This window comes from Salvelinus fontinalis, chromosome 24 (genome assembly GCF_029448725.1).
Source record: "Salvelinus fontinalis isolate EN_2023a chromosome 24, ASM2944872v1, whole genome shotgun sequence".
Lineage (NCBI taxonomy): Eukaryota > Metazoa > Chordata > Actinopteri > Salmoniformes > Salmonidae > Salvelinus > Salvelinus fontinalis.
In genome coordinates this window covers 40,512,512-40,584,600 of record NC_074688.1, presented here as the reverse complement: position 1 = coordinate 40,584,600, position 72,089 = coordinate 40,512,512, and the positions used below count along the sequence as shown (strand labels likewise).

The following is a 72,089-nucleotide window of genomic DNA, read 5'->3' as shown; positions in this document are numbered from 1 at the left end:
GCCCTAGGACCATACGTCAGGACTACCGGGCATGATGACTCCTTGCTGTCCCCAGTCCACCTGGCCTTGCTGCTATTCCAGTTTCAACTGTTCTGCCTGCGGTTATGGAACCCCTACCTGTCCCAGACCTGCTGTTTTCAACTCTTAATGATCGGCTATGAAAAGCCAACTGACATTTATTCCTGATTATTATTTGACCATGCTTGTCATTTATGAACATTTTGAACATCTTGGCCATGTTCTGTTAAAATCTCCATCCGGCACAGCCAGAAGAGGACTGGCCACCCCTCATAGCCTGGTTCCTCTCTAGGTTTCTTCCTAGGTTTTGGCCTTTCTAGGGAGTTTTTCCTAGCCACCGTGCTTCTACACCTGCATTGCTTGCTGTTTGGGGTTTTAGGCTGGGTTTCTGTACAGCACTTCGAGATATTAGCTGATGTACGAAGGTCTATATAAATTAAACTTGATTTGATTGCTATACTAAGGGATGGTATATTTCATGCTAACATCATGCTTTTATTTGTGTTTGGAGCTCATTTTTAGTTTATAAGTTAGAATTTTAGCAAGCTAAATGTCCCTTAACTTGAGCTAAGAGCTTGTGGGGGGAGCTAAGCCCTCATGGGGTATTTAAGCACTGAATGATGCCTGAGAGGCAGCTCTGTTTCCCAGGCTGTGTGCCACCCCAAGACCACAGCCAATCGCATGCAAGCAAACATAGATAACTTAGTCTTGTGATGCGAGCAAGCTAGTTAGATAGGTAATCTTGTTAGCTAGATAGCTAGCTGTCTATGCTGGTTGTTAGCTTACATACCTGATATGTGTATAACTGTAAGGGACACTTCATGTTTTATGGATAATATTTAAAGTGTAGGGGAGCTCCATTCCTGACAGGGTGATCAGATTCGATTTCAGAGCTTGATCAGATTCAATAGCAGCCTCAGAGGCTGATGAATGAGGATGCTGCCTTGTAGGCTCTTCATAGACAAAGCACTTTGCAGGCAGATTAGCAGTCAGTGCATTTTGTATGTGATCAAGAGTGGGTGTGCTCTATTCCTGGCAGTCTAATCAGATTCAATAGCAGCCTTAGCGGCTGATGAATCAGGATGCTGCCTTGTCTGCAAGGCTGTCTGCAAGGAGCTTTACCTACGAAATAGCCTACAAGGCAAAATCCAGATTTATCAGCCCGAGGCTACTATTGAATCTGATCAGCTTGCCAGGAATAGAGCTCACCCACTCTGGATAATATGCATCAGCCTATAAAGTGCTGACAGCTAGTCTGCCTGCAAGGAGCTTTACCTACGAAACAGCCTACAAGGCAGAATCCGAGGCCAAAATCTGTGAACTAGGCCTGTATGAGAGGAAACAGTCCATTAGTCATTGTTTGGAATTGATTAATGTATTTGTTGGGTAAACTGATATCAGTAGCTTTGTTCCCATTAACTTGTCCAGTGACATTTAGAAAGTTCAAATAGAAAATCCCCGTGGTCCGTGTCATGGTGAAGACTTGCCCTCTTGTAGAACTGAAATTGGATTATGAAACTTGCATCCAGCTGATCAGAAAAACAAGTCGAAACAATTCAGCCATTCTTGAAAGTCAGGACAAGGATCCTACAAATAAACATATTGGTTTGTTGAAAAATAGATTTAGCAGGCAGTAGGCACTTAGAATTAAGTGTGGAGTGGAGCTTCAGGGCACTTGATGTCAAAGCAACTATGTGTGCCTTCAAAATTATTCAGCAATCATAATTTATTTGAAAAAGCATATTTTTGAATCCTAATTTGTCGCAATAAAGTTAGACAAAATAAAAATTCACACCTGTCAAACGTGATAAAAATGTTGTAGCGCTCCACACGTTTACACGTGTTTTTTCCAACATTGCTTTTTGGCGATTATTAAACCCGTGTCAATAGAAACCACAATGATGTCATAATAAATTCTAGGCCAGGGGTAATCCATTCATGGTCGCCAACTACCTTAAGCGTCTAATATCTTCTGGCCGGGGGAGTTAAGAGCCCCGACTCGTTCTGAATGTTAAAACGTGTCGTGGTAATTTCCTGTATTACAAAATGAGGAGAGTTTACAAACCACACACAAGTCAGTGTTATATTTAAACTTCATCTTTTATTATATGAGCTTCACCATAGCCCTTTGACTCTCAGATCAATTCAGAGTCTATAAATGAATTCTGTGAGTGCGCTTACAAAATAATTCTAATATCTTTTATAGCCAAGATACACCCCTCTCAACTCACATGACAAACATCAGATCTTAGAAACTTCACAAAGGGCCTTTTACTTGAGAGAGGAGAATCCCATAGCCAGATAGCATTAGCTATAAATTATCGTTCAGTTTGGTCTCTAAAACGAGGTTCTAATCTCGTTCTTGGTACTTCATAGTACCAAAACATTACCTCATCCAATGGCATATATCAATTGTCAACTTTAGATACTCCCATCTCAAATACGCCCCACCCCTGGACAAGCTCACTGAGGGGAGTGAGCCTCTAGGTCATATACTAGGTCAAGAGAAGGGCAACAGAGGGGACATACAATGGTTCCAGACACTGCCATACTCCAGTGAGAAAAGGAGGGAGTGACTGGCATACAGACATTGGAGACAACTAACTGGTTCCCCATTAATCACGCCATCCATTCCCATGGTTTAGGAATAGTTAGACACATTCCTATAAGACAATGTTCCATTCTGTCCTCCTCCCCTTCTGATATTCTGCATAGCACCACATGGTTTAACAGATACATTGACATATGAAGACAAGCCTGACCTCTCCCCTCTCTGGGCCCAAGTGACTGAGCCCTAGCTGAGAAGGGATAACTGCAACTGTCAACAGTATAGTCCAAAGGGAGACCTTCTAATGACAAGTATCTCACATAAGCATATTATGTAAATAAAACATCTTATTTATCTTTGTTACCTAACTAAATCTGATTCAGCTACGACAAACGCCGTACAGTTTTGGAAACATAAGGAATGTATCTTTAATATCAGGGAGAAATTGTCTAAAAACAAAAAAGGTTAAATTACTGCACACCTTTATAGGGTTTCCACACGGCCATGTTTCCACGTTACAGCACCCGTTTACAGAAAACAGAGGTGTACCTATGCTAATTAGCTATTTGCGTCCCCGAACACCTGTGTGTAAACCGAAGACGGACACCACAAATGTGTGGTCGCTAAAAAAAAAAAATACTGTCAGCTTGCAACTGTGTGAAAACGGGTTAATAGTGCATGGTAAGTGTATAATTTGGTGAAATTATTTTGATGTGATTTGAAAGTACTGGGATTTATATTTCCAGAACCATACCACTAGAACCATACTGCAATTGACAATCAATTCACATTTAGATGGAGTATTTGCAGTGTTGTAAAAAGTACTCAATTGTCATTAACCAAATGGCACCATTTTTACTTACGGATAGCCAGGGGCACACTCCAACACAATTTACAAATGAAGCATGTGTGTTTAGTGAGTCCACCAGGTCAGAGGCAGTAGGGATGACCTCTTGGTAAGTGTGTGAATTAGAAAATGTTCCTGTCCTACTAAGCATTCAAAATGTAACAAGTACTTTTGGGTGTCAGGGGAAATGTATGGAGTAAAAAGTACATTATTTTCTTTAGGAGTGCAGTGAAGTAAAACTAAAAGTTGTCAAAAATATAAAATAGTAAAGTACAGATACCCGAAACAACTACTTTGGAAGTATTTTTACACAACTGAGTATTTTGCTGTTTTGGCTTCCAGAGCCAATTCACCTTGAAACACGTAAGGTCCTCTGACTATGGAGTAACATTAGGCTCCTCTAGTCCATTATTGGGCTAGGTCAGGGGTACTCAAGTACTATTTCAGAAGGTCCAATCACTCAAATCTCCTAGGTGGCAAAGGTCCAGATGGATATTGTAATTTATTGGCGTAGTAACCAACCCCCCTCCCCATAACCCACGCGACCCCAAACTGTTAACACACCCCTCTTTTGGTTAGTTTAGGCGTCTCATGGGAGTTAGATTTAGTATCAGGCAATACTGACCTCTACTGCATGACTTATATAGTTACAGAAAGATTCCAAGAAGGACTTTAACGTGTCAGTCTCTCGGTGGAACAAGGAAGAATCGTAACATAATCAATAATACATATCAACATGAATCCTTATTCACACACACACCAATGTGTAATAGTCAGACTAAAACATTTCGGCCTACTGAACACACTACACGATTTTACAATCTTACCAGTACCTAATAAAAGTATACTAGTTCCTCTCATGTGACAGTCAAGCAAAGTCAAGACTGAAAATATATATTTTTTTATTGGCAAACACATCAAATAAAATATTTATATTCAGCATTAAATTCCACAGCTCCTGTCACTCTAAAACAAAAAAGGTACATTAAAACCAAGAAAAGTTGGCAATCCATTTAGACTGATATTTATGACAAATAGATTTTACAACATTTTACAGTTTGTAGGGTTGTGTTACAGTATCATGGAAAGACCTACAGCCTGGATATTTATTAAAAGAAACCCATCAATTAAATTTAAAAAAATTAAATGAATAAAAATAATAGAAAAGGTCTTACGTGTGGCAGAGGGTGGCACATTACAATCTAATGTGGAAGTAACTTCCTTTTTACTTTCCTATCATGTCCCATGTGTACTGAACGGCTTCAAGATAATAATATCATCAAATTCATGAAAACACATTTAATATAAATGTAAAATAATGTGGTTGAATATACTTCTACCAGATGCATTTTAATTAGTTTTTGCCCATTGAAGACGATTAAAAAAAATTACAAAAGTTGAAAAACTACAAGGGTGAGGGAGTACAGTAGTCTTCTTGGTTACCATCACAGCGTATTCCCATGCTGCATGGGTACGAATGCTGGCACCTAGCCCTACTTTGTGTCTACCCTTCATTTCATATCTCTCTCGGTCATTGAAAATCCAATATTGCATGTCCACATTAATTTATAAAAAATTAAATAAAATGTCTTACTCAAAGCTTGAACATGCATATTGAACACATGTAGGTGAAGATGGAAGTGCAGCTTTGTCTCATGTTAATTACAGATCACTTGGTCAGCCCCCCCCCCTCCCCATCTCTCATGTTAATTCAATACTGATGACTTGGTCAGTGGCGTTTCTGTCATTTCTCTTGTCTCTTGATCGAGCTGCTAAACACAGAAATAAAACCATGAGGAGGAATGAATGGTAAGTACCCAGATAACAGATATGAAGTAGTAGTCTAGAGGTTAAGAGCATTGGGCCCTTAACATAAAGGTTGCTGGTTCAAATCCATCAGCCAACTAGATGAAAAATATGTTGATGTGCCCTTGAGCAAGGCACTTAACCCTAATGGCTCCTGTAAGTCGTTCCGGATAAGTGACTCAAATAGCAATAATTTGTTCAACATAGTAACTAATACACGTGGCGTAGTTAAGTTTTAGACAATAGTTAAAGCAGCCTGAGATGGAGTGGCTGTGGGGACAGGGGTTACCTCTGTGCGCTGTGGGGACAGGGGTTACCTCTGTGCGCTGTGGGGACAGGGGTTACCTCTGTGCGCTGTGGGGACAGGGGTTACCTCTGTGCGCTGTGGGGACAGGGGTTACCTCTGTGCGCTGTGGGGACAGGGGTTACCTCTGTGCGCTGTGGGGACAGGGGTTACCTCTGTGCGCTGTGGGGACAGGGGTTACCTCTGTGCGCTGTGGGGACAGGGGTTACCTCTGTGCGCTGTGTACTGTTTGGGGGTTCTTACCTCGAGCTCTGCAGCATTTCACCACCAGTGCAATGGTCACCAGCAGGAAGATAGAAACCACCAGTAAACTACACAGCAGAATGAGCAAAGAGATGGGCCACACTGGGTCTGGAGCTAGAGAGCGAGAGAGAGATGGATGGAGGAGAGCGAGAGAGATGGAGGAGAGCGAGAGAGCGATGGATGGATGGAGAGGAGGAAGATGGATGGAGAGGAGGAAGATGGATGGAGAGGAGGAAGATGGAGAGGAATTGAGATCTACTGGTCATACAAACTGACACACACACACACCCCCCTTAGAAATAACATACAAACACCAAAGGTGTATTTATTTCTCACCTCTCACAGACACCCAGCTCCCATGTGATTCTCCCTGGTCTAGTTGTTTACACCGGTACCATCCTTCATCTGACTGTGTTGCTGCAGGGATGGTCATCTCTCCTGTTAGCTCAGTCTTAGTGAGGTAGCCGTTGTCCATCCATTTATGAAACTCAGCACTGAGGTTTGATGGGGTCCCCTGATATCTGCAGCGTAGAGTCACAGAATCTCCCTCAGTCACAGGAAGGGCAGGGCTTTCCAGGGCCACACCCTCTGTACAGCACCAATCACATACAGTACAGTTACAGTCTATCATACTAAAGAAACAACTCATCAACATATAATTTGTGGATGCTGGGGTATAATTCATATTATTATAAGGATTAGACTTACTAAGGGTCACTGTGATGTTGACGGCATTACTGTACTCTCCTGACTCAGACTCACACCAGTACACTCCAGTGTCTGACCAGACATCTGTAGTTGTGAAGATGCATGTAGATCCTGTCACTGATCCCCAGTCAGTAGGACACTCTAATACTTTGGGTTCTTCCCATCGTAAGTACCTCTTCACTCTCCATCTATTAGAGTCCCCCTGCACCGCACAGCCCAGCGAGACAGACTCATTGTAAAAAAACTGAACTCTGTTGGGACTGACAGTCAGAGAGGCTGAAGGAGACCGACCTGAAACACACAGAAATACAGAGAGAGAGATTAGACTGAGGTCAGGGTGCAGACTGACACAGAGAGAGAGTGACTCACCTTCTACCCAGAGAAACTTGAGTTCACTGAAGTCTGTGTAATAGACTGGGTCTCCTCTCTCAGCTCTACACACATATCTCTCTCTGTGATTCAGACCAACCAGGCTGAGAGAGTAGGCGCCTCCAGCCCCACTATCACTGTCCGGTAGCAGCTCTGGAAAGAAGTCCTTGTCTGGATAAGAGGGGAACCCTTCCCTGTAGGGTACAGCCTTGTACCAGGAGAACCTCCAGCCTGTAGACGAATCTCCAACCTCACAGCTCAGCGTTACCGAGTCGCCAGCATTCGCCCACCATGAAGGAGACATGGTCAGGTGAGGAGAAGCCCTCCCTGAAGTGGAGGGGAGATCATTTGTACTACAGTGATCTGTTGTTACAGTTTAAAAATATATATTTTATACTTGAATAGTCATAAAAGATTCATATTACAGTCACTTATGATGCCATGTTCTAACACCACATCTAATATTACCTCACCACTTCTCTCTCAACAACGCAGACATATACACTCACATGACACGGTTAGTGTGACGTCTTCACTGATACTGGACTTCTGGGAGTTACTCCTCCGTACTCCCATACAGCTGTAGACACCATTATGAGACGGTTCAACAGGACTAAGACTGCATTCGTTCTGACTAGAGGAGTAAACGAGGCCGTAAAGACTTCTGTACCATCGGTACTCCCAGTCAGTGACTCCGTCCTCCTGTATGTCACATCGGAGAGTGACGGTCTCTCCTTGGTATATCCCCGTCGGTGTCCGTTTAGGCTGCAGAGTTAAAACAGCTCTGGGTGGCTCTGGACAAACAGAGAAAATAAGCATCAACGTAACACAAATAGTCTTACTTTACAACAACACACAAACAAGTTATAATTAATCAAACCATAAAAACTAACTGAACACATTGAGTAACTACATGATGTGAGCTCACAAATAAAATGCACTTAAATGTTATTTATAGTTAATTGTTTTATTGATCATGTTCTGGTCAGATTGTATTCTGATAAAAAAATAAAATTCAGTAGTATCGTAGATGTATTTTTAGTGACCAAATGTCTTTGTGTCGTCATGAGAGAGAGAAAAGAAAATTGAAAACGCTACTGGTGTGCGTCTTCATTTTGTCTACTGGGGTGGAGAGAAGAATGGGACTCACCTTGGCTCTGTCCATAGCAGGTGAGAGCACTCAGCACTAAAACACAGAGAGAGAGAGAGAGAAAACACATCACACTATCACATAACCACCAACATTTCAACCTAACCGCAGCAATTAAAGGGGCAATCTGGGAATTGAAAAACATCAAAAACATTTGAATTAACAGCTCAGGGATGGGAGCTGGAGAAATGTAACACCTCAAATTCATAGACAAAGCCGTGGATGCAGTGACTGAGATAGAAATAATCTGCTCTTTGATCTGACAGTTAATCTTAATAGTGGTACAGTCGTCTCAAACCAAACTGACGGACCTCGGCGTTACTCTGGAACCTGATCTCTCTTTTGACGAACATATCAAGAATACTTCAAGGGCAGCTTGTTTTACCATCCGTGTAACATTGCAAAAATCAGAAACTTTTTGTGCAAAAATTTGATTGATTGTTGACATTTACCTTGTTTACAAACAATGGAGTAAAACAATATTCTATTATGGGTCCTGATGGGGTATAACAGTTGAAGCTCATAGCCTTTTCTTCAAGAATCATTGGACAGCCTGTATGTCATTAATTTAAAATGTACCAATCCCAGAGGACCCCTATAAACAAGTACTTGTGCCAATATTGATCATTCAATCATTTAATCCTCCCTAGCATCTGTTTCTGTCTAAAAACAGAGTACAGTCATTGTAAGAGCCTGCCTGTCATGTAGCCTACATCTGAGTTAAGGATTGGTCTCTATATTACATTTAACTCACTTTCGTTAAAAACAAAAAACAGTTGTTGACACTGCAATGGATGTTACATTGATTTAGATTTACTGGACACACACAAGCAAGCACACAGTACTCACAAAGAATTCCCCAGAGTGAGCTGTGCTCCATGCTATCCTGCTCGACAGTGTAAGTGATGTGAAAGGTCATGGCACTCTAACAGGACTCCCAATTGCTTCCAGTTACACCAGACCACTCCCCTTCCCTCCACACCTGTTCCCACTCACTAATCACCTTTCCTTTCAGTTCCCTTTATAAACAGTATGATCCTTCCTACACACTAGTATAGTTTTGATTGGTGATGCCTTTGGGAGGCTCCATTCTGCCCCTGTAGCGCCATGTGCTGCCCCTGTAGCGCCATGTGCTGCCCCTGTAGCGCCATGTGCTGCCCCTGTAGCGCCATGTGCTGCCCCTGTAGCGCCATGTGCTGCGCCATGTGCTGCCCCTGTAGCGCCATGTGCTGTGCTACCCATGTCCTCAGTTGGCCCCTTTCATGTTTTGCTCTCCTTCATTTGTAGTTATTCACCTGGCACTCCTTTCATGTCTGCAATAGTTCTTTTTGTTTTTTTAATGTTCCTAATGTTTCCCTTTTGTCTCCCTTCCAGACCACCACATCCTTGCGTTGTTGGAAAATAGTTTACCAAACTACAAATTACTTCACACTGGAAAAAGTTAAACGGACTTAGTTACTTTGAAAAAGTAGTTCTTTACATCCAAACTACTTTGTGGGTGGGGGGAGTATAAATCTGAAACGTCATAAACCACAAATTGCGAGAACAGATTATTTTAGGGTCACATGTTAACAGAATGTCTAATTTAGCCTACTAAACATGTTTAATGTGAGAATTGGGCAGGTCCGATTGGGCCATTTTACCATTGTTTTTGAAAGGTGTCCTAGTAGTTGGCTATATGGCAAAAAAAGTCATCATCTACTGAAAACGGTACCTTGATAATGATTTTAGTTCAACTAAGAATCACTGAAATGTTAAGGTATTAGTTGCATTCCACTACTTCCCGACACTGTATCCTTGTTACCCTAAACCTTCCTATTTGCCTTAAAATGCATTAACTTCAACTCTAACCTCCATTACACCATTCCTAAACTTCCCCATGTGTCAACTGTCTTAAATGCGTGCAGATTGATAAAGTGTAGTTACCTTTGATTCTAAAAGGTAGAAAGAATCTGGTTTAAGGTAGAACAAACCTGTCTGTTTAGAAAGTCTATGGGTGCAGTTTATGATGCGGACATTTTATTATTTTTTTTAAACATGGCAGAGGTTTGAAGTGAGAATCTTGAAATAGAATTGGGTTAAAAGTTGTAATGTGGTGATCATTGTTTGTCAGATAAATGTCATTCTAAGATGTAACTTTTCTCCTGATTTGAGGCAAACTGTCCCTCTATTTTATGATTTAGCTTAGCAAAACTGTCCATCCTTTAAGTTCATATCGCTATTCAACCTAACATTTCTAGCTCTATTTTTATTCATTCTACATGTGTATGTGGGAGGTTGCTAAATGCTTGGCTAGCTTTAACTTGTTTAGCATGTTTCTGCTAGCTTGCTACATTTGAATTACTGGCTTCAAATCAGGAGACCAGTTGTATCTTAGTGTCACATTTGTCTGACTATTGTAACAATGATTAAACTTTTTTTTTTACAACTTGTAACTCAATGTTTATTTACAAGATTCTCAGTTTAAACTTTGCCTGTTGACCTGTTAGGAACTAATTTGGTGTTCTGCCCTACAACAAAAGCTTACACAACCTGCATTGACGTTTGCTATTGCAGGAAATGATTAATAGAACCAATGTCTTCAGCATCTTTATTTTACTGTGCTATAACAGTCATTACATTTCCTCTAAATGATGACCCTTGTTTTCCTGTGGATCTGAGTTGTGATAAACTGTTCAGAGGCCATTAGTTGCAATCAGCAGTAGAAACAGTGTCCTCCACACCTGATTTGGTAAAAAGCTGAGGGATGTGGCTGGCGAAAGGAACCACTTATTCATACGGAGGTATGGTGGATCCGTGATATAAAAATGATAGTTTGAACTGTTGGTGTACGTGTCTTACTTTGATTATATTTTGGGTTCTGACAGTTGTACTAAGAACATTTATAAGTCATTCTTCAAGAATCAATGGGTGCAAATGGATGTAGTGACTGATTGCCCCTTTAAAATATGATTGGCTCAAAGTGTAGTCTAGATGAAAAACTGGGAATAGCAAAAGGAAGTTTCCAGTCCTGATTTATTAGGATCCTCCACTAGCCAATGACGACAGCTAGTCTTACTGTGGTCCGACACATGAAAGAGATTACATAAGACTTTACAATTTACATTTTAAAAACATGTCTCTGTTACATGTCAGTACATACAAGTAGGTCACGGGGGAGAGGTGGTTTTTTTAAACCAGGTTTGCTGTTCACTTGCACTAACCCAGGACTAAAGTATAATTGCTCAATTAAGTTCTGGTTCCATATGTTTTGAGAAGATATGCTAGACCGGAACAACCTCGAGGAGCTCCACCCTCTCTTGGCAAGTCTATGGGTAGAATGTCCCCTCTTCAGATTTTTGGTTGTTGCCCGCACTACACACTGCTATATTGGTATGCTAATACAGGACTAGTAAAGGCCCAGTGCACTACTTTTGACCTTTTTTTTTATACACTGAAGAAAGATATGAACTTTACATTTTTACTGAGTTACCATTCATTTAAGGAAATCAGTCATTTGAAATAAATGCATTAGGCCCTAATCTATGGATTTCACATGACTGGGCCGGGGTGCAGCCATGGTTGGTCATAGGCTGGCATGGTTACACGTGGTCTGCGGTTGAGGCCAGTTGGAAGTACTGCCAAATTCTATAAAACAACGTTGGAGGCGGCTTATGGTAGAGTAATGAACATTCAATTTTCTGGCAACAGCTCTGGTGGACATTCCTCCAGTCAGCATGCCAATTGCACGCTCCCTCAAAACTTGAGACATTGTGTTGTGTGACAAAATTGCACATTTTAGTGGCCTTTCATTATATAGACAGGTGTGTGCCTTTCCAAAACCATGTTCAATCAATTGAATTTACCACAGGTGGACTCCAAGTTGTAGAAAGATCTCAATGATTTTAAATGGAAACAGGATGCACCTGAGCTCAATTTGAGTCTCATAGCAAAGAGTGAATACTTATGTATATAAAGGTCTTTGTGTTTTATTTGTAATACATTTGCAAAAATGTCTAAACCTGTTTTTGCTGTGTCATTGTGTAACAAAAAAATAAATACAATGAATTTAATCCATTTTAGAATAAGGCTGTAACGTTACAAAATGTAGAAAAAGTCAAGAGGTCTGCACTTTCAGAAGGCACTGAGATATATATATATGATTTTTCAGGGGATGCTGCAACACCCCTACTTCCTGTGGGTATGATTGCTGATATTATGTATTGGCCATTGAGAGACTGAAGTCATGGTTGGCCATATAGAGCCCCACAGTATGAGTTATAATGCCCATAAAACCTAGCAGGGAAATGGTTCCAATCATTTTTCCGCCATAGATTTTTCCCATGGTGGATTTTATAAAACTTAAAATAAGGGCTGTGTTTTATATAGGCTTACCCTGGCGTGACGTTTTGATAACTGTGTAAATCTCTCTGACCGCCAGGTTTTATGGGTATTATGACTCATACTGTGGTACTCTATTGGCTCTCCCCAGTAGGAGCAGTCCTCCATAGGAATAAATACAATTCTACAGTATTTCAATTAAACGTTTCAAGGACAATTGCATATATTTAAGTATTTTTGTTTTAAATGGGGACATTAACATTCATCTCAAAAGTATACTTCAATTTGTTTTATGTTTAGCTCACATAATATACATTTACAAGTATGCATTAAGGTATCTGTAATAGAATAAACATGGCAAAAATAATGTAGGCATTAATATAAATGCAATATTTTGGTGGGGGAGTGACAAGATGGAGGCACGGTGGCTTCAACATAGCATCCCATATGTCATCCTGTGTGCAGTGCATCATTGATTGCCACCTGTAGCCTACTTGCCTGCCACCCGGCGCACAAATCAAGAAAGTAACTTAAAGTCAAATTAATAATAGGCACTGGTAACACATCTTTAAGCTCCCGAGTGGCGCAGCGGTCTAAGGCACTGCATCTCAGTGCAAGATGTGTCACTACAGTCCCTGGTTCAAATCCAGGCTGTATCACATCTGGCTATGATTGGGAGTATGGATCATACTGATTTGGACCATATAGATTAATGAGACAAATCTCTTTTCACCCATTTTCATATTCAAAAAGATCCACCTTCCTTGCAAATTATTCCTGACTATTTGCACATTCAGATCAACATTTTTGTTCATTAATATCATCACACCCTTTGAGTTCCTTTGTCCATAACAGAAAATTATTTCACCACCCCATTCCTTTTTCCACACAACTTAATCTAAGGATGTAGAGTTTCCTGTAAACAGTAAATGTTATATTCCTTTTCTTTTAGCTATGTAAAGACTGATCTTATTTTTTTATAATCTGCTAAACCGTTACAATTATAACTGGCTATACTTATTTCACTCCTTACCATAACTAGATACTATTCTCAGTCTAAATTGACCATAATTAGTGCTTGTTAGGTTACTGCCATCAGAGGTATTATGACGGACAAAATTAGAGCTTTCAAATGTCTGATATTTAGAATTCAAGAACAGCAATATGTGTTTTATTCCCTTGCCTGTGAGCCAATGAGACAGATGTTAGAGAATTGAGACAAGATATGTGTGTAGTAAATCTGAGTAGGTTGATGTGTAGGATATTGGATATGATATAATGAGAATGTGTACAATGTCTGTATAAGAGTAAGACTATAATGTGTGCTGTCCAAATAAATAATATCTCTGCCAATTTGCATGGTTGAGTGTCTGTGTAACATGTAGTGCTTAAAGCCTTAATATTCATGATGATAATTGTAATCCATATCGTATCACTGTCAAAGTTTCATCATAATTACATAATTGAAAAACGCATCCCAGCATTTCTATAGCGATTGACGTTTCACATGAAAGAGGCTAGCTAGTTAGCGGGTACGCGCTAGTAGCATTTCAATCAGTTACGTCACTTGCTCTGAGACTTAAGTAGTGTTGCCCCTTGCTTTGCAAGGGCCGTGGCCTTTGTGGAGCGATGGGTAACGACCGTGCTTCGTGAGCAACCGTTGTCGATGTGTGCAGAGGGTCCCTGGTTCGCGCCCGTGTCGGGGCGAGGGGACGGTTTAAAGTTATACTGTTACATTGATGCTGTTGACCCGGATCACTGGTTGCTGCGGAAAAAGGAGGAGGTTGAAAGGGGGGTGAGTGTAACGGATGTGAAATGGCTAGCTAGTTAGCGCGTGCGCGCTAGTAGCATTTCAATCAGTTACGTCACTTGCTCTGAGACTTAAGTAGTGTTGCCCCTTGCTTTGCAAGGGCCGTGGCTTTTGTGGAGCGATGGGTAACGCTGCTTCGTGGGCGACTGTTGTCGATGTGTGCAGAGGGTCCCTGGTTCGCGCCCGTGTCGGGGCGAGGGGACGGTTTAAAGTTATACTGTTACATTCGCGTGCCATGAAGGTGACTAGCTACATGAAATGGTCCTCCAGTTCGCGTGCCATGAAGGTGACTAACTACATGAAATGGTCCTCCAGTTCGCGTGCCATGAAGGTGACTAGCTACATGAAATGGTCCTCCAGTTCGCGTGCCATGAAGGTGACTAGCTACATGAAATGGTCCTCCAGTTCGCGTGCCATGAAGGTGACTAGCTACATGAAATGGTCCTCCAGTTCGCGTGCCATGAAGGTGACTAGCTACATGAAATGGTCCTCCAGTTCGCGTGCCATGAAGGTGACTAGCTACATGAAATGGTCCTCCAGTTCGCGTGCCATGAAGGTGACTAGCTACATGAAATGGTCCTCCAGTTTGTGTTTCACGAAGGTGACTATCATAATGACAGTGAATACTACCTGATTCACCACAGGTCATCTATCATAATGACGGTGAATACTACCTGATTCACCACAGGTCATCTATCATAATGACGGTGAATACTACCTGATTCACCACAGGTCGTCTATCATAATGACAGTGAATACTACCTGATTCACCACAGGTCGTCTATCATAATGACAGTGAATACTACCTGATTCACCACAGGTCATCTATCATAATGACAGTGAATACTACCTGATTCACCACAGGTCATCTATCATAATGACGGTGAATACTACCTGATTCACCACAGGTCATCTATCATAATGACGGTGAATACTACCTGATTCACCACAGGTCATCTATCATAATGACAGTGAATACTACCTGATTCACCACAGGTCATCTATCATAATGATGGTGAATACTACCTGATTCACCACAGGTCATCTATCATAATGACAGTGAATACTACCTGATTCACCACAGGTCATCTATCATAATGACAGTGAATACTACCTGATTCACCACAGGTCATCTATCATAATGACGGTGAATACTACCTGATTCACCACAGGTCATCTATCATAATGACAGTGAATACTACCTGATTCACCACAGGTCATCTATCATAATGACGGTGAATACTACCTGATTCACCACAGGTCGTCTATCATAATGACGGTGAATACTACCTGATACACTGTAATTATATTGCCTCTCAATTCCATCAGACAAATCACCAATAACACTCTATTCCTCAATATTGCGCTACTTTTGCATGCCTTTGGCTACACATCCCTACAGCCATTGTGATCAGCGCTCCAAAGGCTGATATCACTCTGAGTATGATGCCCTGAGGTTGACTGAAGTCCAGGAACTCTATGGTTTTGGGGATGCAGGCATCTCGGGCCGCATTAGGCCAGTAGTCCTCACTGGACACACTTCCTGACATCTGACAGCGGAGAGGACGATGTCAGGTCAGTCTAACACACACACACACACACACACACACACACACACACACACACACACACACACACACACACACAGAGAGAGAGAGAAACAATCTACAAAGCCGGTAGAATTCCTTCAAGCTACATATGATTTTAAACCCAAAACAACTGTGGAATCAATTCAAACCAACTCTGCTGCAGACCACAAACCAGTTGAGTTGAATTAAGGACTGACAAGATGTACACAATGATACATTACCTGTGGCGTTGCTGATCTCTCGGTCAGCACAGGGGACGCAGTCGAAGCAGTTGACGGGCTCTCCCTGCCTGATCCCCAGCCTGGTATCAGGCTGGCAGCTCTCACTGCACACAGACCTTGGAGTCGGATGGGAGGGAGGGAGGGAGTCACTCAGACAGACAGTACGACAGACAAGGAGGGAGACTGTCAGAAAGACAGACAGACAGGGAGGGAGACTGTCAGACAGACAGACAGGGAGGGAGACTGTCAGACAGACAGACAGGGAGGGAGGGAGGGAGGGAGACTGTCAGACAGACAGGGAGGGAGGGAGGGAGGGAGACTGTCAGACAGACAGACAGGGAGGGAGGGAGACTGTCAGACAGACAGACAGACAGACAGACAGACAGACAGACAGACAGACAGACAGACAGACAGACAGACAGACAGACAGGGAGGGAGGGAGGGAGGGAGGGAGGGAGGGAGGGAGGGAGGGAGGGAGGGAGGGAGGGAGGGAGGGAGGGAGACTGTCAGACAGACAGACAGGGAGGGGGGGGGAGACTGTCAGACAGACAGGGAGGGAGGGAGACTGTCAGACAGACAGGGAGGGAGGGAGACTGTCAGACAGACATCACTGTCTGTATCCTCAGTATCTCACTGACCTCCAGCTTATCAATGTTCCACACTATGGATGCCTTGTTGATGGTCATCATGGCCTCTGTGGCTGCTGTGCTGTTGAACTGGCCAATCGTCACGTAGGAGATCTTACCGTCACCATTCACTTGCAAGTTAATGATGTCACAGTAGCCGTTCAGGAAGAGTAAAGGTTCTTTGGTGTGGGAGACGTCAAACTACACGTTCCACAGGTAGTACATCAACTAGAGGAGAAAGGAGAAGATGGACAATATTAAAACATACAGCAGTTACAAATGAGATGCAACCACACACACACACACACACACACACACACACACACACACACACACACACACACACACACACACACACACACACACACACACACACACACACACACACACACACACACACACACACCTGTGCTCAATGCTGGTGATATCAGCACTGCTGTTGTTGAAGGGCCTCTAGCCAGGCTCACAGATCTCCATGTTATGCAGGGCATGGGCCACAGCGTACACAGCCGTTTACACACTGCAATGCATAATATCATAATCATAATCATCATATCTACCTGTATGTGAGGTGTAGCTGGGTCACGTCAGAGTAGGTATCATCATATCTACCTGTATGTGAGGTGTAGCAGGGTCACGTCAGAGTAGGTATCATCATATCTACCTGTATGCGAGGTGTAGCTGGGTCACGTCAGAGTAGGTATCATCATATGTACCTGTATGTGAGGTGTAGCTGGGTCACGTCAGAGTAGGTATCATCATATCTACCTGTATGTGAGGTGTAGCAGGGTCACGTCAGAGTAGGTATCATCATATCTACCTGTATGTGAGGTGTAGCAGGGTCACGTCAGAGTAGGTATCATCATATCTACCTGTATGCGAGGTGTTTAACTATATTAACTTGTTTATGGTACAAGCAAACTATTTTAACTTGTTTATGGTACAAGCAAACTGTATTAACTTGTTTATGGTACAAGCAAACTATATTAAGTTGTTTATGGTACAAGCAAACTGATGGAGAGAAATAGAGGAAAAGAGAGAGAAGAGAAGCAGACAGAGAAAGACAGAAAGAGAGCGACAGAGACATTGAGAGGCGTGTTGTAATGGAAACCGGTCACCTTGGGCAGGGTCTCAGAGAAGGAGATGCAGACCTCAGCCTCATCCACCTGCTCCTTGAAGGCCTTGATGACATACTTCCCATAGTCGTCGTCGGCGGCGATGGTTCCCACCCAGGTCCAGCTGAAGTGCAGCACCAGGCGGGTCATTGAATGGTAGACGGCGTTAGGAATTGTCATCAAAGGGTGGGAAACTGAAACTTACTTTCCAACACAGAGCAGGACAACGAGGAACTCACCTACAGACAAGGACAGAGGGAAGAAAGAAAAGGAAAGGGGGAAGAGAGAGAGGAGAGAGAGCAGAAGAGAGCAGAGGAGAGGGGGAGGAGAGAGAGCGGAAGAGAGCAGAGGAGAGGGGGAGGAGAGAGCAGAGGAGAGGAGAGAAGAGGAGAGAGGGAAAAGGGAGAGGGAGGGAGAGGGAAAAGCCCACTAGATTAGGCCCCACTGCACCTAGGTAGGTAGATATAGGAGCTGTAGTGAAGAGGAGAGTATATGTGTTAATGAGGGTATGTAGATGGACAGACATTCCTGGGGGAAATAGTTGAGTCCCAGTATGCGGGCGCTGGCGATGGACAGGTCTAACCCCCCGTCCCCCCGTCCCCCCTCAGGTAGGTGAGGGTGCCCTCCACAGCCTTGGAGATGGTGACGCAGGAGTGATAGATGACATAGCCCAGGTCTGTATCAGGGAGAAGGTCTGTTTGCTTGTTGATCTCATCAATGGCGAAGAGCATCGTCTGAGTCACGAGGGACGTCCGGAAGTTAAACCTGGATGAGAAGGGATGATGATGATGTTGGTAAATAGTAGTAGTAGTAGTAGTAGTAGTAGTAGTAGTAAAATCCTGACATTACTTTTAAGTAATCTCGAGTAGTACCTGCAATGCATAACATTGCATTAAACTGCCACTTGAGGGCGACAAAATTCAATGTGTACCTTTCTCAGATGAGCCCAAATCATCATCGCTTAGTTCATTGGTTAATATAAGAGAGAGGACAGGTGCAAGGGGCGGAAGGGATGGATGATTGTTGAGTCACAGATTGGATGAGGGAGCAGGACCTTGACAGAAGGAGGCGACTCAGTAGAGAAGCATTTCCATAATGTTCTGTTTCTAAATTGTATTCAAATAATATTTGAAAACACAATAGGGCTAATTTAATATAACATTTTTTTAAATTCCACATTGACAACTTCATTCTCTCCATTTCTCTAGTTTCACTGCCTTAAACTCCTGAGTAATATAATGTAATTGCATCCCAAGAAATTAAATTGACTCACCACTCGCATCCCAGGGATACCGGCACCGGGGAGGTGTTGGTATCGGCTGAGGCGATGCGGTGGTGAACGGGAAACATCCCTCCCACAACCACCTTTTTCTTCTCCGCGTTCTTGTACCCGCTCAGGTTAGGCTTGGCCTTCAGTTTACAGTTGGACTCGCCGAGATGGACGCGTAAAAGTGGAGAAAAGCACATCATCTACACAGTAACCGTTTTTTCCCCAATTGAATCCAGTAACATCCATGATATGAATGTGTGGTATAAAGTGTTCACAATGATAGACTCTGAAGGAACAGCATTCACAACAGGTACCTTCCGCCAAATCTGATGTTAGCCATGTCGCACAAAACAGCCTCCCCACAAAGACGTGAGATAAACAGAACCGTTCAAATGTATAGATGATGGATAATTATTGACTATGATAAATTAAATAGATGGACATACTTTAATTTTAATTTGTATAATATAAATAATAACTAAGAATTGAGCAGAGTATAGGCCTAGGCTATATGCACCGTAGTGTTTTAATATATTTTGTGCGCATTGCATTACTTTAAAATGGTCTATAGGGTTTAGAATTTTAGGGCTTGAAATCAAAATTATAGTTTTAAATTAAGGAGACAATAACAGAATAGTAAATAACGTTGTGTGAAGTGCGATGCGCAATTAGCTGGCAAATTAAAAATACATATAGTAAATGAGTCAGAAGCAGTAAATTCCCTGGCATGTGAATGTCGGTCTGTATTCATGTTAATGATATAGCACAAAGCGCCACAAGGCTACGATTTAATTGGCAATAGCATGTGGCGACGCGGATGAGCGCTCACGGGACATTTGCCTTAATGCTCAATAATAAACCTCGGATACTGTAATTGTTTATTCCGAAGCATCCTCTGGGTCTTTCGCTGTTGTGAGTCTGAGCTTGTCGACACTTGTCTTTCAACCATCCGGGAGAGGAGAGAAACACCTGAACCTCCGCGGTGGAGACGCCCATGGGATAGGATCACTGGCAGTGCTTGGTTTGCACAAACAGGTGGCTTCACGTGTTGACTACTGAAAGTGATTTAACCCAAATTTATAATTTCTTGTAATGAAACGTACACCATTACAATCCATATTTCATTAAATAGGCTTACATAAGCAGAGCATATTTTTCTGTCCTGAAAATGTATCTTCATAAGCAACGTTCAAACCAATAGTCTCCAACCTGGGTCCTGGAGAGCCACAGGGTGTTAGGCCTATGTAAGTCTAGACTACCACATCTACTTACCTAACCACCTGGTGAGTTGGCTATAAGGATGTAGACTGAAGAGTCGATGGAACTTGAACACTCATGACCTCCCCAACCCTAAGGCACGTAAAAAGGTTCTACAGTCACTCGTAATGAGCAGTGGCGTGTATGGATGCCAAGGGAAGCAATGCTTCCTCCCCCCAAAAATGACCAACCCAAAAATAAACCCTGAGAAGGCAGGTGGTGCCGAAACGTTGGTGAACGCCCTGTAGATCGCTGGGAGTTTGTTGAGTGTGTGACTCTGTATTTATTTTTGAGTTGCAAACCACCAAAACATAAAATCATTTATTTTGTCTGTGTTTCATAACTTTCCTTAGTTAAATACAAATAAATACAATTCAGTTAAGAGCAAATTCTTATTTACAATGACGGCCTACACCGGGCCAATTGTGCGCCGCCCTATGTGACTCCCAATCACAGCCGGATGTGATTCAGCCTCACAGGAGAAAGCATCAGAGCGAGCGAAACAGCTCCCCTCTGTCTCTCTACGTCAATCAATCAATCAATGGTATTTATGAAGCCCTTACATCAGCCGATGTCACAAAGTGCTGTACAGAAACCCGGCCTAAAACCCCAAACAGCAAGTAATGCAGGTGTAGAAGCACGTGTAGGCCATCTATCTGATGCTGTCTGGTCCAAAGGAGTATGACATTGTTGCCGTCTGTAGCATTTAAGGCAAGGGAAGCCAGCGAACATCTGGCCTCCCTTGACAAAAAAAGCTAACAAAATTATCCAATCAGAGTTGAGCTAAACTGAGCAAGCTCAACTGTGAATGGTTCTGGCGCACCAACAACGAAAAAATGTGAAGGGAAGCCAGTTTGGATTTGCCATCACTCCAATCAAATCCCATTGAGTGCAAAAACTACATACGTAATTGACAGAAAAACTTGATTTGTTGCATCTGGTTGTGTTGTTGTCTTCCGGGGGCTACCAAGTTAGCTAAAATGAGCCCTTTCCTAAATTAGCCATGGATGGATATTGGGATGTGGACTTGTGGTTTTACTTAATTCTCCGTACTGGCCAATGATTATAACGGCGATTCTGATCCAACCATTAATTCATACCTTGTTGTGCCCCTGGCCTGAGAGAATGGAAGTTCAATATGTACGGTAGCTAGACATAAAATGTTAATGGTAACTAGCTAATGTTGCCCATGAAAGGAAGCTAAGCTAGCGAGTATTCATTTTAGCCAGGTAGCCGAGGACAACAAAATATAGAAGTGTGTACTGTATGACTGAGTGAGAGACTATTTCATCAATATGAAATAGAGTAAGGCATTGGTGTTTCTCTACAAGTAGAGTGAGTCATGTTTTTCTACTTGCATGCACACACACAGAACCATGGACAGCCACATATTTAGCTTACTTTGATTGGACTAAATTGTTTTTGTTATCTTTTGTCACTGTCTGAGACCAAGCAAGGTTATTTGATGATATTGAAATGGTGCTGGAATATTAGAGGCAGCTCCTGTTTTCTTTGTGACTTGCGGTAACTCTCTGTGGTACTAAATCAATAGTAGTTCAGTTGTCTGAAAATGTCAGAAACATGAACTTCCTTGACCGTGCTGTAGGTCATGTCACAGTCTGTTACTGTACATGCAATATGCTTTGGGGACTTCACTGGAGAGAGGTTGGTTTCCGGTTGTCTGATAAAACAAAAAGGTGTTGTTGAATTTAATCTTTCACCGTTTTATTTCAATTAAAAAACAGAAATATCACATTTACATAAGTATTCAGACCCTTTACCCAGTACTTTGTTGAAGCACCTTTGGCAGCAATTATAGCCTGGAGGCGTCTTGGTTATGATGCTACAAGCTTGGCACAACTGTATTTGGGGAGTTTCTCCCATTCTTCTCTGCAGATCCTCTCAAGGTCTGTCAGGTTGGATGGGGAGCGTTGCTGCACAGCTAGTTTCAGGTCTCTCCAGAGGATGTTCAAGTCCGGGATCTGGCTGGGCCACTCAGGGACATTCAGAGACTTGTCCCGAAGTCACTCTTGTGTTGTCTTGGCTGAGTGATTTGGGTTGTTGTCCTGTTGGAAGGAACCTTCACCCCAGTATGAGGTCCTGAGCACTCTGGAGCAGGTTTTCATCAAGGATCTCTCTGTACATTGCTCTGTTCATCTTTGCCTCGATCCTGACTAGTTTCCCAGTCCCTGAAAAACATCCCCACAGCATGATGCTGCCACCATCATGCTTCACTGTAAGGATGGTGCCAGATTTCATCCAGACGTGATGCATCGCATTCAGGCCAAAGAGTTCAATCTTGGTTTCATCAGACCAGAGAATCTTGTTTCTCATGGTCTGAGAGTCCTTTAGGTGCCCTTTGGCAAACTCCAAGAGGTCTGTCATGTGCCTTTTACTGAGGAGTGTCTTCTGTCTGGCCACTCCTACCATAAAGACCTGATTGGTGGAGTGCTGCAGAGATGGTCGTCCTTCTGGAAGGTTCTCCCATCTCCACAGAGGAACTCTGGAGCTCTGTCAGAGTGACCATTGGGTTCTTGGTCACCTCCCTGATGAAGGCCCTTATCCCCGGATTGGTCAGTTTGGTCGTCCGGCCAGCTCTAGGAAGAGTCTTGGTGGTTCCTAACTTCTTCCATTTAAGAATGATGGAGGCCACTGTGTTCTTGGAGACCTTCAATGATGCAGAAATGTTTTGGTACCTTTCCCCAGATCTGCGCCCCGACACAATCCTGTCTCTGAATTCTACGGACAATTCCTTCAACCTCATGGCTTGTTTTTTGCTCTGACATACACTGTCAACTGTGAGACATTATATAGACCGGTGTGTACCTTTCCAAATCAATTGAATTAACCACAGGTGGACTCCAATTAAAATTCTAGAAACATCTCAAGGATGATCAATGGAAACAGAATGGACCTGAGCTCAATTTCGAATCTCATAGCAAAGGATCTGAATACTTACGTAAATAAGGTATCAGTTTATCTGCAATAAATTTGTTAACATTAAAAAAATATATATATATTTTCACTTTGTCATTATGGGATAGTGTGTGTAGACTGCTGACAATTTTTATTTATTTAATCAATTTTAGAATAAGGCTGTAACTTAACACGAGGAAACAGTCAAGGGATCTGAATACTTTCCAAAGGCACTGTATATACAAAAGTATGTGGACACTCCAAATTAGTGGATTCTGCCATTTCAGCCACACCCATTGCTGACAGGTGTATAAAATCTAGCACACAGCCAAGCAATCTCCATAAAACAATATTTGTAGTAGAATGGCCTTACTGATGAGCTCAGTGACTCAACGTAGTAACGTCATATGAAGCCACATTTCCAACGAGTCAGTTCCTCAAATTTCTGCCCTGCTAGAGCTGCCCCGGTCAACTCTTAAGTGCTGTTAATGTGATGTGGAAACCTCTAGGAGTAACAATGGCTCAGCTGTAAAGTGGTAGGCCACACAAGCTTACAGAACGGGACCACCGAGTGCTGAAGCGCGTAGCATGTAAAAAATTGTCCTCGGTTGCAACACTCTCTACCGAGTTCCAAACTGCCTCTGGAAGCAACGTCAGCACAAGAACTGTTCGTCGGAAACTTCATGAAATGGGTTTCCATGGCCGAGCAGCCGCACACAAGCTTAACGATCACCACGTGCCATACCAAGCGTCGGCTGGAGTGGTGTAAAGATCGCAGCCATTGGACTCTGGAGCAGTGGAACCGCCCTCTCTGGAGTGATGAATCACCCTTCACCATCTGGCAGTCTGACAGACAGATCTGGGTTTGGCGGATGCCAGGAGAACGCTACCTGTCTGAATGCATAGTGCCAACTGTAAAGTCCGGTGGAGGAGGAATAATGGTTGGGGCTGTTTTTCATGGTTCAGGCTAGGCTCTTTCAGTTCCAGTGAAGGGAAATCTTAACGCTACAGCCTACAATGACATTCTAGACGATTCTGTGCTTCTAACTTTGTGGCAACAGGTTGGGGAAGGCCCTTTCCTGTTTCAGTATGAAAATGCCCCCGTGCACAAAGCGACGTCCATACAGAAATGGTTTGTTGAGATCGGTGTCAAAGAACTTGACTGGCCTGCAGAGCCCTGACCTCAACCCCATTGAACACCTTTGGGATGAATTAGAACGCCGACTGTGAGCAAGGCCTAATCGCCCAACGTCACTAATGCTCTTGGGGCTGAATGGGCGCAAGTCCCCACAGCAATGTACCAACATCTAGTGGAAAGCCTTCCCAGAAGAGTGGAGGCTGTTCTTGCAGCAAGGGGGGGGGGGGATCTCCATATTAATGCCCATGATTTTGGAATGAGATGTTTAACGAGCAGGTGTCCACATACTTTTGGTCATATAGAGTAAATCTAGACATGTTGATTAGTTGGTAAAGAGTGTGAGAAGATTCAACAGGGACTTCTTTACTAAAGCTTGGTTTTTCATTATACACATTTCATAGTTGAAACTGCATGCAGTGGCTTGGTTTGAGGCACGTTACTAAGGAAAAATGAGCTGTGATCATTTTAAACAAAACAAACAAAAAAGAATATCAAACACAGAATTGCATAAATTAATCTTATTTCAATATTGCAGTAAAATCCAACTACAAAAATTAAACATCCATTAATTTTAAGCAGTTTTTGTTTTCCAAGTAGACATTTGCATCATAAAATACACAAGTAAAAGGCAACACAAAAGGGAGAGACGCTAACGACAAGTTGCAATTAAGACCGTTAAGGAACAGATTAATTTTGCATTGGGTATTCAGCTGTCATAACAAAATAATATTGAAGGTGAGGGGTACAAAGTCAAACACAGAGGCATGTAAATCAGTATTATCGCACAGTAAAACATGACCTACAGGCTGGACATGGGGCAGACAGGGGTCCTTAAAAAGACATGCTTCAGGTCCAGTAAAACAGTTAGTCCTGGACTAACTGAGGACTCTCTCAGTAAACGAGTGTTGAAAACATTGAACTGAGAGCCAGGTTACTGGCAATGCCTACGCAGGAGACCTCTAGTAGTTGCAACGCTCAAGATGGCCACTGCCACTTTTCAATTTGACCCTATAAAAAAAGGGGGATGCTTTCGTGATTGGGTTTTAAAATCCATCAGCTGTAAGTACTATAACTTCCCAAACGCGTTAGGAAAGCACCAAGGCTTTATGTGCAAAAGTTGCTCCTACACAACTGTAGGAGGTGCCACGTGCCAGTATGATCATGATAACGACAAAGGTGTTCACACAACAATTGTTGTTTTGACTATACTAACATCTTAATTAATTATCAGTCCTTTTGTCATCTTGTTTCTCTTAAATAGCATATATTGCAGCATGAAGTAACAGTTCTCACCAGTCAGGGGGCGTGTCAAACAAAGGGGATGAGAAAAAAAAACAGGCACAGAAAAGGACACCCAGTCATTTTGGGGCTTCCCAAACAGTTACCAATCTCTGAAAATTAACTCATATTTTCCTTTGGCCGCTGTTGGTAGTTTAACACTACATTTTTTCATTTAAGTGAACCGTCAACAAAACCCCAGATCTAATTTCACCACAGCTTATCTACATTTGGCAAAAATAAAAGTAAAAAAAAAATTGATATTGGCCACAGTTTCTCTGCTGAATGACTTTGGACAGGCAGCCCCTGTCTGTCTCTTGGCACAGTATACAGTTGGAACAGAAATAGTTGAGTAAAAACAATCTTGGGACAAAAAGAATCATCGGAAGTGGAACAAAAAAGCCAAAACGCGATGGAAGACTTTAAGCCACTGGCTAGTTGCTGCTCTTCCTTCTCCTGTATGTCATACATGTTGCTTTTTCTTTCTTCTGTCGTTGGTCTCACGCTGCAATCTGAGGCACGACGTTTACACAATCCACTTCCTGAACTCTCTGACTCTCTTAACCCTTGAATCTCAACTGGCTGTTTCCAAAAACAGGAAGCAGCACTTATGCCAAAGAAGGAAAAAAATAATGCATTGTCACGCATGAAGAAACTGATCCAAGAAGAAGAATGAATAGTCATCATATCTATAATAACAATAATACAAACACACCTCCCAAAAACTGAGAGGGGGGGGGGGGGGGAATAGTAGCGGCTTCAGGTGTGTGCTGGTCATAGTACTGCCTGCTTTCCATGGGAATGTTCTAGAGAGGGGGGGGGGGGGTGATCTGAAAGGAGAGGTGAGATGGGGGGAGGATAGGTGTTAGGAGAGGGAAAGAAAGGAGAAGAGGAAGAGAGGAGCTCACATCTCCTCTCTTCTCGAGCTCTACTCCCACTCTGTGGTGCCAGGAGGTTTGGAGGTCAGGTCAAACATCACCCGAGAGATGCCAGGGATCTTCTTGATCTCATTCACCATCTTCAGCACCACCTGGGGAGACATGGTGAGAGAGAGAGAGAACGGTTAGAACTGGAGACCGTGGTTTATACATCTGCACTGAGAATAATGTCTGATCCCCATCTCATTGGCGAGCCGTAGTACCTCCTCGGGGATGTGGTTTCCGGGCGTGGCAGGTATCCCGGTCATGAAGTCGCTGGTGATGAACGTTCTGATGACCACAGAGCGGCGGCAGGACGGCTGCCTCTGTGAGGAATCGCGGTCAAAGTGCAGCGGGGTCAGGATGACCGGCATCTGACTGATCTTCCCAGAGTAACCTGGGAGAAAGAGGGAATTACCAGACAGGGTTAGCAACGAGCACCTCATAAAGGGAAGTTGGTTTTACAGGGATGGGGGTTTGAAATCATTCCACTATTCAAATAGCATCAGGATTTTTTTTGGTCAGATATCTGAAATACATGTTTTTTGTTTAAACTTAAGGTTTTAAACTTAAGTAATGCTGCACGAGGGAGAAAGGCTAACGCTCTATTGCTGCATCTGTAGACAGCCTGGTGTGTGTGTTGGGAGCGACCAGACAGAGAGAGAGCGAGACGCCAACGCAACCCTAGCTAACTTGTAGCAGCCACAATGTCATTTATTATCCCATATAATAGCTAGCTAGGCTAATTAAGGCTGCATGCTGTGCTTTCTTCCCAACCCCATAAAACAGCGGCCTATCAAATCAAATCTTATTTTTCACATGCGCCGCATACAACCTGCCGGTAGCTCTTTGTAGCCTGCTCCTTCTCATTTCGCAAACTTTTAAATCCATCATTTTATTTCATCTTGCATTGCATTAGTGAACTCACTCCACATTGAGCCTCTCGGCTTCTTTGATTGTTGGTCAACAATCAAGTTACCGTCTTCATGGGGCGCACCGCGCACATCACAAAAACTACCTTGAAAAGTGTGTTGTTTCCAATGCGTTAAATTTGAAAGTGGCATAGTATATCCTTGTATGTAACAAAGTCACATTCATGTTTTAATATAATTCCGAAAAAGCCTTCAGTGTTATAGGCCTCTAATTTCTCTCTCGCCAAAATGAATACTGACACAAGTATTTAAATACTAACGTCCGTTTAAATATTCAAATAACCGTGCACATCCCTAGAGTTCTACACATTGTATTTCTATACTCTGTCCCCCGCTTTACACTGAATCCAATAATAATTTCTATCCAGCCGTTCTGCTCCCCTCCTGAAGCAGGAAACCACTTACCAGACTCTCTGAGGATGGAGTGGGCCACGAAGTCCGCCTGTCTGAGTGTGCTGAGAACGCCCGTGGTCAGGAAGGTGGGGGTGATGTCTGTGGGGGGCTCCTTCACGTGGGACCCAAATATATACACAACTCTGCAGCGAGGCAGGAGAGAGGAGAGAGTCCATATGGCATCCTGCTAGCAGTAACCGGTTGTACTTCATCTACTGTGTACTGTGTGTGTGTGTTACCTGTTGATGGTGTGGCACATGCGAGGGATGAGTCTGGCCAGGAACATGAGGGATTCCCAGTGTGGAGCCTCTTTACTGGTGACCCCACACACATAGCTATAGGACCGGCAGTCACCCTACACACACACAGAGACACAGAGAACAGGTTAGGAGCCTCTTTACTGGTGACCCCACACACATAGCTATAGGACCGACAGTCACCCTACACACAGAGACACAGAGAGAGAGAGAGAACAGGTTAGGAGCCTCTTTACTGGTGTGCCCCCCCCCCCCCCCCCCCACCCCACACACACAGAGAGAACACACGCTAAAGGTTCAGCTAGGATCACTTATATATGCTGTAGAGGTTCACTTGACCAACACTTCATTATTGTGATGATTAGTTAATGAAAAGTGATCTATCGGGGTCCATCCTTCCCATTTAGACTTCATTAAAAGACTCTGGGGTTATTTGAGGCCTTTCTCTTCTCCCTCTGCTCCCAGCCAAACTCCACAGAGAACAATAAGCCCCTCTGTTAATACACTCCTGTGTCTCTCCTGGTCCACTTACCAAAACACCCACTTTCTGAGGTAAAAGTAGCGCTCCGTCTCTCCTGCCTCTCTTACACAACACAGACACACATTCACTGTTTCTGGGATAAATATATCCCTCAGTGGCTTTCAGCAGGAAGTGTGGAGGAGACATCCACCACTGAATGGGCGGAGCCAGCTGTGTCATCATTCCATTACCATGCACTTGTCAACAGACAGATATTGTTTAACCAAAGCCTGAAGGAAATTAACAGACAGAGCAGTAAATCTCCAAAATACCCATTGACAGACATTGCCCCTAACCACAGATCTAGGATCAGATTACCCCTCCCCAATACTAACCTTAACCATTAGCTGGATAAACAAATATATCTGACCCGGTATCAGCAATTATGGGAAGAGTTCTACCTACCTACCTCAGTGCCATCCTGTTATAGTGAGAGGGAGATGGCTGCTGGGTCAAGGAATAACAGGGAGTGTCTAACTAGTCCTGACATGGCTGCTGGGTGACGGAATAACAGGGAGTGTCTAACTAGTCCTGACATGGCTGCTGGGTGACGGAATAACAGGGAGTGTCTAACTAGTCCTGACATGGCTGCTGGGTGAAGGAATAACAGGGAGTGTCTAACTAGTCCTGACATGGCTGCTGGGTGAAGGAATAACAGGGAGTGTCTAACTAGTCCTGACATGGCTGCTGGGTGATGGAATAACAGGGAGTGTCTAACTAGTCCTGACATGGCTGCTGGGTGAAGGAATAACAGGGAGTGTCTAACTAGTCCTGACATGACTGCTGGTAGAAGAAATAACAGGGAGTGTCTAACTAGTCCTGACATGACTGCTGGGTGACGGAATAACAGGGAGTGTCTAACTAGTCCTGACATGGCTGCTGGGTGAAGGAATAACAGGGAGTGTCTAACTAGTCCTGGCTTCAGAGCCCAAACCACAGGCTAACATTAGGCCTAGCTACACCACACACTGTCAGAAGTGAGACAGAAGTGAGACAGGGTTGGTGCTGTGTTGTCTGTTCTACAGGGTGTAGACACTACAGATTTCTCTTTTAATGAAAACAAAGCTTGTATGAATTTGAGAAATAAACCAATGGAAAAACAGACCGAGACGTGTAGACCACTGGGTCATAAAGGCTGTTGACCATATAGCATAGATAATGTAGTGGGGCAGACATACATATAGCATAGGTAATGTAGTGAGGCAGACATACATATAGCATAGATAATGTAGTGGGGCAGACCGACATATATAGCCTAGGTGATATAGTGGGGCAGACAGACATATATAGCCTAGGTGATGTAGTGGGGCAGACAGACATATATAGCCTAGGTGATATAGTGGGGCAGACAGACATATATAGCCTAGGTGATGTAGTGGGGCAGACAGACATATATATCGTCTAGGTGATGTAGTGGGGCAGACAGACATATATAGCCTAGGTGATGTAGTGGGGCAGACAGACATATATAGCCTAGGTGATATAGTGTGGCAGACAGACATATATAGCCTAGGTGATGTAGTGGGGCAGACAGATCCATATAGCCTAGGTGATGTAGTGGGGCAGACAGATCCATATAGCCTAGGTGATGTAGTGGGGCAGACAGACATATATAGCCTAGGTGATGTAGTGGGGCAGACAGATCCATATAGCCTAGGTGATGTAGTGGGGCAGACAGACATATTGCCCAAAGGGTGGCTACTCTGAAGAATCTCAAATATAAAATATATTTTGATTTGTTCAACACTTTTTTTGGTTACTACATGATTCCATGTACAATGTAGAAAATAGTACAAATAAAGAAAAACCCTTGAATGAGTAGATGTGTCCAAACTTTTGACTGTTACTGTGTGTATGTCAGAGGTCACATTCCGACAGACACCTCACGTCAAGCAGTGCCTAGAGTGAGTACACTGTAAGAAGTGTTACCTGGACTCCCACAGTCTTGATTGGCAGCAGGAAGGCATTGAGTGAATGTAGACTGGTGATCTGCAGGAGTTTCTCCTCCTCCTCGTCTGATATACACGACTTCACTCTCTGCAGCAGCGTGTGGGGCTGGAGGGACAGAGGAAGTTATGATTATTATTATTAGCTAGTCTGACATATAGAGTTAGTTATCAGCATGTTGGTGCATGAAGAAGGACAGTTGGGGTCAATTGCATCAACAGTCCATTGCAGAGCTTCATGTCCAAAACTCTGTTATTAGCACCGTGCTCCTGTCATAGACTAGCGATGCTCTCTGACCTTTTTGACCATGGCAGAGAAGTCTGTGATGATCTTGAGGATGTTGTTGGTCTCAGCAAAGTCCTTACAGAGGTAGGGCTCGTCTGCACAGATCACTCTGATGGCCAGGCCAGGACCTACAGGAGAGGATGAGGTTAACATTACAGATCACTCTGATGGCCAGGCCATACAGGAGAGGATGAGGTTAACATTACAGATCACTCTGATGGCCAGGACCTACAGCAGAGGGTTAACAATACAGATCACTCTGATGGCCAGGACCTACAGCAGAGGGTTAACAATACAGATCACTCTGATGACCAGGACCTACAGCAGAGGGTTAACAATACAGATCACTCTGATGGCCAGGACCTACAGGAGAAGATGGGGTTAACATTAAAGCCCTAGACATTCTGCAAAACATTCTGCTATTCTCCATGTTCGTTCTAAATTTTCCTTGACTATATACAGTTGAAGTTGGAAGTTTACATACACCTCAGCCAAATACACTTAAACTGAGTTTTTCACAATTCCTGACATTTAATCCAAGTAAAAATTCCCTGTTTTAGGTCAGTTAGGATCACCACTTTATTTTAAGAATGTGAAATGTCAGAATAATAGTAGAGAGAATTATATATTTCAGATTTTATTTCTTTCATCACATTCCCAGTGGGTCAGAAGTTTACATACACTCAATTAGTATTTGATAGCATTGACTTTAAATTGTATAACTTAGGGCAAACATTTCGGGTAGCCTTCCACAAGCTTCCCACAACAAGTTGGGTGAATTTTGGCCCATTCCTCCAGACAGAGTAACTGAGTCAGGTTTGTAGGCCTCCTTGCACGCACACGCTTTTTCAGTTCTGCCCACACATTTTCTATAGGATTGAGGTCAGGGCTTTGTGATGGCCACTCCAATACCTTGTCTTTGTTGTCCTTAAGCCATTTTGCCACAATTTTGGAAGTATGCTTGGGGTCATTGTCCATTTGGAAGACCCATTTGCGACCAAGCTTTAACTTCCTGACTGATGTCTTGAGATGTTGCTTCAATATATCCATAATTTTCCTACCTCATGATGCCATCTATTTTGCGAAGTGCACCAGTCTCTCCTGCAGCAAAGCACCCCCACAACATGATGCTGCCACCCATGTGCTTCACAGTTGGGATGGTGTTCCTCGGCTTGCAAGCCTCCCCCCTTTTCCTCCAAACATAACAATGGTCATTATTGCCAAACAGTTATATTTTTGTTTCATCAGACCAGAGGACATTTGTCCAAAAAGTACGATCTTTGTCCCCATGTGCAGTTGCAAACCGTAGTCTGGATTTTTTATGGCGGTTTTGGAGCAGTGGCTTCTTTGCTGAGCGGCCTTTCAGGTTATGTCGATATAGGACTCGTTTAACTGCGGATATAGATACTTTTGTACCCGTTTCCTCCAACATCTTCACAAGGTCCTTTGCTGCTGTTCTGGGGTTGATTTGCACTTTTCACACCAAAGTACGTTCATCTCTAGGAAACAGAACGCATCTCCTTCCTGAGCGGTATGACGGCTGCGTGGTCCCATGGTGTTTATACTTGCATATTATTGTTTGTACAGATGAATGTGGTACCTTCAGGCATTTTGAAATTACTCCCAAGGATGAACCAGACTTGTGGAGGTCTACAATTTTTTTTCTGAGGTCTTGGCTGATTGCCCCATGATGTCAAGCAAAGAGGCACTGAGTTTGAAGGTAGGCCTTGAAATACATCCACGGGTACACCTCCAATTGACTCAAATTATGTAAATTAGCCTATCAGAAGCTTCTAAAGCCATGACATCATTTTCTGGAATTTTCCAAGCTGTTTAAAGGCACAGTCAACTTAGTGTATGTAAACTTCTGACCCACTGGAATTGTGATGCAGTGAATTATAAGTGAAATAATCTGTCTGTAAACAATTGTTGGAAAAATGACTTGTGTCATGCATAAAGTAGATGTCCTAACCGACTTGCCAAAACTATAGTTTGTTAACAAGAAATTTGTGGAGTGATTGAAAAACAAGTTTTAATGACTCCAACCTAAGTGTATGTAAACTTCCGACTTCAACTGTATAGAACATTCTATCGTGTGTTGGTTATAAATGTTCCATGACTATATATAGAACATTCTATTGTGTGTTGGTTCTAAATGTTCCATGACTATATATAGAACATTCTATTTTGTGTTGGTTCTAAATGTTCCATGACTATATATATAGAACATTCTATTTTGTGTTGGTTCTAAATGTTCCATGACTATATATAACATTCTGTCCCGTGTGTACGGTGGTGTACTGACCAGGGAAAGGGTGTCGACAGACGATGTCCTCTGGCAGTCCCAGTTCTCTGCCCAGTGCCCGAACCTCATCCTTATGGAAGTCCTTCAGCGGCTCAATGACTTTTCCCTGGAGGGAGTAAGAGATGAGACAGTTCAGATCAGAGTTGTGGACTCAAGTCGCATGACTTGGACTCGAGTCACAAATTTCATGATTAGAAAATAAAATAACTTCAGAATTGACTTGAGACTGATGAGTTGAAATTATCTGGCCAAGATTTGTAACGTTTTGTCATTCATTTTGTGGCACAGAGACTCAGTGAATTACTCTCCACGCAGCCAGAGACAGTATCTCACTTTCAAAATAATAAAACAAAAGATTGCCTAATTAAAACGCACTCTGCCCTCTGATTGGACCAGAAAACTGTCAATCAACACAGGTCGGGTGAGCTAGCATAGTGAGAAGGTTTAGGGGGATTGTATTTTAATAGGCTACATACCAGTCTACCATTTGTATTTATACCGTGGCTTATTCGATCTGGTCACTAACACAGGCCTATAGCATTACACCAAATTCTTGATTCAAAATGATCAAATTTTTGCTTCAGAACCAAAAAGTAGTGCATCTTGACTGTTTACCAGTCATTAGCATTGGTGCGCAAAGAGTAGCCTACCCATGCTAATATTATCCATAAAGTACCGTTTAGCAATCTACTACGGATGCATCTTACAACAATAGGCTAGCTGGTGATTTCGTCATTTTCCTATTTCAGATAGGCCTAGTTTGCGTGGGTTATAATTCTATACCTCAGTGGTGGTACTGTCAGAAGACAGTGCAAAGTCACAGCTATCTTCATTTCTTATGAAGATGTATATATATAAAAAAATAAAAATAAAGTCTGGTGATTTAATTATGATATCTGAAATTGACTGCTAACATGAATTAACATGAACGCATCACCACCCTGTGCGCGGGCGTCGCAAGCTGTGAACCACTCCTTTTTGTGGGTCACAGGTCAAAACCACTGATCTAGCGAACAGATGGCTGATTTGTTATAGCATCAGGTGCAGTGAAAATGTTACATTAGTGAGTGAGTGAGTGAGTGAGAGAGTGAGAGAGTGAGAGAGTGAGAGAGTGAGAGAGTGAGAGAGTGAGAGAGTGAGAGAGTGAGAGAGTGAGAGAGTGAGAGAGTGAGAGAGTGAGAGAGTGAGAGAGTGAGTGAGTGAGAGAGTGAGAGAGTGAGTGAGTGAGAGAGTGAGAGAGTGAGAGACTGAGAGAGTGAGAGAGAGAGAGAGAGAGAGAGAGGAGAGAGAGAGAGAGAGAGAGAGAGAGAGAGAGAGAGAAGAGAGAGAGAGAGAGAGAGAGAGAGAGAGAGAGAGAGAGAGAGAGAGAGAGAGGAGAGGAGAGAGAGAGAGAGAGAGGAGAGAGAGGAGAGAGAGAGAGAGAGAGAGAGAGAGGAGGAGAGAGAGAGAGAGAGAGAGAGAGAGAGAGAGAGAGAGAGAGAGAGAGAGGAGGATTGACATAAATATTGTTTGGTGATAAGAATATGAGCCGGCAAGCTCACCAGCAATGGGGTATCAAGCAACAATTACTAGCATAGGTCTACTGGTCTTTTTGTATGTCAAAATTGCCTGAAATTTCTTGTCTGTAATGTGCGGGTGAATAAGGGAATCTGACAATGTTACTGTCGATGTCCAATGTTTACTTGACCCTCTGCATTTCATACATGATACATCTTGTGTCACACTCAACACGGTCCCCACACACCCCACTTGTACTCCATTAGTTCCTGGTGGAACACCCACCCATCTATATTGTCAAAAATGTGTTGTAGACAAACTAATGAAAAGGGCTTTCTGGTAGCCTCAATAAATAAACAGATTTTTTGGTTGAACAAGTCATTGCCTGTATAGATTTTTTTTACATGACTTGCTTTTAGACTGCACGACTTGGACTTGACCCGCTCAACTTCGGATTCGACTTGGACCTTGTGACTTGAATAATAGTGACTTGGTCCCACCTCAGAAAGCTCTGATACATGCTTTCAAGGTTGTGTTTGAAGTTTGTTTCAGTGTGTGTGTACCTCGTCTCTGAGCTTGCGGATGAGTTCTGTGTCGTTGTGGTGTGTTTTGATGACCTCTGCCTTGCCGCTGGCGAGGTGAGAAGCACTCTCTATGAGGTCTGGCCTTAGGGTGCCCTGGGCTAGGAACACCTCCTCCGGCTTCAGGTTCATCTCCCCTATCACCTCATTGGCCACCTACAGACACCAATCACACACACAGGAAGTCAATTCAATAGTCTTTTTAAAAAAAAAATTTGACAGACAGAAAGAGACATGCAGACAGACTCTCAGAAAGACAGACAGACAACAGACTAGGACTAAGATAAAGATAAAGTTCAGGACAAGGTACAAATCCATGTGGAAACTTTTCGAAAATTAACAGATTGATGGGACCAGCTCCGTTGCTAACTACCTGTGCCATTGCTAACTAGCATAGCTGGTCCATTGTTCCAAAGAGTTACAGGATATTAGAATTCTCTTGTCTTAACCCTTGTCACCTTCAACCTAGATAACAGACAGGCAAGACACTCACAGACACAGTACCTTGACGAAGGTGTCTCCAATGATCTTCCTCTTCTCCTCAGGGTTGGTGGTCATGTTGAGAGTCTTGCTGATGCGTTTCCGTGGCGTCCGGTCCTCGTCGGAGATGGGCAGGGTCGTTGTGCCGTTATAGAAGGTGTGTGCTGCGTTCACCACTGGAGAGAGAGAGAGAATTATAGTTTAGTTAGTGATATTTTTTTCATATACACAGCCAGGCACATGTATGCTACATTTGAGTCCATTCTGGACAGGTATAGCACACCAGCATAGCTTTACCTATCACTTTTAAGGATGACCCCAAGCTTGGCTTGACCTCTCACCTTTTGAGAATGACCCCAAGCTTGGCTTGACCTCTCACCTTTTGAGGATGATGCCCAGCTTGGCTTGACCTCTCACCTTTTGAGGATGATGCCCAGCTTGGCTTGACCTCTCACCTTTTGAGGATGATGCCCAGCTTGGCTTGACCTCTCACCTTTTGAGGATGATGCCCAGCTTGGCTTGACCTCTCACCTTTGAGGTTGATGCCCAGTTTGGTGAGGGCCTCCTCAACGCTCTGGCTCTCTCTCTTCCTCATAAAGCCATTGTCGATGTGCACCGCGATGACCTGCTCCTGGTTCAGAGCTTTGTTCAGGAGTGCCGTACACACCGTGGAGTCCACCCCGCCACTCAGCAGAACCTGGGAACAACATTGGACCAGACATGTCAATCAACACAACACCAGGACTACAAAAGCATTCTTTCATCTCCATTTCCCTCCCCCTCCCTTTTATTCTCTCTCTCTGGAGGGACAACCCACTTTCTGGGAGCAGAGGAAGTCGATCACATTGTTTCAGCAGAGAAAACAGTGTAATTTCACTGTCTAATTGAGTGTTTAATAGCTCAGATTAACTTACTACGCCCTCCCAAGGTCTCTATGTTCTATACTATGGGGCTCATGTTGTACACCCACATACGGCATCTAAACATACTATAGATTCCTCACCAGTACTTTGGACTTGCCAACTTTCTCCTGAATCTCTGTGATGCAGGACTGCTGGCGGTTCTGGACAGTGAAGTTGGAGGTGCAGCCGGCGATCTCAAACAGGAAGTTACGTAATATATCTGGTCCCCGCTCCGTCAGGTCCACTTCCGGGTGAAACTGGGTCCCATACAGCTTCTTCTGCTCGTTGGCAATACCTGTCAGAGAACAACAGGGGGGGCAGTGGTGAGATGTGGGTGATCAAAGACGAGGCGAATGAAGGGAGAGAAGAAGGAGATGGGGAGGGAAAAAGGGGATGGGGAGGGAAAAAGGGGATGGGGAGGGAAAAAGGGGATGGGGAGGGGAGGAGGGAAGAAGAGGATGGAATGCCAATGGTCTTCATGATCATATTGTGTAATTGACTGAACGTAGGGAAGTATGGCAGTAGACTAAATTAGTCTAAAATATAATTTTCTTCCAGGCCCAGGACCCTTTCCCAGAATGCTTACCCGCAATGATGCTTCCTGACTGGGCAACCACCTTGAAGCCATCGGCCACCTTGTCCACACTGTCCCCATGAGTCAACAGCACCAGCTCCTCCTTCTTAAGGCCCCTAACAACATCAAGTCACACACAGGGTCAAAAGGTCAGACAGGAAGTACATTCACACACAGGCATAATGAAACCTAAAATAACTCCACCCATATCTGGAACCAGAGGGAACAAAGCAGCAGCAAGCAGCCACATTGTGCTTGTGTCTAACTGTGTGTGTCTGAAAGACGACTCGCTCGCCGGCCGCTATTCTCGGGACTGTGTGTGCGGTGGTGGCAATTTTCCTTTTTCTTCACCATAGTAAGAGGAAAATTATTTGAGGGAGGAACGGGTACAACTGTGACATGGCTAACTCGTTTAACGACCAAGTCAGCTGTATCCAAACAGCGACTAATTGTTAGCAAGCTAACCACCATGCTAGCTCGCTTTTGTGGTTTTACTTCGACAAGAAAAGTTTTTTACCGGCTACACCAAGTTAACTGTTCTAATATGTCTTTTCGGAAATGGTATCTGGCCATCACATCGAGTGCCACCGTCGGAGATAGCTCGCGATTAGTGGGTTATCTGACTAGCCTACCACGCTATTTTTTTCTGACAGCTAAAAACATAGCATCCCAGCTATGGCGACAAAACCATCTCCCACTCCAAACGAGGAGAAGATCCCGGCGATATCGGCCAAGGACAACCACTCGTTCTGCTCCGCTTGCCTTGGGCTGCAACATGCCAGGGAAGCGTTAACCTCCCCCAGCTCCTGTCCACACTGTGCCCACTTCACTGTGAAGAGTCTCCATTGCAAGCTGGCACGCCTAGCTAGCCTGAGTCAACAGGACCCTAACATGGGTGCTCGTGCCCCCAATGGCTCAGAGGCGATGGATATCCCCACGGGGAATCCTGGAGCGGCGGCTAGCGCAAGCTGGTGCGACCAGCTCCACGCCATTGCCCCGCTGTTGGAGGACTCCAGCAACGACCTCGCGGCTTCCCTGCCAGGCTTCCTAATTGGAGGTGAAAACTACTCCATGGGGTTCTCCTTTGAAATCGTCAGAAGGCGACGAAGACTCCTTCACCCCCCCCCCCCGGCCAGGCCACCAAGCCTCCTGCCAGGGAATTAGAAACTGGAGACGCAGGACGGGGTCCATCCCTACCAGCTCTCGGTGTGGACCTGCAGGATGTGTGCAAGCGCGCTGTAGACAGGGAGTACAGGAGGGGACTAAGCACACACCCCTGAGGGGGCCCAGTGTTGACGATCAACGTGGCAGATGTGTTGTTGCCTACCCTTACCACCTAGGGGCGGCCCATCAGGAAGTCCAGGATACAGTTGCAGAGGGAGGTGTTTAGTCCCAGGGTCCTCAGCTTATCGATGAGTTTTTGTGGAAACTATGGTGTTGAACACTGAGCTGTAGTCAATGAACAGCATTCTCACAAAGGTATTCATTTTGTCCAGGTGTGAAAGTGAAGTGTGGAGTGTAAATTAGATTGCGTCATCTGTGGATCTGTTGGGGCGGTATGTGAATTGGGGTGGGTCTAGGGTTTCCGGGACGATGGTGTTAATGTGAGTCATAACCAGCCTTTCAAAGCACTTAATGTGAGTGCCACGGGGCGGTAGTCATTTAGGCAGGTGACCTCCGCTTTTTGGGGAACAGGGACTATGGTGATCTGCTTGAAACATGTAGGTATTACAGACTCGGTCAGGGAGAGGTTGAAAATGTCAGTTTAGACACTTGCCAGTTGGTCCGCGCATGCTCAGAGTACACATCCTGGAAATCCATCTGGCCATGCGGCCTTGTGAATGTTGACCTGTTTAAAAGGTATTGCTCGGCTACGGAGAGTGTTATCACACAGTCGTCCGGAACAGCTGGTGCTCTCATGCATGCTTCAGTGTTTCTTGCAGAGAGCATAAAAGGCATTTAGCTCGTTTGGTAGGCTCGCATCACTGGGCTGCTCGCGGCTGGGTTTTCCTTTGTAATCTGTACTAGCTTGCAAGCCCCGCTACATCCGACGAGCGTCAGAGCTGGTGAAGTAGGATTCAATCTTAGTCCTGTATTGATGCTTGCCTATTTAATGGTTGGTCTGAGGGCATAGCAGGATTTCTTATAAGCGTCTGGATTAGTGTCCCGCTCCTTGAAAGCGGCAGCTCTAGCCTTTAGCTTGGTGCGGATGTTGCCTGTAATCCATGGCTTCTGGTTAGGATATGTACGCACGGTCACTGTGGGGACGACTTCATAGATGCACTTATTGATGAAGCCGGTGATTGAGGTGGTATACTCCATGCCATTGGATGAATCCCAGAACATATTCCAGTCTGTGCTAGCAAAACAGTCCTGTAGCGTAGCATCAGTGTCATCTGGTACAGCGAGTCACTGGTGCATCATGCTTTAGTTTTTGTTTGTAAGCAGGAGTATAGAGTTATGGTCTGATTTTCCAAATGGATGGAGCGAGGGAGAGCTTTGTATGCATCTTTGTGTGTGGAATAAAGGTGGTCTAGAGTTTTTTTTCCTCTGGTTGCACATGTGACATGCTGGTAGAAATTAGGTAAAACTGATTTAAGTTTGCCTGCATTAAAGTCCCCGGCCACTAGGAGCGCCGCTTCTGGATGAGCATTTTCTTGTTTACTTATGGCCTTATACAGCTCGTTCTTAGGTTGGGGTGCGACCCACGAGGGCAGAACGGTGAGTGGGGACCCCATCTCCATTTTATACACATAAACAGCATGGAACTCCTTGGGGTGAAGGGTGCATTAAAGCATTAAAGTATTTTCTCCCATTTCTGGAGGGTCGTCATGTTCCTAGTCAGAACAGACAATACCACTGTTGTGGCTTACATAAACAAACAAGGGGGAATGCGATCCCTTCACTTACACACACTGATACACAGACTGAATATGTGAAGCAGTTTGCATCTCCAGTCACTGAGACCTACTCATGTACCGGGAGTACTGAATCTGGGGGCAGATTTACTCTCCAGGGGGAACCCTCTATATGAGGAGTGGAAGCTCCACCCAGAGGTAGCCAATCAGGTTTGGATGCACTACGGCACCCCAGCAGTGGAGCTTTATGCATCAATGGAGAATAAACACTGTTCCTGAGGGATCGAGACGCACCGATAGGAGTGGACGCATTAGTGCACGAGTGGCCACGCGTCCTCCTGTATGACTTCCCCCGACTGGCCCCGATTTCCCCCCACCCTAGCCAGGGTGCGGGAGAAGGGTAGGTCTCTCATACTAATAGCGCTGCATTGGCCAGAGAAACTAGCAGACATCTGTCAACTACTATGCGGTCAACCGTTGCCCCTCCCTCTGCGTCGGGACCTACTGTGCCAGGTGCGCGGGGAGATGTTCCATCCTCACCCAGAACGGTTAGCACTCTGGGCCTGGCCCGTGAACAGCTCAACTTGAACACTGCCGGGCTTCCTCCAAAATGTAATTTAGACTATTCAGAGTGCTAGAGCCTCATCCACCAGCTCCCTTTATGATTGTAAACAGCACGTGTTTGAGGAATGGTGCAACAAGTCACAGATAGTGTCATTCCAGTGCTTTGTCTCTGTAATCATATCGTTTCTACAGGAATTATTATTAGACAAAGGCTTTTTCTACTATTAAACTATTAAAGTATCAGGCATTGTATTTTGGCTTGTCATGTGGGTTTTGGGAGCACAATAGTTTTATGAAGGGTGCATGTCGTTTGTGTCCGGTGTCCAGACAGCTTGCCCCGTTGTGGGACAGTTGTTTTGGATGCTCTATGCCAACAGCCTTTTGAGCCCCTGGATCAGGTGGATCTGAAGATGCTTTTAATTAAAGACAGCTCTATTACTAGCACTGGCCTCTGCCAAGCGTGTAAGTGACATTCACACGCTCTCAGTGCAGCTGGTACCAAGTACCGATAGCATCATTGTGGCCTAACCCCTTGCCTTTATCCCTCAGCTTATTAACCCAACTTTGATGTATCTTCCCCTTGAGCAGATAGCTTTTTTTTAATCCCCCACCGTTTTCCTCTCCGGATGCATATGTTGTGCCCAGCACTCTACGTATCTACACGTACAGGACTAAGGGGTTTAGAAAATGTCATTAGATGTTCATTTCCTGGGCGAAACCTTACACCGTGAAGCGCTCACAAAACAGTGCCTATCCCACTGGACAGTGGGGGCCATTGCTTTGGCCTACACAAGTAAGGGTCTCCTGCTGGCCTACGGCTCATTTCACTAGAGAAATGGCTACAACCTGGGCTATATTTAAGGGCATATCTATCCAAGATATTTGCTTAGCAGCGAGTTGGGCTTTGCCGCATAGATTTGCAACGTTTTATAGGCTTGATGTCACTGCACTGACCCTGGCGCATTACATACTGCTTTACGTGTAGGATCTTCTCAGGGGCCCATTGTGTGGTGTATTGCACAGGGCAGTCGGTCGTCAGGATAACTTGTCTGGAAATACGGGAGTCAGATTATCCCATAAGGGAAATACCGAAACTGACGCTTGAAAGAGAACTTTAGGTTACGACCGTAACCTCGGTTCTATGATAGCACGAGTGAGGTATTTCACCAGACCACCAACCTTGCAGGAGCAACGAAGAGGCGTTGCTTATTTTTGAATGACTCAGAGATGCTGCGTCAGACCTTTTTATAGGGTAGGAGGGATGCCCCTCCCCGACGCACAAGTCTCGACACCCAGTCTATCATGGCTGGCGTAGTGTAATAAAGGCTTCTGACGAATACACCGGGGGCGTATCTCATAAGTGAAACACCGAAACGAAAGAGAAAAGAAGTATGTGACCGTTGGAACTTTGATCCAGTTCGTGTCAAACACATGGCTCTGGGACAAACCAATCAAAAACACTTGTTTTTGCTCTTCTAACCATTAACCTATTTTCTCAGAGTGGTTACGGTGAGACTGTTTTCTATCTGCCTACACTGAAGAATCTTTAGTTCTTCCAACCCACCTGAAGAGAGAACAGGTGTTGTCCAGTCCGATGTTGAATACTCCATCCTCTCTCACACTCTTCCTGTGTACTGTTCCTCCAAAAACTTTATTCATCATCTGTGGAGAGGACAATTGATCATTAGCCTCTTAAGTCGGCATGTTGTATTGATTGAAAGGCCTCCTTTCATTTGTATGGGATGTGTACATAAGAATGGGATTCTTAGTGGGTTTTATCCAAATGATCTGTCTTATGCTAAGGTGTTCAGGAGAGAGGTTTGATGCGTGTGTATTTCTCAGGGCCCTCCTACCTGCATTCCATAGCAGATACCCAGGACAGGCTTTCCAATGGTGAATATGGCAGGGTCAAACCAGGGGGCATCCTCAGCATACACAGAATTAGGACCACCAGAAATGATGATCGCTCTGGAGACAGAGAAAGTGGGGAGGAAAGTAAAAAAAAAAGGGTAGAAGGGGGATAAATATTAAAAGGCAAAAGACAAACAATCAATGGCATCATACACAACAACAGAGTAGTCATTTTATACTAATAGCATAGACATGAGCATACAGCTGTTTGAAAACCCCACCGCTCTCTAGTGTGCCCATAGTTTAGACATTCTCTATTGTCTGTTCAAACTGAAGCATTCCAAAAAGGTGTACACACACATCTATTCTGTGGGGGTGGAGAGACGTTTTCGCAAACTGTAATGGAAAAATAGCGTCTCCTAAAAATCCTCCCCTGCCCTCCCTCTCCTTGCAGTGTAAACACACACACACTCCCTCCAAGGTCAGATAATAAAAAATATACAGTAACATTTCATATATTAACAAAGATCTGCTTAGTCTAGCCACTGGTTTGTGTTCCTTTGTATAGGGCTCCAGGCTCTCTCACAGGCTGTCCTGACAACTGTGTTCCTCCACAGACGATGGACAGACAAAGAGGAGCTCTTGGGAATTATCAGTGTCATTATTCTGACAGGTTCTCTCTCTCTCTGCATTTTCTTGTTTATTTCAAAATGTTTGGTCCAGGTTCGTTGACTTTGTAAATGCCACCCAGGTGCAAGTGTGATGTCAGTCAGTCTCACCTGAAGCCTTGTTCTCTGATGGCGAAGGCTGGCGTCTCTAGTGGGAGGATCTCTGAGCGAACAAACAGCTCTCTGATCCGCCTGTCAATCACCTTGCCGTACTGAGCCCCGGCGTCCAGGATGACCACCGCCCCCTCACATGAACCATTCTGAGGCTCAACGCTGCTGATGTCCAGCTGGGGGAGAAAGAACACACATGCACACACACACTGTCCTGACCACGTATGAACACTCAATCAGGATAACCACATAGGCCTGTGTGTGGAATAGCCTTCAACAATGTTGTTTTTATGAAGATACAAGAGTCTATATTCCCAACACAATGGTTGAATCAGCGGGTGTACAAAAAGCGTTGCAAAGCGTTAAATTCATTCAAAGAGACAAAACCATTTGCGATGGTGAATGGCCCCACTTCGCTAACCTCATTGTGAGGAACGGGATTCATTAAGGCCAGAACACAATTTGAGACATGTGAGTGTCAGTACTGAGATGAGGACACGCAGAATCACGAGTCACACGAAGCTAGGGACCTGAGCATGGTCCAGTAGGGACCAGCTGTGGTAAAACTGTTCAGTCAAGTAGGGGATTTAACCTTCCTTTTGAGATGTCTAGTGACCAGATAGATGCTTCAAGCCAGGATTCACAAGCCATTGGACGTTCCTCTAGAATAGATATATCGGAAACAAGTTGTTTTGCAGTTAAATCTATATGCCCGCCCCTTATGCATGATTTATGTAGGCAGCCATTGATTCATTGATATGGCAGTCAAGTGTTATCAAGGGAGATAGTGATTTTTAAGACAGTCACTATGGTTAGAAGCTTAATATTATTATCAAAACTGTACATGTCTAATTCAATACTGTAATGAAACAGGCAGGGAGCAGGTCTCGAACCCTCGACCTCCTAGCCCGAGGTCCGGCGCGCTATCGACTGTGCCGCAAAAGCATGCTCAAGCGGCAGAGTCGATTTCCGCGCTTATAAACACAGGGTCGTTACACTACATTGGGGCATTAGATATGGGCAAAACAAATTCAATTCACTGCTCTAGCAGTAAATTGTGAAATTGAGTAGCGTGTCCCCACGTGGTTTCTGACACTCCGTACTTCCGTCAATGAAAAACAACAGGCATTCGCTCGTGTATCAAGCACTGCAAGTGACACCATTAAAGCCCTAAAACTGCGAACCACACATTGCATATAAAACCGCGTCGATATTGGATGTGGAGTTGTTATAATGGGCCTGCTTTCCTGGAGAAAAATCAAATGGAGTACTTACGGATATAAAAAATAATACGATGGTTGGCCTATGCTGCAGCTGGCACAACTGTGTGGTGGGTGGACCGACTGGAGACCGGGCGCTAGCTAGCTAGCAAGTCATAGTTAGCTAGCCATCAAACCGATTGTTTCTGTTAAATGAGCATGCATATTGTGCTGGTCATAACACAATCTCGCACTGTTGCTACGAAGTTGAAATATATAAAGTCCACGACAATCTGCAACTACACTGCTAACTATTATGCTAGTGAGCTAACAATATCGGGCTATTGCTAACGTTAGTTAGCTAACAACAGTAGTCGATATCCAGCTGTGCGGCTACCGTGCGGCTGCAACTAGCTAAGCTAAATTACACGCGGCTTCTGCTAGCAATGTCTACACCATGAAAGATGCAATAGTGGCATACAAATTACATTCACTATCTGCTGGAGGTTTATAAAACCCTCCAAAACATACATTTAAGACACGAGGCAACGGGCACGAGACAGGCATCTCCGACGGGGGTGCACACAATCCGCAAGTTTGCTGAAAACACGACATAGGCCGTAGCTAACCGGGGACTCCCAGCGCCCATGTCCCGCAGCCGACAACCACCGACAGACAGCCGATACACATTGAACGAGAAACGGGATATGTTGCTTCCTTGGCGGCACATAGGCCGTTGTTTGACTGACCTTGGTATCTCCGTTGCACAGAGCCATGGATGAGTGTAGGGGAATGAACTCTCCTCCTCGGTCTTCCAGATAGCACGAGACAGAGACTAGTGGTTGCTCGCTCAGTTGTTGCGCCGACCGCTGACGAAAATGTGTGCTAACTAGCGCTTCCGTAGCTACACTACTCACTGGCTGGATGGCTTCCTATGACCGTGCACTGTCCGACCACTTCGCTCAAAGACTGTCGCTGTCCCCTCCCCTCTTGAAGAGTAGTGAGTACTAGTGACTGTCTGCGTGAGAATACGGGCTTCTAGGGAGGAGTTACTCCTGGATAATTCAGTGGAAAAGTTTATTATGGAAAAGCTGCTGCAGTTTACAAGGGGAAGAATTCGCCCTATATGTCTAATTATCTATATCACGTGAATAATGTAAATAGTATGTAATTGCTAGCGGACTAAACACCATTCCTTGGGGAAAGACGTTTTCTAGGGATAATTTTGGATCCCTCTGTGGAAGTGTAACAGGAGCTATGAGGGGAAATCCAGACAACGGTATGTCTGGATCATGGGTTCAGCTTCAACTAGAGGAACAGAGTGTTTGTACACTCACTGTGTGTTAACATGGTACACTGCATGTAATAGACAAATATGAAGAGGAGTCTTCTGATGTTCTGAAAGGGACTGTTAAAGAAGGTTCTCTGCTGTTGGAGTAGATGGAAAATGGACGTGTGAACTTTACTGACTTTATTGTCCCCACAGGGAAATTTTGTTGCAGTGTCATGTACACGTTTAAAGTGGTGTTTAAATACAAAACAAACTGACAATACAACTTTCATAATGGTCACATACCAATAAAAAGAGCCTGCTGGCCTTAGTGGGTCGATAGGAACATTAGCCCAAGCTATTTAGGAGGGATATCACACCTGGCACAAATGATTGTCTAGTTGTGTTTTTCCTGCTGAGGGGTGCTCTATACCTGCGCCCAGGGGGGAGTATTTCAAAGTCTGGGTACAGGGGGTGGCTTGGGTCTAAAATGATTTTGTGAGCCTTGCGAAGAGCCCTGACCTTCAAGATCTCATCCAGTCCTGTCTGTTTGACTCCAAGTACCTTGCTTGCTGTGGTGATAATCCTTCTCAGCATATTTCTCTGGCTGACAGTGGTATTGCCAAACCAAAAAATAATACAAAAGTTAAATTACTCTCAATGAAAGATTTATAAAACAGAGTCAGTATAGTACAGTCTACATTCAAATATCCCAGCTTTTTGAGAAAGTACAGTCTCTGTTGACTCTTTTTGTAGATCAGGTCTGAACATTTACTCCACTGAAGCTTATTGTCCAAGAGGACACCCAGATATTTGTATTCCTCTACAATCTCTATGTTCTGACCTCTGATAGATGTTGCAGAGGTAGGTGTTGTACGCTTCCTGAAGTTAATGCACATCTCTTTGGTCTTGTTGGTATTGAGGACCAAGTGTGATTCATCACACCACTCTGCAAAGTAATTTAGGACCGGGCCATGGTGTTCCACATCATCATGCAACAGCCTGATGACGGCAGGGTCTTCTGCAAACTTAAGGTGTTTGTCAGGATGGGAACTAGTACAACTATTAGTGTACAGGAGTGGGGACTAAACACATCCCGAGGAGAGCCTGTATTGGTGGTGCGTATGTCCCACACGTGGGGATCCACCTTGATCCGCTGTGACCGCTGGCTCAGGAAGTCCAACAGTCACAAAACCAGCCCTCCATCTAAGGAGGATTCCCAAATGAGACTCTGTGCCAGAATGTAAGGCTGGGTTGTGTTGAAGGCAGAAGAAAAAGTCAACAAACAAAACCCTGAACCTTTGTTAAAGCTCTGTGTTGTGTACCTTCAGTTAAGTTACCGAACACCTGAGGAGGGCAGAGGAGAGGAATCTCACGGCAAAGAGACACAATGACACTACAGGAACAAAAGGATCCAACAGTTGTGCTGCAGGGTCATGTTTCACCCTTTCAGTTTCGTTCGGAACATACTGGTTTGTTCATGTGGGATTTGTATCATTATTTTAAAGGTGAATCATATTTGTAAAATAATAAAGAAAGCCGCTGGATATATAATTAGACTCGTGGTTGGATCGATGCAGTTATCAGGGAGGTTTCTTTAGCCTAATTTGCTACATAGGTCATCTGCCTTTTTTGCAATTATTTCCCATTGGACAAAAGATGTAACCCACAAATGTTTGCTTAGGGTTTTTTTTTTGCCAAACTAACAATGTCTTAGTGTATTTAAATTATTTTATTTGATTTCAACTAACTTATGTTTTAATTCAATTAAGAAGGGTGCCTCCCATCTGAACACCTCACCTTGACAATCACTCTTAGCATGGACAACAACACTCTTAGCATGGACAACACCATCTCTCCCATGTATCAAATGCTGAGAGAGTGAAATGAGGCGAGAAATCATCCATTCTAATTGGCAAATTGTCTGAAAAATACTGTAGAAATGAGTACCACTAGATCATGCCAAGACGGGGGTAATTAGAAGATAAATAAAATGGTTATTATTATGTAGTTATAATGTAATGTCCAATAATACCCATATATAGCCTCGCTACTGTTATTATTCATTGTCTTTTTACTGTTGTCTTTTATTTCCTTACTTATCTATTGTTCACCTAATACCTATTTTTTACTTAAACATTGCACTGTTGGTTAGGGCCTGTAAGTAAGCATTTCCCTGTAAGGTCTACCTGTTGTATTCGGTGCATGTGACAAATAAACTTTAATTTGATTTGATATAGTGGACTGTCAAGTTTGAGGCCTAGCAATCCACCCCAAACCCTCATCCCCCTTTCTATCTGAAACAGTGACTTCTTGTGTATGGGGTTAGCTAACGCAGTGTCACATGCTTTATCCTAGTTTGCTGTCTGCCTGGTCTGGTCACATGATATTAAGCAGTTTCACATGGTCCTCATAGCTGCGGCATATAGGAGCGTGCAGTCATTCATTACCTTAGACACAGAATGGAGACTCACCCTGGTTGACACGATGGATGATTTACATGGCATTTACTTATATTACTATGAAAGGGGGCCCCTCACGACATAGCTCTTGTTTTAGGTCGGGTGAGTTGGTAGGAGCAGGGTGATATGGGCCAAAGGACTATCAGTTACCCCTCAAAGGTCTGTTTAAGAAAACATAGGGTGCCTCCCATCTGAACACCTCACCTTGACAATCACTCTTAGCATGAAAATATAAGTAACAGATCCATTCACGAACAAATTATATCAGATTTAGAAAATGTCCTGCATTAATTAAACTGCAGCCTGTATGAAATAAAACTGTTTTCAAACAATCAGTGGAGAGCAGAGGTTTGTTCTGAGGAATTTGCTATTCATGTACCATAGGATATAGGCTCCATATTGTGAGCGAAATCAGCACCAGGTTAAAGGAAAAGGTCTTCAGCAGCCTTACACAATCTCTCTCGTTCTATTATTCTACCGACACTGCCCTGTCCCCCAATCCTTTCCTCTCTATGAGAAAGTGATGCATAAATGGACAATGGTAAACGGGCCAAAAGTACTGCTGCGGATAATATTTTACTTGGTTAAATATTACAGTATAAGAGAGACAGGGAGAAAACCTATCTGGGGGTTAAATGATCCCAGTGTCAATGGATGTCAGGTTTCTCTTGAAACTGTATTTGTACCAAATGACCACTAGAGGATGAACGTCAGTCAATTTTGAAAGGTGCTGTTCCCCCTTAGAAAAACAAGACTTACCTTAAATGGAACATTTCTAAGAAAATTGGAGAAAACAGTGACAAGATTAATTTTAGTGGAAATGTCAAGCAGTAGGCCTACGAGTATTACTGCCAACCAGCTGAGTAAACAAGTACATTTTCCAATGTATTTTTTAAAATAATTATCTTCTACTGTACATTATTGTGTGTGGAATTACATCATTTCTATCCTCTCAGATGATCAGTGTGCTTACAAGTAACTTATGTGAGATCAATGGAACATGGAGATGTGATGAAATCCTTGGTGAGATATTACCATGTGTCTCACAGGACATGGGCTCAAAAAATAATGTCAGGTTCATTAGAGACTGAAAATATTTGGCATGGGTCCCCAGATCCTCAAAAAGTTCTACAGCTGCACCATCTAGAACATCCTGACCGGTTGCATCACTGCCTGGTATGGCAACTGTTCGGAATCCAACCGTAAGGCGCTACAGAGGGTAGTGCGTACAGCCCAGTACATCACTCGGGCCAAGCTTCCTGCCATCCAGGACCTATATACTAGGCGGTGTCAGAGGAAGGCCCAAAAAATTGTCACCCAAGTCATAGACTGTTCTCTCTGCTACCGCACGGCAAGCGGTACCGGAGCACCAAGTGTAACGGATGTGAAATGGCTAGCTAGTTAGTGCGCGCTAGTAGCATTTCAATCAGTTACGTCACTTGCTCTGAGACTTAAGTAGTGTTGCCCCTTGCTAGTTAGTGCGCGCTAGTAGCATTTCAATCAGTTACGTCACTTGCTCTGAGACTTAAGTAGTGTTGCCCCTTGCTTTGCAAGGGCCGCGGCTTTTGTGGAGCGATGGGTAACGACGCTTCGTGGTTGACTGTTGTTGATGTGTGCAGAGGGTCCCTGGCTCGCGCCCGTGTCGGGGCGAGGGGACGACGTAAAGTTATACTGTGACATTGGTGCCGTGACCCGGATCACTGGTTGCTGCGGAAAAGGAGGAGGTTGAAAGGGGGGTGAGTGTAACGGATGTGAAATGGCTAGCTAGTTAGCGGGTGCGCGCTAGTAGCATTTCAATCAGTTACGTCACTTGCTCTGAGACTTAAGTAGTGTTGCCCCTTGCTTTGCAAGGGCCGCGGCTTTTGTGGAGCGATGGGTAACGACGCTTCGTGGTTGACTGTTGTTGATGTGTGCAGAGGGTCCCTGGTTCGCGCCCGTGTCGGGGCGAGGGGACGACGTAAAGTTATACTGTGACACAAGTCTAGGTCCAAAAGGCTCCTTAACAGCTTCTACCCCCAAGCCATAAGACTGCTGAACAATTAATCAAATGGCCACCCGGATTATTTGCATTGACCCCCCTCTTTAATTATCTATGCATAGTCAGTTTACCCCTACCTTCACGTACAAATTACATCAACTAACCTGTACCACCGCACATTGACTCGGCACTGGTACACACATTATTGTTATTTTATTGTGTTATTTTTTACTTTAGTTTATTTAGTAAATATTTTCTTAACTCTATTTTCATAACTGCATTGTTGGTTAAGTGCTTGTAAGTAAGCATTTCATGGTAAGGTCTACTACACCTGTTGTATTCGGTGCATGTGACAAATAACATTTGATTTGATTAGATTAAGTAATAGTGTAACAGTCCTGACCTGTTTTATGTTGTTTTTTATGTGTTTATGGTCAGGGCATGTGTTTTGGGTGGGCAGTCTATGTTATCTGTTTCTATGTTGGTTTTGGGTTACCTGGTATGGCTCTTGATTAGAGGCAGGTGGTTTGCGTTTTCCTCTAATTAAGAGTCATATTTAGGTAGGGCGTTCTCACTGTTTGTTTGTGGGTGATTGTCTCCTGTGATGTCTCTCGTGTTCGATGTATATTCACTTATGGGACTGTTTGGCTGTTCATTACGTTTGTGTATGTCGTTGCGCCACACGGGACTGGTTTCGGTTTGTTTGTTAAGTGTCATTTATGTGTAGGCTTTTTCCCTGTTCGTGCGTTCTCGTGTGTTATGTGAGTCCGTCGTTCAGATCTGTTCTACACCGTTTATTTGTTTTGTTAGTGTATAGTCAAGTTCGTGTTTTTTTTCGTCTTGTCATTAAATTCATTATGTATTCAAACTCCACTGCGCCTTGGTTCAATCCCTGCTCCTCTTCGGATGAAGAAGAGGAGGACAGCCGTTACAGAATCACCCACCACGCTAAGACCAAGCGGTATGGGAATGCTCTACGGAGCAACAAGGACTCCTGGACTTGGGAGGAGATCCTGGACGGTAGAGGACCTTGGGCTCAACCAGGGGAATATCGCCGTCCAAAGGAGGAGTTGGAAGCAGCGAAGGCTGAGAGGCGCTGGTATGAGGAGGCAGCGCGACGACGCGGTTGGGAGCCCGTGAGTCAGACCAAAAAAATTCTTGGGGGGGGGCACACGAGGAGTGTGGCAAAGCCGGGTAGGATACCCGAGCCAACTCCCCGTGCTTACCGTGGAGGTAGAAGGCGTCGTACTGGTAAGACACCGTGTTATGCGGTAAAGCGCACGGTGTCCCCAGTACGCGTGCTTAGCCCAGTGCGGGCTATTCCACCTTGCCGCACTGGGAGGGCTAGGTTGGGCATCGAGCCGGATGTCATGAAGCCGGCCCAACGTATCTGGCCTCCAGTACGTCTCCTCGGGCCGGCGTACATGGCACCAGCCTTACAGGTGGTGTCCCCGGTTCGCCTGCATAGGCCAGTGCGGGCTATTCCACCTCGCCGCACTGGCAGGGCTACGGGGATCATTCAACCTGGTAGGGTTGGGGAGGCTCGGTGCTCAAGAGCACGTGTCCTCCTTCACGGTCCGGTAGACCCGGTGCCACCTCCATGTACCAGTCCTCCGGTGGCAGCCCCCCGTACCAGGCTGTCTCTCCGGGTTCTCTCTCCTGCTGTTTCCTCCTCTCCAGCGCAGTCAGTGCCTAGACCACGCACCAGGCTGTCTCCCCAGCGCCATCTGAGCCATCCGTCTCCCCAGCGCCATCTGAGCCATCCGTCTCCCCAGCGCCATCTGAGCCATCCGTCTCCCCAGCGCCATCTGAGCCATCCGTCTCCCCAGCGCCATCTGAGCCATCCGTCTCCCCAGCGCCATCTGAGCCATCCGTCTCCCCAGCGCCATCTGAGCCATCCGTCTCCCCAGCGCCATCTGAGCCATCCGTCTCCCCAGCGCCATCTGAGCCATCCGTCTCCCCAGCGTCATCTGAGCCATCCGTCTCCCCAGCGCCGTCTGAGCCGCCCGTCTGCCATGAGCCTGCAAAGCCGCCCGTCTGCCATGAGCCTACAGAGCCGCCCGCCAGACAGGAGCCGCTAGAGCCGCCCGCCAGACAGGATCCGCCAGAGCCGCCCGCCAGACAGGATCCGCCAGAGCCGCCCGCCAGACAGGATCCGCCAGAGCCGCCCGCCAGACAGGATCCGCCAGAGCCGCCCGCCAGACAGGATCCGCCAGAGCCGCCCGCCAGACAGGATCCGCCAGAGCCGCCCGCCAGACAGGATCCGCCAGAGCCGCCCGCCAGACAGGATCCGCCAGAGCCGCCCGCCAGACAGGATCCGCCAGAGCCGCCCGCCAGACAGGATCCGCCAGAGCCGCCCGCCAGACAGGATCCGCCAGAGCCGCCCGCCAGACAGGATCCGCCAGAGCCGCCAACCAGACAGGATCTGCCAGAGCCGCCAACCAGACAGGATCTGCCAGAGCCGCCAACCAGACAGGATCTGCCAGAGCCGCCAACCAGACAGGATCTGCCAGAGCCGCCAACCAGACAGGATCTGCCAGAGCCGCCAACCAGACAGGATCTGCCAGAGCCGCCAACCAGACAGGATCTGCCAGAGCCGCCAACCAGACAGGATCTGCCAGAGCCGCCAACCAGACAGGATCTGCCAGAGCCGCCAACCAGACAGGATCTGCCAGAGCCGCCAACCAGACAGGATCTGCCAGAGCCGCCAGCGAGCCAGGACCAGCCAGAGCCGTCCAGCCAGGACCAGCCAGAGCCGTCCAGCCAGGACCAGCCAGAGCCGTCCAGCCAGGACCAGCCAGAGCCGTCCAGCCAGGACCAGCCAGAGCCGTCCAGCCAGGACCTGCCAGAGCCGTCCAGCCAGGACCTGCCAGAGCCGTCCAGCCAGGACCTGCCAGAGCCGTCCAGCCAGGACCTGCCAGAGCCGTCCAGCCAGGACCTGCCAGAGCCGTCCAGCCAGGACCTGCCAGAGCCGTCCAGCCAGGACCTGCCAGAGTCCCTCAGCCGGGATCTGCCCCTTGTCCCGGTGCTGCCCCTTGTCCCGGTGCTGCCCCTTGTCCCGGTGCTGCCCCTTGTCACGGTGCTGCCCCTTGTCCCGGTGCTGCCCCTTGTCCCGGTGCTGCCCCTTGTCCCGGTGCTGCCCCTTGTCCCGGTGCTGCCCCTTGTCCCGGTGCTGGCCGTTTATTTAGGGGAAGGTAGTTTTAGGGTGGTCATTGGAAGGGGTAGACAGAAGAGGGGAGTGACTATGGTGGTGTGGGGACAGCGTCCAGAGCCGGAGCCACCACTGTGGTCAACTGCCCACCCAGACCCTTCCCTGGACTTTGTGCTGGTGCGCCCGGCGTTCGCACCTTGAGGGGGGGGTTCTGTAACAGTCCTGACCTGTTTTATGTTGTTTTTTATGTGTTTTTGGTCAGGGCATGTGTTTTGGGTGGGCAGTCTATGTTATCTGTTTCTATGTTGGTTTTGGGTTACCTGGTATGGCTCTTGATTAGAGGCAGGTGGTTTGCGTTTTCCTCTAATTAAGAGTCATATTTAGGTAGGGCGTTCTCACTGTTTGTTTGTGGGTGATTGTCTCCTGTGATGTCTCTCGTGTTCGATGTATATTCACATATGGGACTGTTTGGCTGTTCATTACGTTTCGATGTCGTCTGTTTCCTGTTCGTGAGTTTACGTTCAGTTATGTAAGTTTATGTTCAGGTTTCGTTCTACGTCGTTTTGTTATTTTGTAAGTTTGTTAAAGTGTTTGTTTTCGTGTTGCCATCTTCATCGTTGTTATAAAATAAAAGATGGCTTATTTCCCGCAAACTGCATTTTGGTCTGAAGATCCTTCTCTCCTCACCTCGTCTGAGGATGAGGAGAGCGACAGCCTTAACAAATAGGCACAGAGTGTGTTCACTTTTCTTTTTTTCTTCCCCCCGTTATTTTACTTAAACAGTGCATGACCCTCTAACTATTAGTCACAATCTATAACTCTTAGATATAATATGTAACAACAAGTTAAAAGAGATTAGTTATTAGATTCAATATACAAGTGCCCTCCTTAATTATTGGGACAGTGAAGCATTTTTCTTCTTTTGGCTCTAAACTCCAAATATATGAGGTTAAAGTGCAGTCTGTCAGCTTTATTTTGAGGGTATTTTCATCCATATCGGGTGAACCGTTTAGTAATTACACCACTTTTTGTAAGTAGTCCCACCATTTTATGTGAGCAAAAGTATTGGGACAAACTTATTAAAGTATTAAAACGCTAGTTATTTAGTCCCATATTCATACCACGCAATGACTACATCAAGCTTGTGACTACACATTCTATGGACACATTAGCTGTTTTTGGGGGTTTTGTTTTAGATTATTTTGTGCCCAAAAGAAATGAATGGTAAATAATGTATTGTGTAATTTTGAAATGACTTTTATTTTAAATAAGAATACAATATGTTTCTTAACACTGCTACCATGATTATGGATAGTCCTGAATTAATTGTGAATAATGATGAGTGAGAAAGCTACAGATGCACCAATATCATACCACCAAGACATGCTAACCTCTAATCATTACAATAACGGAAGCCTAGCATTTTATATCATACCACCAAGACATGATAACCTCTCATCATTACAATAACGGAAGCCTAGCATTTTATATCATACCACCAAGACATGATAACCTCTCATCATTACAATAACGGAAGCTTAGCATTTTATATCATACCACCAAGACATGATAACCTCTCATCATTACAATAACGGAAGTCTAGCATGTTATATCATACCACCAAGACATGCTAACCTCTCACCATTACAATAACGGGAGCCTATCATTTTATATCATACCACCAAGACATGCTAACCTCTCATCATTACAATAACGGGAGCTTATCATTTTATATCATACCACCAAGACATGCTAACCTCTCACCATTACAATAACGGAAGCCTAGCATGTTATATCATACCACCAAGACATGCTAACCTCTCTCCATTACAATAACGGGAGCTTAGCATTTTTGGGAAGTATGCAATTTGTGTGCCTATAACTGTATATATATATATGTGTGTTTTTTTTCTTTTTTTCTTAGTATTTGTATTAAAGATTGACATTTGCAACTGTAGTGAGTGACCTTTGCTCATGACTCTCAGTTCCACTACATAACACACCAAGGCGTTTTCTGTACTGGGGAGTTTTGTTATTAATTAAGAGCGCCAACGATCTGTTTGAACATTAACACTTGCGATACGGTTTTGGAAGCATAAGAACCTTCCTATCTTTCATATCGTCGAGAAATACTTTTTGAAAAAAACGTTAAATTGATACACAGTTTTATGGCATGTGACAATTTTACAGCGCATATATGTTTACAGAAAACTACCTGCGTCTCATAACACTTGTGTGTAAACGGAAGTCAGACTCCACAAACTCGTTTCACTAAAACCGGTTAAAACAGTGTACAGTAAGTGTGTATTTTGCAGTTGTGAAATGAATTTGATGTGATATGAAAGTACAGGGATATATATGTTTCCTGAACCATAACACAAATGAGAACCTATTCACGTTTAGATGGGAGTATTTGGCTGTTTTGGCTTCCATAGTCAATTCGTGTTTAATCAAAACATACAAGGTCCTTGGGCTATACGGAGTAACTAAACAAACAAAACGATCACAGATAACACAAAAATATACAGTAGCAGATTATTACATTTACACATAGGTTATTCCCCTAACAGCGGTAGGCTCATTATTGGGCTGAGCGACAAAAAGGGGAATACTGAAACACACGAAAGACATAAGAATGTGTACGAAGATCCAAGCGGAACTTTTATTAACATCAATTTGACACGTCAGCTGAAGCACACGGACACATATCGACGTTACACAGATAGCTACACTTCCTTGCCCTCTGAATAAACGATCTACCGATGTAATCAAGTGAAGGCCAAATAGGTAGCTATGTCTGTGTTTTTGACCGTATTAAATGCAATTCATACATAGTTCAAGGCAACGTTCGCAGTCGAATCAACTATAATCCATTTTTTGAATGATAGTCGACACAGTCATTCATTGTTTGGTTTGGCATGTGGTGTCGCATGACAACAGTCAACACAAGGTCGCATGACAACACAAGGTAACGTCAAAGATTTTTTATAACGTAATGATAACATGCTTAGCTTGCTAACTTTCTGTCATCTCTCATTCATTGTCTAATGCTTGATCTTCAATTACCATTTTAACCAATATTTATTGAATTCTCATGGCCTTTTTGTTGTGTGTATTAGCTAAAGATGAAACTCCAGGAAATCTTTTCAATGTGTCATGGCACTACGTTGTTTTGGTTCCCACCCACATCATGAGCTTGCTGGTGCCTGCTTGGGCTTAGTCAACGGGAGAACGATGATTATTCAACATGTATGCCTTCTCTCTCCCATGGATTAAGACTTATAGCTTGCAACCTTGTTTATGTAGAAGCTTAGCATTACTGTACTAGCTGGAGATGCTAATTGGGGTCTCATCCAGACAAGGAATTCACTTTTTTGTAGTTGTACATTGCTTTGACAATGGAAACCAAACTCAGACAAGTGTTGGCAATGAACATTGAGAACTAGAGTCCTCAAACTCAACTCTGGACCTTGAAGCCAGTTCCACTGCATTTTTTAGTTGTTCCCCTCTAATCAGGGACTGATTTAGACCTGGGACACCAGGTGTGAGCAATTCATTATCAGGTTGAGCAAAAAAGCAGCAGGTTCCTGACCTCGTAGAGTAAGAGTTGAGTACCCTTGGCCAAGACGTAGCCCATCTAAAAACACAGAGGGATAGAACAAAGCAGATATGTTTCCTAATAGAAAATGACTAACCCCTGCCTGCATCCTTCCTCGCCAGGTTTCCAGAGGGCACAGCTGGTTTGATGCCCGCGGCGGCTCCACAATGGAGCTATCTGACTCGGTCACACATAAGAACGGGCGCCAGAGGAAACCCGCTGTCCCCCAGGGGGACATGAGGGACGGGAACAGGGTTCACAACACCACCCCTGACCTGGAGGAGGAGGGGGAAGCGTTGCTTCAAGGATCTGACACGGAGAACAACGGACATCCCAGTGTGCAACCTGGTATCAGAGGGGAGCTGGGGAACGTATCTCTGCTGCTCTTCCTGTATGTCCTCCAGGGCATCCCTCTGGGCCTGGCCGGGAGCATCCCTCTCATCCTGCAGAGTAAGAACGTCAGCTACAAGGACCAGGCCTTCTTCAGCTTTGTCTTCTGGCCCTTCAGTCTCAAGCTGCTGTGGGCCCCGCTGGTTGACGCGCTCTACCTGACCGGGTTTGGACGCCGGTAAGACAATGATTTATAAGACTGATACGTTTACTTTATGTTTTATATTGTGTCTGATGGGTTGACTGCTGCAATCAAATGAGTCAAAGCCTCATCTCTCCCTCTCAGGAAGTCGTGGCTGGTGCCCACCCAGTACCTGCTGGGTCTCTTCATGCTGTACCTGTCGGTTACCGTGGATACGCTGCTGGAAAGTGATGAGGGGCAGGGCCCCGATGTGATGACCCTGACGGCGGTGTTCTTCATGCTGGCCTTTCTGGCAGCCACCCAGGTAACACACACACCACACACAACACCACACACAACACCACACACAACACCACACACAACACCACACACAACACCACACACAACACCACACACAACACACAACACAACACACACACACACACTCAAAAGTTATTGTGATACATAACTCTGTTATATTCCCATCCCAGGACATAGCAGTGGATGGCTGGGCTCTGACCATGCTGTCTAGGGAGAACGTGGGCTACGCCTCCACCTGTAACTCTGTGGGACAGACTGCTGGCTACTTCCTAGGCAACGTGCTCTTCCTGGCCCTGGAGTCAGCTGACTTCTGCAACAAATACCTGAGAGCAGAGCCTAAAGAGACTGGCATCGTGACACTGTCAGGTACAGAATGAGGGAGAGACAAAGATGAGAAGGCAGAGATCAATGTCATCTATGAAGCAGGAGGAAGAACGTTAATCCAGATATTTAGTTTAGTCTTGCTACGGTCGACTGGCATTAAATACAATTACAGACATGCAAAGCTTTATTAACCCTTCCTTGCTGAAGATGGAATGTCCGTTGGCCAGGTTTTGCATTCGATCATCTTGCCCTGAGTAAACAATAGGTACTAAAGCTTGGTATGGTATCAGAATTGTAGGACATTTTTGTTTCCTTGTAATCTCTTGATAAGCATAGTTACGTATAACACGTACCAGGCATGTGCATTTCCTTGCATTTTAGAACATCGATACACTGGCAATTTTGAGGCCAAACAACTTTTTATTATCTGGGTAAATTTGATCAGAGCACAGATATTTGTGATTTTGAGCTGAAGTGAGAGAAAATAAACTCTTGTTTTGGAGTGAACTTTTGGCTGATGTTTTTCCGTACGGTTTTGCCAGTCAACAGACAAGTAACATGCTATAGAAGATGCGTGAATAAACCTTGACCATCATTGCACTGCTTTGCTGTTGTAACCACTCTGTAACATTGTCGTTGTCTGTGATTGGCTCCCTTGGCGCAGACTTCCTGTTTTTCTGGGGCGTGGTGTTCCTGGTGTCGACCACGCTGGTGGCCGTTCTGAAGAAGGAGAACGCCAGGGGACAGCACGGGAGGAAGAAGGTCCGGGAGGAGACGCAGAGCGTTATGGAAACATACAAACTGCTGGTGTCCATCATCAAGATGCCTGCGGTGTTCACCTTCTGTAGCCTGCTGCTCACTGCTAAGGTACCTACGATACAGCTGCACCTGTAACTTACCTGTCTATACATATCACCCAGTACAGTTTACTGTCTATACATGTCACCCAGTACAGTTTACTGTCTATACATATCACCCAGTACAGATTACTGTCTATACATATCACCCAGTACAGATTACTGTCTATACATATCACCCAGTACAGATTACTGTCTAAACATATCACCCAGTACAGTTTACTGTCTATACATATCACCCAGTACAGATTACTGTCTATACATATCACCCAGTACAGATTACTGTCTATACATATCACCCAGTACAGATGACTGTCTATACATGTCACCCAGTACAGATTACTGCACCTGTAATTTACCTGACATGTCTATACATATCACCCAGTACAGATTACTGTCTATACATATCACCCAGTACAGTTTACTGTCTATACATATCACCCAGTACAGTTTACTGTCTATACATATCACCCAGTACAGATTACTGTCTATACATATCACCCAGTACAGATGACTGTCTATACATGTCACCCAGTACAGATTACTGCACCTGTAATTTACCTGACATGTCTATACATATCACCCAGTACAGATTACTGTCTATACATATCACCCAGTACAGTTTACTGTCTATACATATCACCCAGTACAGTTTACTGTCTATACATATCACCCAGTACAGATTACTGTCTATACATATCACCCAGTACAGATGACTGTCTATACATGTCACCCAGTACAGATTACTGCACCTGTAATTTACCTGACATGTCTATACATATCACCCAGTACAGATTACTGTCTATACATATCACCCAGTACAGTTTACTGTCTATACATATCACCCAGTACAGTTTACTGTCTATACATATCACCCAGTACAGATTACTGTCTATACATATCACCCAGTACAGATGACTGTCTATACATGTCACCCAGTACAGATTACTGCACCTGTAATTTACCTGACATGTCTATACATATCACCCAGTACAGATTACTGTCTATACATATCACCCAGTACAGTTTACTGTCTATACATATCACCCAGTACAGTTTACTGTCTATACATATCACCCAGTACAGATTACTGTCTATACATATCACCCAGTACAGATGACTGTCTATACATGTCACCCAGTACAGATTACTGCACCTGTAATTTACCTGACATGTCTATACATATCACCCAGTACAGATTACTGTCTATACATATCACCCAGTACAGTTTACTGTCTATACATATCACCCAGTACAGTTTACTGTCTATACATATCACCCAGTACAGATTACTGTCTATACATATCACCCAGTACAGATGACTGTCTATACATGTCACCCAGTACAGATTACTGCACCTGTAATTTACCTGACATGTCTATACATATCACCCAGTACAGATTACTGTCTATACATATCACCCAGTACAGTTTACTGTCTATACATATCACCCAGTACAGTTTACTGTCTATACATATCACCCAGTACAGATGACTGTCTATACATATCACCCAGTACAGATGACTGTCTATACATGTCACCCAGTACAGATTACTGCACCTGTAATTTACCTGACATGTCTATACATATCACCCAGTACAGATTACTGTCTATACATATCACCCAGTACAGTTTACTGTCTATACATATCACCCAGTACAGTTTACTGTCTATACATATCACCCAGTACAGATTACTGTCTATACATATCACCCAGTACAGATGACTGTCTATACATGTCACCCAGTACAGATTACTGCACCTGTAATTTACCTGACATGTCTATACATATCACCCAGTACAGATTACTGTCTATACATATCACCCAGTACAGATTACTGTCTATACATATCACCCAGTACAGATGACTGTCTATACATGTCACCCAGTACAGATTACTGCACCTGTAATTTACCTGACATGTCTATACATATCACCCAGTACAGATTACTGTCTATACATATCACCCAGTACAGATTACTGTCTATACATATCACCCAGTACAGATGACTGTCTATACATGTCACCCAGTACAGATTACTGCACCTGTAATTTACCTGACATGTCTATACATATCACCCAGTACAGATTACTGTCTATACATATCACCCAGTACAGATTACTGTCTATACATATCACCCAGTACAGATGACTGTCTATACATATCACCCAGTACAGATTACTGTCTATACATATCACCCAGTACAGATGACTGTCTATACATGTCACCCAGTACAGATTACTGCACCTGTAATTTACCTGACATGTCTATACATATCACCCAGTACAGATTACTGTCTATACATATCACCCAGTACAGTTTACTGTCTATACATATCACCCAGTACAGTTTACTGTCTATACATATCACCCAGTACAGATTACTGTCTATACATATCACCCAGTACAGATGACTGTCTATACATGTCACCCAGTACAGATTACTGCACCTGTAATTTACCTGACATGTCTATACATATCACCCAGTACAGATTACTGTCTATACATATCACCCAGTACAGATTACTGTCTATACATATCACCCAGTACAGATGACTGTCTATACATGTCACCCAGTACAGATTACTGCACCTGTAATTTACCTGACATGTCTATACATATCACCCAGTACAGATTACTGTCTATACATATCACCCAGTACAGATTACTGTCTATACATATCACCCAGTACAGATGACTGTCTATACATGTCACCCAGTACAGATTACTGCACCTGTAATTTACCTGACATGTCTATACATATCACCCAGTACAGATTACTGTCTATACATATCACCCAGTACAGATTACTGTCTATACATATCACCCAGTACAGATGACTGTCTATACATATCACCCAGTACAGATTACTGTCTATACATATCACCCAGTACAGATGACTGTCTATACATGTCACCCAGTACAGATTACTGCACCTGTAATTTACCTGACATGTCTATACATATCACCCAGTACAGATGACTGTCTATACATATCACCCAGTACAGATTACTGTCTATACATATCACCCAGTACAGATGACTGTCTATACATGTCACCCAGTACAGATTACTGCACCTGTAATTTACCTGACATGTCTATACATATCACCCAGTACAGATTACTGTCTATACATATCACCCAGTACAGTTTACTGTCTATACATATCACCCAGTACAGTTTACTGTCTATACATATCACCCAGTACAGATTACTGTCTATACATATCACCCAGTACAGATGACTGTCTATACATGTCACCCAGTACAGATTACTGCACCTGTAATTTACCTGACATGTCTATACATATCACCCAGTACAGATTACTGTCTATACATATCACCCAGTACAGATTACTGTCTATACATATCACCCAGTACAGATGACTGTCTATACATGTCACCCAGTACAGATTACTGCACCTGTAATTTACCTGACATGTCTATACATATCACCCAGTACAGATTACTGTCTATACATATCACCCAGTACAGATTACTGTCTATACATATCACCCAGTACAGATGACTGTCTATACATGTCACCCAGTACAGATTACTGCACCTGTAATTTACCTGACATGTCTATACATATCACCCAGTACAGATTACTGTCTATACATATCACCCAGTACAGATTACTGTCTATACATATCACCCAGTACAGATGACTGTCTATACATATCACCCAGTACAGATTACTGTCTATACATATCACCCAGTACAGATGACTGTCTATACATGTCACCCAGTACAGATTACTGCACCTGTAATTTACCTGACATGTCTATACATATCACCCAGTACAGATTACTGTCTATACATATCACCCAGTACAGATTACTGTCTATACATATCACCCAGTACAGATGACTGTCTATACATGTCACCCAGTACAGATTACTGCACCTGTAATTTACCTGACATGTCTATACATATCACCCAGTACAGATTACTGTCTATACATATCACCCAGTACAGATTACTGTCTATACATATCACCCAGTACAGATGACTGTCTATACATATCACCCAGTACAGATTACTGTCTATACATATCACCCAGTACAGATGACTGTCTATACATGTCACCCAGTACAGATGACTGTCTATACATGTCACCCAGTACAGATTACTGCACCTGTAATTTACCTGACATGTCTATACATATCACCCAGTACAGATGACTGTCTATACATGTCACCCAGTACAGATTACTGCACCTGTAATTTACCTGACATGTCTATACATATCACCCAGTACAGATGACTGTCTATACATGTCACCCAGTACAGATTACTGCACCTGTAATTTACCTGACATGTCTATACATATCACCCAGTACAGATTACTGTCTATACATATCACCCAGTACAGATGACTGTCTATACATATCACCCAGTACAGATGACTGTCTATACATATCACCCAGTACAGATTACTGCACCTGTAATTTACCTGACATGTCTATACATATCACCCAGTACAGATGACTGTCTATACATATCACCCAGTACAGATGACTGTCTATACATATCACCCAGTACAGATTACTGCACCTGTAATTTACCTGACATGATAAGTCAGGTTAAGCCAGAATGTGGTCACCCTGTTTAGCCTGGTTCTATTTTCTGAGGGGCCTACACTGTAACCAAGCTGCCTGGACAACTAGCCTAATTGACCTGCAGTATCTAACCCAGTCTCCGTGAAGGTACCTGTCAGTCTGTCTCTGTCTATCTCCAGATGGGTTTCTCTGCAGCAGACGCAGTGACCGGTCTGAAGCTGGTAGAGGCAGGTGTTCCTAAAGAGCAGCTGGCGTTACTGGCCGTTCCCATGGTTCCACTGCAGGTACTACTACCACTCATCATCAGTAAATACACCGCAGGACCACGACCACTAGACATCTTCTACAAGGCCTTTCCCTTCAGGTATACACAATATCACACAATATCACACAATATCACACAATATCACACAATATCACACGATATCACACAATATCACACAATATCACACAATATCACACACACACACACACACACACACACACACACACACACACACACACACACACACACACACACACACACACACACACACACACACACACACACTTCCTGTACATTTGTGTTTTCCTGTGTAGGTTGTTGATAGGTCTGGGGTATGCTGTGTTGGTGTGGTGGACTCCCAGTTTAAAGCAGGAAGGGGGATTCCCTCTCTACTACTACACTATAGTACTGTTCAGCTACACACTACATCAGGTAATACTGTAAACACGATCTATCTCATCTCTGTTTTCTCTCTCCTCTTTCTCTCTCTTTTATTTATATATATATATATAATGTTACTTATTTATTTGTTTGGCAGGAGGTTAGGCTCAGTTTCCACCTCATTTTGTGGGCAGTGTGCGATAAAACCGGTCTTCTCTTGAGAGCCAGCTCTGCTTTCAGAGGCCTTTCTCAATAGCAAGGTTATGCTCACTGAGTCTGTACGTAGTCAAAGCTCTCTGTCTGTCTGTGCGAAATTAGGCAGTATAAATCCACTTGATCCAGCTTGGGACACTACACTTAAATTTTCTCAAACTCCTGCATTTCCCCTCCTTACCCACAGGTGGCGCTGTACAGCATGTATGTGGCCTGTATGGCTTTCCATGCTAAAGTGAGTGACCCAGTGATTGGTGGGACTTACATGACCCTGCTGAACACTGTCACCAACCTGGGGGGAAACTGGCCCTCCACCCTGGCATTGTGGATGGTCGACCCACTCACCTCTAAAGAGTGCCAGGGAGCTGCTGGGCAGAGTTGTGGCTCCCCAGAGGAGACGGGGGTAAGTGGGAGAGAGTGTCTACATGGAAGAGAATTACCTGACAATTATCCCATTGTACTGTCGTAGTACATTAAATAGCTTATTATGTGAATTCTGTGGAAATACTTCTCTTAAACGTATCCCTGTCTTTTTCTCTCTCTTCCCTCCTACAGCTGTGTGTTAAGGAGGGCGGTGTGTGTGTGACATCATTGGATGGTTACTATGTGGAGTCGGTGGTGTGTGTGTTGATAGGACTAACGTGGTGGGTGTGGCTAGGGAAGAGGATGAGAAGGCTACAGGATCAGAGCCCTGCAGCTTGGAGGTGCAGGATCGGCCAATGACAACGTTCACCCAGCTCCTGACCTGCACCGCCCCTTCCTGACCCCAGCAAGGCCAATCGCCAGACAGCTACAGTCTGATATAAAAGCTTCTGTCAACTCAGCCTTTGACCCTGGCCCGAACATCACTTCCTCTCTCGTTTCTGTTTCCGTCTTCCTCCAACTCTCTTTATTTCTCTCCTTTCTCTGTCTGTCTCTCTCCTTCTCTGACTCTTCTCAGTGTCCCTCTTTTTTCCCTCCAATCCCTTCTTCCCACCCTTTGCTCAGTGTATATATTATCCTTCAGCAGTCTTTCTTTGCGTTAACTGTGGTCCGGTCACCACAAGACTATGGACCATAACGGTCAATAACCACACTCTCTTGGAGAGTCAAGAATGATATTTCTCCTTGCAACGTCACATCCTCACCATGGCTTCTGTGGGTGCCGCTTCAACTATGTCCCATTGGAAACAAAAGAAGGAACTATTCTTCTTGCTAGGAATATTTACAGTAGACATAGCTGCTCCTTCTCAATCCACATTGTCTGCTACTTAAGCTATTTCACTTTCTGTCACTGTTATTTGTGCCTTGCTCTGTTCTTCAAAGACTCTGATTTTAAAGTTGGTCGGATATTTAAAGAAGGCATTCATCAACGAACGGTCATAAAAAGCAAACCACATTATATATGGATGGTTAAATATGAACTTTGAGATGTACAGCCAAGACCTAGTTGATAAATAGGTCACATTTCTTTGTGTAACATGGAGTCAGAAATCACATTTCTATTCTTGATGCTCATCTATAGCCCCTTTGAAAGAAATGCCTAAATTATAACAGTAGTGTTTTAATATACACTGAGTGTACAAAACGTTAGGAACACCTTCCTATTGAGTTACTATGTTCCACCTTCCTAATGTTGAGTTACACCCCCCCCCCCCCCCCATTTTGCCTTTGGGTCCTTTGGGTGTTGGACCATTCTTGATACACACGGGAAACTGTTGAGCGTGAACCTCAGCAGCGTTGCATTTCTTTACACAAACTGGTGTGCCTGGCACCTACTACCATACCCTGTTCAAAGGCACTTCAATATTTCTTTCTTGACAATTCACCCTCTGAATGGCACAAACACAATTCATGTCTCAATTGTCTCCAGGCTTGAAAATCCTACTTTAACCCGTCTCCTCCCCTTCATCTACACTGATTGAAGTGGATTGAACAAGTGACATCAATAAGGGATCATAGCTTTCACCTGGTCAGTCTGTGATGGACGGTTCTTAATGTTTTGTGTACTCAGCGTATGTCTCTCATTTTTTGAATACAACAGTATTTTCTCTAAACCAGCAATGAGAGGTCAGAGGTTGTGTGAAAGGGAGAAGGCAGTAAACAGTCAGGTCCGGATCTGGGATCACCTGTATCGGTTCTGTTTGGTTTATGTCATAGAAAATATCAATATTTTTCTGTTAATTCTCAAGAGTTATTTGTATTTATTTTGGGTCTCTCTGCTCTATTCTACATCAGGCTGAACAAAATAATTTGCATTGATCCATATGTGTAACACTGATCAATCAGATTCCGTGTTTCTCCCTTAATGTCTGCCCCTAACCACCTGTCCACATTCAGATGGGGCTCAGCTCCTAAAGATGGAAGTCAGGGTTGGAGTATAATGAGATCCCAGATCAGGTTGTTCTCCTTTTGTGTGGGGGAAAAGAGTACGCTGAGTTTCCACACCAATGCCAAGCCTTCATACTGTAACTGAGACACTTGTTAGCCTTGAACATTTCATTTTTTAACTTTCTCTTTATTTTACATCTTGTGATGCTGCTGTATGTACATCACTTTTATGTCTGTGTCAGTACTTTTATGTCTGTGTCAGTACTTTTAACAATTTAAAATATTGCCTAAACTCTACCAGCATTCACTTACATATGGATATGTTTTGATTTACCAAATATTTAAATGAATTATACTTTTTTTTTTTGGGCCCTTTTTTTTCATGTCGGTTTGTCTTAATTTCAGTTGTACATTCTTTAAATAAAAACCTCTAGTTATTTTCCAAGATGAGTGGAGGGCTTTTAAAAGAATGTTCAACTACTGAATTTCCCATGGAATACAAATGATTTGTGATGGGCTGTTGCAAACAAATCTTTGATTTATAAAAGCTGACGTTAAAGACCTGCTTGGTATTGGAGTTGTCCCTAGTGGGAACAACTGTGGGAATCAAACCCACAACCCTGGCATTGCAAGTGCCGTGCTTTACCGAGAGTGACTACCCGGGTTGGGATCAATTCCATTTAACTTCCAGTCAGTTCGGGAAGTACACTACAATTCCAATCCATTCTATTCAATGCTTTTCAATTAGAAACATTTTAGAGAAAAAATAAAAAAAATGTATTGACTATAATTTCAATGTGATTGACCCGAACTCTGCACTGTACCCTGTGAGACTTGTATGTTATGCTGTAAGATGTTCTGAGTAACTTTTGTACCAACATTCCCAAGATGTAATATTGAAAATATTTACAGTAATAAATATCTTATGTCATACAATGAATACGCACTCTGGTTTCAAATGTTTTATCTGATTACTCATAACATACTTTACATTATTAAATCATTTAATCCTTTCTGGGTGTGTGTTTTTAATATTTTTATATATTTAGAATATTTTTATATATCTCACACCTGATTTATGCAATATATAACAGTTTCTATACACGATATATAACTTTCAATTTAGTAGTAGGATTAGATAATGAAACATTTATGAAAACGCCACACCAGGCGTTTTTATTTAATTTTTTCATCCTCTTCCATACATTACCTGTTGAGTGGGCAGACGGACTTTTGTAGTCTCTTAGACATTTTTAAAACATGCCAGTGTACAGGAGTGAGGCAGAGGAGAAAGGAGAAAATACTTCTAAAAACAATTTATGTAGTTTCTCACGTCGCTGATGATAATTTAACCATTGTCCAGTCAAGAACCGACTGGGGAGTAACGTAAACTCGTACATCGCCTTGGTCCATACAATTTCCCTTCTTTTAACACCCCAAAAACGTAATACTTCCAGATCAACTGTAATGTCAATACCATTGTAAAGCACAATTTCTCCCCTTTCCAATATGATCAATTACATGACCTAAACGCTGCCTGTTTCTGCATTAATTTTCTCCAATACTATAGAGCCATTACCATGTCGATCAACGCTTGAATAGAAACCTAGTTCACACCCCCGATTTTGAAGTCAACACAGTCGCTACAGTCCCATTAGTTTTCTTTGTAGCCTCGTTTGAATGTTGCGGTTGCGCACATTTGTACGGAATGGGGTGAGTTTACGTTAGACGGTTCGTTCAAATGAGATTTACGTTAGACGGTTCGTTCAAATGAGACAGCAGATCAGCTGTTAAAATTGACTAAAGGTGTAGCTAACACGTCCTGACATCTTTGGGTAACATCTCTGTTTTCTCTTCTAGTACTGGACTAGCAATTGCTGGGGTAATAGTAATATCAAGGAGTATTAATTTGGTAAGTAGTTTTGGTTATGCATATAAAGCCAAATGTGATGCAGGCATGTTCCACCAGGAGGCGGTAGCGAGTCAGGTTTCACGCAAACCCTGGTTGAAGGAAAACAGGCGAAATTCTGTCTCTAGCGAATGTCAAGGGAATACTCATAACGACATCGACAGATTGTGGTGTTTTAACCAGACGAGATGAGACCTTCCCCTCTGGTTCAATGAAATGCCAGCTCTGCATAGGTTATAAGGTCAGGATCAATTTAGGACGGCAGTTGAAGAACTGTTTGCCCAATGTGTTGTTTAGTTAGTCAGCCTAACAGCCTTTTCTTCTTAAACAGATTATCAATCTCCATCCCTTGGTTTTTAGAAAGGTCCTGATCTGTCGTTTTTGTTTAGCTAATAGAATGATCTGTTGTTTTTGTTTAGCTAACAGAATGATCTGTTGTTTTGTTTAGCTAATAGAATGATCTGTTGTTTTTGTTTAGCTAATAGAATGATCTGTCGTTTTTGTTTAGCTAATAGAATGATCTGTTGTTTTTGTTTAGCTAATAGAATGATCTGTGGTTTTGTTTAGCTAATAGAATGATCTGACATTTTTGTTTAGCTAATAGAATGATCTGTTGTTTTAGTTTAGCTAATAGAATGATCTGTGGTTTTGTTTAGCTAATAGAATGATCTGACATTTTTGTTTAGCTAATAGAATGATCTGTTGTTTTAGTTTAGCTAACAGAATGATCTATCGTTTTTGTTTAGCTAACAGAATGATCTGTCGTTTTTGTTTAGCTAACAGAATGATCTGTCGTTTTTGTTTAGCTAACAGAATGATCTGTCGTTTTTGTTTAGCTAAAATACTGAACAAAAATATAAACACAACATGTAAAGTGTTGGCCCCATGTTTTATGAACTGAAATAAAAGATCCCAGAAATGTTCCATACGCACAAAAAGCTTATTTCTCTAATTTTGTGCACAAATTTGTTTACATCCCTGTTAGCAAACATTTCTCCTCTGCCAAGATAATCCATCCACCTAACAGGTGTGTTATATCAAGAAGCTTGTGCTGGGGACAAAAGTGTGCAGTTTTGTCACACAACACAATGCCACAGATGTCTCAAGTTTTGATGAAGCATGCAATTGACATGCTGACTGCAGGAATGTCTACCAGAGCTTTTGCCATAAAATTTAATTTTCATTTCTCTACCATAAGCTGCCTCCAATGTCGTTTAGCGAATATGGCAGTACGTCCAACTGGCCTCACAACCGCAGACCACGTGTAACCACGTCAGACCCACGACCTCCACATCCGTCTTAATCACCTGCGGGACCGTCTGAGACCAGCCACCCGGACAGCTGATGAGACTCAGGGGTATTTCTATCTATAATAAAGCTCTTTTGTGGGGAAAAACTGATTCTGATTGGCTGGGCAAGCTGCCCCTGCCCTGTCATGTGAAATCCATAGTTTAGGACCTAATTCATTTATTTCAATTGACTGATTTCCTGAACTGTAACTCAGTAAAATCATTGAAATTGTTGCACGGTGCGTTTATATTTTTGTTCAGAATGATCTGTTGTTTTTGTTTAGCTAATAGAATGATCTGTTGTTTTTGTTTAGCTAATAGAATGATCTGTCTTTTTTGTTTTGCTAATAGAATGATCTGTGGTTTTGTTTAGCTAATAGAATGATCTGTTGTTTTTGTTTAGCTAATAGAATGATCTGTTGGTTTTGTTTAGCTAATAGAATGATCTGTTGGTTTTGTTTAGCTAACAGAATGATCTGTTGTTTTGTTTCGCTAATAGAATGATCTGTTGTTTTTGTTTAGCTAATAGAATGATCTGTTGTTTTTGTTTAGCTAATAGAATGATCTGTTGTTTTTGTTTAGCTAACAGAATGATCTATCGTTTTTGCTAGTAGAGGTTCCAATTTTGTGTTGCCCAAATAATATTTCATGGTGACTTAATAGGAATGTTCAGTGTAACTTCTTACAACACATTGAACTTATAACAGTTATTCCTACTAGGAATGCTTTTCTAACAAGGTCTTTCATGCCTCACCACCCTCGTCAGATGACTAGATTTGGTGTAGCCTCTGAGATCCCAGCACGGTTCATAGAGAAGAATGTAAGCCTCAGAGGGAGAGTCCAGACCACCACAGAGAGCCTCAGAGGAAGATTCCTGGAGGTGGATCACATCTCCATCGACATCCCTCTCCTCTCCCCCCTGCTGACTAAAGGTACGGAAGACCCCCTGCTGGCTAAAGGTACGGAAGACCCCCTGCTGGTATGGGAGACCCCCTGCTGGCTAAAGGTACGGAAGACCCCCTGCTGGTATGGGAGACCCCCTGCTGGTATGGGAGACCCCCTGCTGGTATGGGAGACCCCTGCTGGCTAAAGGTAGGGAAGACCCCCTGCTGGCTAAAGGTATGGAAGACCCCCTGCTGGCTAAAGGTATGGAAGACCCCCTGCTGGCTAAAGGTATGGAAGACCCCCTGCTGGCTAAAGGTAGGGAAGACCCCCTGCTGGCTAAAGGTATGGAAGACCCCCTGCTGGCTAAAGGTAGGGAAGACCCCCTGCTGGCTAAAGGTATGGAAGACCCCCTGCTGGCTAAAGGTACGGAAGACCCCCTGCTGGCTAAAGGTATGGAAGACCCCTGCTGGCTAAAGGTATGGCAGACCCCCTGCTGGCTAAAGGTATGGAAGACCCCCTGCTGGCTAAAGGTATGGAAGACCCCTGCTGGCTAAAGGTAGGGAAGACCCCCTGCTGGCTAAAGGTATGGAAGACCCCTGCTGGCGAAAGGTAGGGAAGACCCCTGCTGGCTAAAGGTATGGAAGACCCCTGCTGGCTAAAGGTAGGGAAGACCCCCTGCTGGCTAAAGGTATGGAAGACCCCCTGCTGGCTAAAGGTAGGGAAGACCCCCTGCTGGCTAAAGGTAGGGAAGACCCCCTGCTGGCTAAAGGTATGGAAGACCCCCTGCTGGCTAAAGGTACGGAAGATCCCCTGCTGGCTAAAGGTATGGAAGACCCCCTGCTGGCTAAAGGTACGGAAGACCCCCTGCTGGCTAAAGGTATGGAAGACCCCCTGCTGGCTAAAGGTATGGAAGACCCCTGCTGGCTAAAGGTATGGAAGACCCCCTGCTGGCTAAAGGTATGGAAGACCCCCTGCTGGCTAAAGGTAGGGAAGACCCCCTGCTGGCTAAAGGTATGGAAGACCCCCTGCTGGCTAAAGGTATGGAAGACCCCCTGCTGGCTAAAGGTAGGGAAGAGCCCTGCTGGCTAAAGGTCCGGAAGACCCCATGCTGGCTAAAGGTACGAAAGACCCCCTGCTGGCTAAAGGTACGGAAGACCCCCTAATGGCTAAAGGTACGGAAGACCCCCTGCTGGCTAAAGGTACGAAAGACCCCCTGCTGGCTAAAGATATGGTAGACCCCCTAATGGCTAAAAGTACGGAAGACCCCTGCTGGCTAAAGGTACGGAAGACCCCCTGCTGGCTAAAGGTATGGAAGACTCCTGCTGGCTAAAGGTATGGAAGACCCCTGCTGGCTAAAGGTAGGGAAGACCCCCTGCTGGCTAAAGGTATGGAAGACCCCCTGCTGGCTAAAGTTATAGAAGACCCCCT

General features: G+C 44.1%; 3 protein-coding genes across 3 annotated transcripts; 1 reads left to right on the top strand and 2 right to left on the bottom strand.

Annotated features, from left to right (window-relative positions):
- Nucleotides 1-4,183: 4,183 nt before the first annotated feature.
- LOC129822673 (Fc receptor-like protein 3) lies at nucleotides 4,184-9,016 on the bottom strand. Its single transcript, XM_055881032.1, has 8 exons — nucleotides 8,843-9,016; nucleotides 7,994-8,029; nucleotides 7,353-7,637; nucleotides 6,844-7,170; nucleotides 6,475-6,765; nucleotides 6,103-6,354; nucleotides 5,767-5,880; nucleotides 4,184-5,185 (listed from the first exon to the last, which is right to left on the bottom strand). The coding sequence occupies exons 1-8, from the start codon at nucleotides 8,910-8,912 to the stop codon at nucleotides 5,115-5,117; spliced, it is 1,446 nt and encodes a 481-aa protein (XP_055737007.1). The 5' UTR covers nucleotides 8,913-9,016; the 3' UTR covers nucleotides 4,184-5,114.
- Nucleotides 9,017-24,602: 15,586 nt separating this feature from the next.
- LOC129822437 (GMP synthase [glutamine-hydrolyzing]) lies at nucleotides 24,603-45,382 on the bottom strand. Its single transcript, XM_055880718.1, has 16 exons — nucleotides 45,124-45,382; nucleotides 43,176-43,351; nucleotides 42,399-42,513; nucleotides 42,110-42,207; nucleotides 37,136-37,239; nucleotides 36,651-36,844; nucleotides 36,179-36,344; nucleotides 35,672-35,823; nucleotides 35,150-35,323; nucleotides 33,090-33,195; nucleotides 30,797-30,912; nucleotides 30,482-30,607; nucleotides 28,015-28,130; nucleotides 27,788-27,918; nucleotides 26,675-26,847; nucleotides 24,603-26,563 (listed from the first exon to the last, which is right to left on the bottom strand). Exons 1-16 carry the CDS (start codon nucleotides 45,148-45,150, stop codon nucleotides 26,462-26,464), a joined length of 2,076 nt encoding a protein of 691 aa, XP_055736693.1. The 5' UTR covers nucleotides 45,151-45,382; the 3' UTR covers nucleotides 24,603-26,461.
- An 11,573-nt stretch (nucleotides 45,383-56,955) lies between these two features.
- On the top strand, nucleotides 56,956-67,518 carry LOC129822438 (acetyl-coenzyme A transporter 1-like). Its single transcript, XM_055880719.1, has 8 exons — nucleotides 56,956-57,401; nucleotides 57,510-57,669; nucleotides 57,836-58,031; nucleotides 58,654-58,856; nucleotides 63,589-63,773; nucleotides 63,989-64,106; nucleotides 64,456-64,671; nucleotides 64,824-67,518. Exons 1-8 carry the CDS (start codon nucleotides 57,001-57,003, stop codon nucleotides 64,989-64,991), a joined length of 1,647 nt encoding a protein of 548 aa, XP_055736694.1. The 5' UTR covers nucleotides 56,956-57,000; the 3' UTR covers nucleotides 64,992-67,518.
- Nucleotides 67,519-72,089: the final 4,571 nt, after the last annotated feature.

Coding starts and splice junctions, on each gene's coding strand:
- LOC129822673 (XM_055881032.1), bottom strand. CDS start 8,912: ATGACCTTTCACATCACTTACACTGTCGAGCAGGATAGCATGGAGCAC. Junction 8,030..8,842: donor CTCACTCTGGGGAATTCTTT/GTGAGTACTGTG, acceptor TCTGTGTTTTAG/TGCTGAGTGCTCTCACCTGC. Junction 5,186..5,766: donor GAAATGCTGCAGAGCTCGAG/GTAAGAACCCCC, acceptor TTCTGTGTTTAG/CAGCTCGATCAAGAGACAAG.
- LOC129822437 (XM_055880718.1), bottom strand. CDS start 45,150: ATGGCTCTGTGCAACGGAGATACCAAG. Junction 42,514..43,175: donor ATCAGAGAACAAGGCTTCAG/GTGAGACTGACT, acceptor CTCTGTCTCCAG/AGCGATCATCATTTCTGGTG. Junction 28,131..30,481: donor TCAAGACTGTGGGAGTCCAG/GTAACACTTCTT, acceptor GTGTGTGTGTAG/GGTGACTGCCGGTCCTATAG.
- LOC129822438 (XM_055880719.1), top strand. CDS start 57,001: ATGGAGCTATCTGACTCGGTCACACATAAGAACGGGCGCCAGAGGAAA. Junction 58,032..58,653: donor TGGCATCGTGACACTGTCAG/GTACAGAATGAG, acceptor CCCTTGGCGCAG/ACTTCCTGTTTTTCTGGGGC. Junction 64,672..64,823: donor GCTCCCCAGAGGAGACGGGG/GTAAGTGGGAGA, acceptor TCCCTCCTACAG/CTGTGTGTTAAGGAGGGCGG.